Raw genomic sequence first — 71,446 nt, 5'->3', positions numbered from 1 at the left:
CACCCCTTCCAGTAACGCGTCCTGCCTGAGCCCAATTACAAAACGGTAACGACTAGTCAACCGAAGTTGCAGTTCCTAAAACTAAACAAGATGTTTTTGATTTTACCAGGCAAGACCCGCTGAGCTATGTAGCTCTACTTCAGAAGCGACCTGGCTACAAATGACAGCTCAACAAAAAGTGGCTTATCACCTGGATATTTATAGCGGCCAAATACTCAAAGGTCATGCTGATTCTAAATGTAGAGGAAAAAACCATAGGACACTGATAGAAATCCACATGACCACGGGGGGAACATGCAACCTTCAAATATACAACAGGCGTCGGGGTCGGAATTGAACCCACGACATTCTGCATACCAGGCGAGGGAGTTAACATCTCGCCACCGCGGTGCCCCTCAGGAAAACCACCGGCACATTGCGTTGAATCGTCGGGATGTCGTGCCGGAGCAACGCGTGGTGGCGCAAACCCAAAAACCCGTGGCAGCGCAACCGCGAAAAACCTAAAACGCGTGGCAGAACGTTCGTTCGTTTGCTTGTTTTGCTTTTAACGAGTACGGGCGAGAGGCTCCTCTCTCCCGAGCGCGACGCACGCACCTCGTGCACGCACCTCGTGTTCGCACAGACGCCGCCTCGGAGTCGCCGCAGGGCCTGCCCGGCCGCGTCCGGCTGCTGCAGCAGACATCCCAGCGCGTCGAGGTTTCTCCTGAAAGACGCCAGCAGGGCTTCCCTGGGCTGCAGCGTCCCACCAGCTTGCTCTGCCGACGATCGCAAAAGCGGCGCTTGAGCGGGCTAGCCGGCTAGCCGTCAACACCATCACACGACGCCGTCGCCGCGCTCAACATCGTCCACCACCACCGTCGCTTTCGGAATGCTGGCTTGGTGCGATTCGTCTGCCCTCGTTGTATTGTCTTGTACAGGGACTCCTCAACGAACGAACATTCAACTTACGAACTTTCAGAGATATGAACAAACCTGTCCCATATGTCCAGTGGCCTGTTCGGACCGAGAGTCTCATGTTCATACCGCCCCGCAAGAGATGGCGGTGGTGGCATCTACATCTGCAGAACGTGAATAACCAGTGGCATCTACATCTGCAGAACATGAAGAACCAGTGGCATCTCCATCTGCAGAACGTGAAGAACCAATGGCATCTACATCTGCAGAACATGAAGAACCAGTGGCATCTACATCTGCAGAGGATGAAGAACCAGTGGCATCTACATCTGCAGAACGTGAAGAACCAGTGGCATCTACACCTGCAGAACGTAACCAGTGGGAACTAAATCTACAGGAGATTATACAACTTTTAACGCCATTCACCGCTGTTTAGTGTACACACCGTACAACACGTATGGAATCGACAGGAGTAAAGTTGGACTTAGGAACAAATCGACTTATGGACAGAACCTCTGGAACCTACCAGGACTCGTTCGTAAGTAGAGGAGTCCCGGTATAGAACTCTTTATTTATTTCAATGAGTGTTGGAATTTTCATAAGCCCAGCACTTCGTGATAGTTCAATTAAAGGCGCTACACAAGAGATGACATTAAGTTTGATGTCCCCTTTGTATTTCTGTCTCTCCACGTCTGGCAGTTCACCAGAATTAGTTGCGTGCAAACCCGACTCTGCTGATGAAACCAATGCACGTCGAAGCCGGTCCAGAGTTTTTCCTCGTTCTGATGATCAATGGTTGATGAAATTCTTTGCTCACAGAGGGCCCATGGGCACGATATTGGCTGTGTCAATAATACGTGTATTTACTACGAGATATTGTTTGCTAATCTATTTTGTATCAGATAGGGCAGCATCAACGCAGCCTACTAAAGACGAGTCGCTGCATCGCGCGGCGAATTCAGATGCTGCTGCTTCTGCGGACGTCTGGTACGCTTTCCCTTCCGATATTAGGAAGCCAATGGGAGCTATGATGTACTTATAAAGCATCATGTAGGTTGAAACTCATTCCTTTAGAACCGATTTTTGTGTTTCGTTTGTTGTCCTTCACCCCGCACCTCCGATTCGCGCGGTTGGCTACGTCCGGTGTGAAATAATTTCAACATACATGCATAGACTCACATAGAGACCCAGATTCACACAGAGACAAACAGACTCACACAGAGACCCAGAGACTCAAACAGAGAGCCATAGACTCAAGAGACCCATAGACTCACACAGACCCATAGACTCACACAGAGACCCATAGACGCACATCGAGACCATAGACTCACAGAGACCCATAGACTCACACAGAGACCCATAGACTCACACACACACCCATAGACTCACACAGAGACCCGTAGACGCACACAGAGACTCACACAGAGACTCACACAGAGACCCATAGACTCACACACACACCCATAGACTCACACAGAGACCCATAGACTCACACAGAGACCCATAGACTCACACAGAGACCCATAGACGCACACAGAGACTCACCCATAGACGCACATAGAGACCCATAGACTACTCACACAGAGACCCATAGACGCACATAGAGACCCATAGACTACTCACACAGAGACCCATAGACGCACATAGAGACCCATAGACTACTCACACAGAGACCCATAGACGCACATAGAGACCCATAGACTACTCACACAGAGACCCATAGGCGCACATAGAGACCCATAGACTACTCACACAGAGACCCATAGACGCACACAGAGACTCACCCATAGACTCACACAGAGACCCATAGACTCACACAGAGACCCATAGACGCACATAGAGACCCATAGACTGCTCACACAGAGACCCATAGGCGCACATAGAGACCCATAGACTACTCACACAGAGACCCATAGGCGCACACAGAGGCCCATAGACTCACACAGAGACCCATAGACGCACACAGAGACTCACCCATAGACGCACATAGAGACCCATAGACTACTCACACAGAGACCCATAGACTCACACAGAGACCCATAGACTCACACACACACCCATAGACTCACACAGAGACCCGTAGACGCACACAGAGACTCACACAGAGACTCACACAGAGACCCATAGACTCACACACACACCCATAGACTCACACAGAGACCCATAGACTCACACAGAGACCCATAGACTCACACAGAGACCCATAGACGCACACAGAGACTCACCCATAGACGCACATAGAGACCCATAGACTACTCACACAGAGACCCATAGACGCACATAGAGACCCATAGACTACTCACACAGAGACCCATAGACGCACATAGAGACCCATAGACTACTCACACAGAGACCCATAGACGCACATAGAGACCCATAGACTCACACAGAGACCCATAGACTCACACAGAGACCCATAGACGCACACAGAGACTCACCCATAGACGCACATAGAGACCCATAGACTACTCACACAGAGACCCATAGACGCACATAGAGACCCATAGACTACTCACACAGAGACCCATAGACGCACATAGAGACCCATAGACTACTCACACAGAGACCCATAGACGCACATAGAGACCCATAGACTACTCACACAGAGACCCATAGGCGCACATAGAGACCCATAGACTACTCACACAGAGACCCATAGACGCACACAGAGACTCACCCATAGACTCACACAGAGACCCATAGACTCACACAGAGACCCATAGACGCACATAGAGACCCATAGACTGCTCACACAGAGACCCATAGGCGCACATAGAGACCCATAGACTACTCACACAGAGACCCATAGGCGCACACAGAGGCCCATAGTTTGTGGTCCTTCCCCCACACCTCCGATGAGCGTGGTTGGCTACATCCGGTGCCAAAGAAGTGCAACGTCTGAACAGTACAATACTTACAAAGCACGTGGTCACAGCACTGTGGATCGTTATGCAAAGAGGCAATGACTTAAAAGGCCGAATCAAAATACTCAACACGTTAGTCCAAAACAACTCCGTGTGTTTTGGTGACCTTAAAAGTTAAACATATCTCTCATTGACGACGTTTCGGGTAATGACCCCCCCCCCCCCCACCTTTCTTCATAGCAACATACACGTGCTGTATACTTTCCCTATTCAGACCACACACTGTTGTTGTTGACGAGTGTGCTCACCGTATGTATCTGTGCATCACCACCATCGCCAGAGTAATTAAACGCGTAAAGAGCCACCGCACCTTTAAATTCAAGTTTATTCATTTAAAAAATGCGTTGTTATTCGTTAAATGCCGACACCGGGGATCGAACCGCGGCCTCACGCGACACCGCTGAGGTCAGACTCGTTGGGGTCATTCGGTCAAATCACGCAGATTGGTTGAAAGAAAATAACAAAAATAACAGCAACAAAAACTACGACGTTTCGATCACAACACAAGCGATCGTCATCATCCTCCTCCTGATGACGATCGCTTCTGTTGTGATCGAAACGTCGTAGTTTTTATAATTTTTTTTATTTTCTTTCAACTTATAAACGTGAGTTTACCTAAAGGCCCAAAGAATTTGAATTCCAGCAGTCACGAAAGCTTTACGTCAACATTTCACCGCTAGGCCACTGAACAAACCGAGTCACCTCGCTCGCCTCACCGAACCAACTATATAACACTGCACTCACCGGCGGGCTTGATTAACGCGTTCAAAGCGTTTGTAACAATAGCCAGAGCCATTATATGGCTGTTGTTGTGGTGTTATTATTGTCAAATGTATATTTGATTCATCGGATCCTGCTGCTTCAAGTCGACGGTCGATCGGTTTCCAGACCAACGTGGTGAGTCGGAGTGGCTTCGTGACGTCAAGCACCCCGGTCTCTCGTGACGTCATTGTCGCGTAGACAACGCATCGTGTGCAGGATGACGTCGGGCCCGCGCTCCACTTCGTTGCGCCGGGGCGGGAGTTACGCTTAAATGACGTCACGTCATCCATCCAGCCAAATTGCGTGATGACGTCACGTTACCAGCAAGCATCGTGATTGGAAACTCTCGCGATCAGTGACGTCATGGTGCTAGCGACCCTCGTTGTGAGAACTCGGGTGATGACGTGTTGTGTCCAACCAGCCGAGTGGCGCGAACTCCGGTGGTAACGTCACAGACTATCCAGCGGACTTTTGGAAACTCGTGTGATGACGTCACCTTACCATCAAGTGTCGGGATCGGCACTCGCGCGATCGAAACGTCATGTCACCCACCTAGTCACTCGGTTGGAACTCTAGTGGTGACTTAATGTCCCCGACCCAGCCCAGTGGCGCGAAACTCGGGCGACTCATGACGTCAAAACCCAGTGGAGTGGCGCTCACCCCAGGCGATGACGTCGTGTCACCGCCATTTAGAACGGGGAGTTCGGTCGATTTCAGTTGTACATTTTCAGTGTATTCATTAGGTAGAGCCATGTGAGCCATTCGGCTCTTGAATCGGGTGCAACCGCAACAAACTAAAACACGAACAAGAAACATCTTAAAGTGACGACGCGCAACAGAAAAATCCAGAAAAAAACAGCAAAGTCTTCCAGAAATAGAACCGCATGTCAATGCTGTGCAAAACAACCTTAAGACAATTTAGATTAAAGTGATCAGTCTAACTTTGTGCTACAACAAACAATGATGACGCCATGCAGTGACCCCCTCAGCCGCGGCAGTTCAGGAGTTGCAATCTTAATTTCGTAATATGTTATTTTAATTTATTATTTTATTTTTAGACGTGACTTAACCGAAAAGAACCAAAGAACAGGAGTTGCAAGTTGAAGAGGTCGCCGCTTCCTCCCCCCCGCCGCTGCCACATCCTGACAGGCGAGTTTCCACTCTCACTCAGGTTTCTCTGTTTTTGTTTAAAAACACATTATGGTTAAATCGCGTAAATATATAAATGGTGTGTCGTTAAACCCGCCACCACCCGACACAGCCAACTAGTAAGGGTTGTCACGTCAACAGAACGTGGCCAATTCGTGACTAGTACAGCACTAGTATGTAGTGTATAGTAGTTTAGTGGTATAGTAGTGTAGTGTATAGTGTAGTGTACTAGTACAGCGCACCTGTGTGTGTTGGAGAGCCAACTAGGCCTCGGCAAGGTAAGGTAAAAGGTAAAAAGCAACGAACCTACCTTTACCCTACCTTTTACCATTACCCCATACAAATTACTGGGGACATACTACACATGAAACAGGTTTATAACGGTAAATGCTGGGTAGAGCGCTTTATTCGTATATAATACTCTCGATGATTCCAATTTACACGCTTGTTGTTGTATCCTCAAATCTTGTAACTCAATTTTAACCAACTTCCCAACGTGGTATCGACTGCAAACTTGGTATACTTATGTCATACGGATGACAACACTATATTCTATCATTAAAAATAAAATACAAATATTTTTGAACGTTCTTTTTTATATATTACTAGCAGAAGTACCCGGCGTTGCGCGGGTGAAAAATATATTTCTTAATAACCTTACATATATACACAGATACTAAGGTATTGTCAAAGCCCGGTGGGCTTTGACAATACCTTTCACCACTCACCACTCACAGCTCACCCTCACCACTCATCCTCACCACTCCCACTCACTACTCACCCTCACCATTCACCATCACAACTCACCACTCACCAAACTCCCTCACCAATCTCCCTCACCCTCACCACTCACCAATCACCACTAACCCTCACCACTCACTCTCACCATTCACCATGACCATTCAGCCTCACCACTCACTCTCACCATTCACCCTGACCACTCACCCTCACCACTCACCCTCTCCCTCACCACTCACGCTTACCACTCACCCTCACCACCACCACTCACCCTCACCACTCACGCTCACCACTCACTCTCTCCCTCTCCACTCACCCTCACCACTCACCCTGACTACTCACCACTCACCCTCACCACTCATCCCCACCACTCACCCCTAACCACTCACCCTCACTACTCACCATCACGACTTACCCTCACCACTCACCATTCACCACTCACCCTCACCACTCACCCTCACTACTCACCATCACCACTTACCCTCACCACTCACCACTCATCCTCACCATCACCATAAACCCTAACTACTCACCCTCACCACTCACCCTCACCACTAACCCTCACCACTCATCCCCACCACTCACCCCTAACCACTCACCCTCACCACTCACCACTCACCACTCATCCTCACCACTCACCATCACCATAAACCCTAACCACTCACCCTCACCACTAACCCTCACCACTCACCCTCACCACTCACCCCTCACCATCACCACTCACCCTCACCACTCACCATCACAACTCACCGTCACTACTCACCATCACCACTCACCCTCACCACTCACCCTCACCACTAACTCTGACCCCTCACCACTGACCACTCACCCTCCCCACTCACCCTTCCTACTCACCACTCAACGTCACCACTAACCCTCACCCCTGACCACTCACCCTCCCCACTCACCACTCACCCTTCCTAGTCACCACTCAACCTCACCACTGACCACTCACCACTCACCCTTACCCTCACCACTCACTCTCACCACTCACCCCTACTATTCACCACACACCCTCACCACTCACCCTCAACATCAACACTCACCCTCACCACTCACCCTCACCACTCACTCTCACCACACTCTCAGCACTCACCCTCCCCACTCACCCTCACCACACACCCTCACCACTTAACCTCACCACTCAACCTCACCACTCAACCTCACCACTCACCCTCACCACTCACCCTCACCATTCACCCTCAACACTCACCCTAACCCCACTCCCTCACCACTCTCCCTCACCACTCACCGTCACCACTCACCACTCACCCTCACAACTCACCCCTCACCATCACCACTCACCCTCACCACTAACCCTGACCCCTCACCACTGACCACTCACCACTCACCCTCACCACTAACCCTCACCATCACCACTCACCCTTACTACTCACCACTCAACCTCACCACTCTTCGTCATCACTCACCCTCACCACTCACCCCTCACCCTCACCACTCACGCTCACCACTCACTCTCTCCCTCTCCACTCACCCTCACCACTCACCCTCACTACTCACTAATCACCCTCACCACTCATCCTCACTACTTACTACTCACCCTCACCACTCACCCTCACCACTCATCCCCACCACTCACCCCTAACCACTCACCCTCACTACTCACCATCACGACTTACCCTCACCACTCACCATTCACCACTCACCCTCACCACTCACCCTCACTACTCACCATCACCACTTACCCTCACCACTCACCACTCATCCTCACCACTCACCATCACCATAAACCCTAACTACTCACCCTCACCACTCACCCTCACCACTCATCCCCACCACTCACCCCTAACCACTCACCCTCACCACTCACCACTCACCCTCACCACTCATCCTCACCACTCACCATCACCATAAACCCTAACCACTCACCCTCACCACTAACCCTCACCACTCACCCTCACCACTTACTCTCACCACTCACCCTTACTACTCACCACTCGAATTGTAAATGCTGTCGTGGGTTTACTCTCCAACGCGCACAACCAATGTGATGTTCTCGTAACGAATTGGCACGTTTTGTGTTTACGTGACAAACCTTTACGAATTGGCTGTGCCAGGTTGGGTGGTGGAGGGTTTAACGACACATTTATATTTCCGCGCAGGTTCATCTGCCAAGCGGCATTTTTAATTCGTCACCGTTTTTTGTGAGAGGCCGTCCATAAATGACGTCACGCGATTTTGGACGATTTTTGACCCCCCCCCCCCCCCTTTGTCACACGACATCACAAAAAGTCAGACCCCCCCCCTCAAATATGACATCACAAAGCTCTGCCCCCCAACCCCCCCCAAAAAAATATATAAAACATGCTTCAAATCGCTTTAAACTATTGTCATTGTAGTGCGAATTGAATGTGGCGCTGCACTCTGATGTTGTAGGAGAAAACATTTATTTAAAAGTCTAATTAAGTAGAACGTGTTGTCTATATTCATTTAAAGTTGCGCATTTTGATATTTTGATGTGACGTCACATTTTTCAAACCCCCCCCCCCCTCGTCACACACCGTCACACATGTCTCACCCCCCCCCCCCCAAGTGCGTGACGTCATTTATGGACGGCCCCTGACCCTCATCAGCAGCACGTGGCCCATCACTGCTAGGTGGTTCCACCAAGGTGAGAGTGCAATCGAGCGAGACGAGAGAGGCAGTGAGATGGTGAATCTCATCGTGTGGATGTAAACCCATGCCTCTGGACAAATCACTCGGAAATATCGTCAGGTCTCAGAAGCTATCATTTTTCCGAGACCAAGGTGCTCTGCAAACCCTCTGGCTACCATCAAAGGTTTGTACACGAAGCCATCCAGATATACAAACGCAGACATAATTTCAACCGTGATGATGGGTACAAACTGAGTAATCATTGGAAAGATGTTATTAACCATGCAAAAAAGATTTAACTACACATTTTGGACCATCTTATTTGACAGGTACTATTCTACTTTACGGAGTGTTAACATCCCCAGCGTTTAACAGCACTCTCCTTTTTTGTATTTGGATTGTCAACCAACACTGGGTTAAACAACATGCGCAGTGTCGTTCTCTTCTAGCATGTGCACCTTTATCATGTGCACCTGTTGCTCTCTTTTAGCCCCGCGCCCCCCCCGCAATACGTTTCATTCATTGGCTACCACATTCAGATAAGCCCCTCCTCCCCCCTTAACTTCTATTTAAGAACTTATACCTTGGAATTTTTTGCCTCACTTGATACAGTAAATCTAGCTGTGACGGTCCCACCTGATGACGGAAACTTGTGTTGCCTCCGAAACGTCGTGATTTATTATTTTATTTTATTTCTATTATTACTTTTATTAATAAATTTTTTTTTACCTACGTGACTTTACCGAAAAAACCTAAGAGTATTAGCATTCCCATTGACAATCATGGTTAAATATGCTCCAATAATCCCCCCGACCCAAATGGCATGGGGAGGCTCTCATCCAGTGGTGAATTGACAGAGGCCTCTACGCAGGGGCTTCATTTCAACCCCCCGTCCGTCTAGGTCGGTGATTTGAAAAATGCTTCTTGCACCCGGTGCGCCTCATGCAGTAGACCTAAGTTGCTCCAGTCCACCAGCGACGTGGAAAATATTCAGTAGGAAATTAAACCACGGACGTGCATCGCGCGTCTTGTAGTCACGCGGTTTCGACGCGGGAACCGGACCGGGAGCCGGTGAAGGGATTCTGAATATGATGTGTCTCGTCTGGACCCGTGGGGCTATTATTCGAGATGAGCGATGAGGGATACTGCGCGTTGCTGCGGGCGGGTGGGTGGGTGCGTGTGGGTTTTCATGGTTGATCATGGAGAGTCGGTGCCTTTCCTCTGGCGGTGGTCGGCAGGGTGGGGGGGGGCAGGGCAGTGGGGACCGGTGGCTTTGCGCGAGAGTTGGACTACGATGGTGAGGGTGGCTCGGAGGGCTGCTGCTCTCGCCGTTTCGCCTGTCATCTTCAATATCCTCTCGGCGCCGGGTGACGCGGCCGTTTTTTTTTTCTCTTCCTCCTCCACCGCCCACCGAGTTTTGGCTTCGAGACATTCGGCTGCGCGGGCGGCGTGACAGACTGTGCTAGGCGGGAGGGCCGGGAGGTGGGAGGGAGGGAGGGAGGTGGGCCGGGAGGGTATCCACAGAGATGAGGGAGAGATACGAGTCTAGGGTAGGCAGACAAAGAAAGGGCACGGAGAGAGAGGGAGGTAAAGGGCGACACGGTGGAGTGGTGGGGGGGGGGGAGATGGATCGGTGAATGGAAGCGACACAGAGAACGGGGGAGTCAAGAGATGCAGGATGGAGAGAAAAAAGGAGAGTGAAGAACGGGAGGTAGAATGATAATAATAATTTACATTTAAATGTTGACTTAAAGCTTTCGTAGCTGCAGGAATTCATATTTTTTGGGTCTTTTGGTTAAGCCACGTAGATAGAAAAAAATTAAATAAAAAAATCACGTTTTGATCGCAACACAAACAACCGTCTTCTTTTTCACCTGAAGACAATTGCTTGTGTTGTGATCGAAACGTCGTGATTTTTATTTTATTATTTTTTCCATCTACGTGGCTTTACCGAAAGACCCAAAGAATATGAATTTACATTTAATTGTAAGGCGCCTTCCACTCATGTCTCAAGGCGCCTAGGCATCGGTCGGTGTGGTCGTCACGCCAATTGTATTTCAAACGTTTGTAAAGTTAGGAGGGTTCACTCCACGCTGGTGCTTATTATTGACTGCGCTCAGCCACGCGTCCGACGTGCAGGTGTGTTGACTGATCCACCACTCCGTCTCCCGTGTTCGGATGAAATGTCACCCTTCGATTCGAGGATTAATTCCCCTTTGTCTCCTCTTGCTTTGCCCCACCGTGCGCTACCAGCCTGGCCTGTTGCTGTCTCGTTTGCCCTGTCTCGTGGCCACCGTCCATCTCGTTTGTGTCCTGTCCCCCCCGTTCTGCGCTGCCTCGTTTCTTCGCCCTTGCCTCTGCCGTCTCGCGGTGTCTCATTCTGCAGCGCCTCCTTTCGTGCCGGATGCCTCGCATGCACCGCCGCCTCGTCTCCACCGCCTCCTTCGTTTTGTATCAGACGCCGCCGCGACCATTGGCTCGAGGGAAACTAATCGATGCGTTTCACATGAATGGAAATAATGGGTTTTCCCGCCCACGACTCGATGCCTTATTCATGAGCGTGAAAAAAATCTACTTTCAATCGGCAAATCGATCAATGGTTACGCGCCTGTTGGCTTCAACCCCAATCTCAAGCAACAGGTACGTGTGTGTGTACGCGTGTGTACGCGTGTGTGTGTGTATACGCGCGTGTGTGTGTTTTAGTGTGTGTACGCGTGTGTGTGTACGCGTGTGTACGCGTGTGTGTGCGTGTACGCGCGTGTGTGTGTTTTAGTGTGTGTACGCGTGTGTGTGTGTACGTGTGTGTGTGTGTGTATGTACGTGTGTGTGTGTACGCGTGTGTGCGTGTGCGCGGGGGGAGCGGTGGCGCAGCGATTAGTGCGCTGCGCTACGAACCCGGCGACCCCGGGTTCGATTCCCGCACACGGCCAATACCGGTGACAATTATTTGAACCGGTCCTTGGCCTCCCTTAGGTAGACTCAGCCTCAAATGAGTACCTCGTGCGGCATGTAAAACCATCGCCACTACGGAGACAAAGACAATCGAGCGTAGTGCTGGCCACCCACCCCCTCATGTGCCGTGCCGGCCTTCATAGGTGCTTGCTCACAGCTCTTGCCCTAACAGTCTGTTAAAGGCTATAGGGGGGATCTTTGTCTTAGCCTGCTACGCTTCTAACCCGATGACACGAGTTCGTTTCCTGCTCACGGCAAACACAAGTGACGATTATCTGAACCGGTCCTTGGCCTCCCTTAGGTCGATTCGAGCCTCAAATGAACACCTGGTGCAGTCTGTAAACATCGCCACTGGGAAAACAATTGCAGTCGGGCGTGGTGCTGGCCACCCACCCACCCCCTGGTGTACCGTGCCGACCTTCATAGGTGCGTGCTCACAGCTCTTCCTCTAACAGTCTGATACAGTCTTGATTTGAAGCTTTCGTGACTGCAGGAATCCATACTCGTTGGTTCTTTCGGTAAAGTCACGTAGGTATAAAATAAAATAAATCACGAAGTTTCGGGCGCAACACAAGCGTCCGTCATCAGGTGGGAAAGCATGGCCTGCTGTTGCTGAGGCAGACTTTTAAAAGGTTTGAAATCGGTGTAGCTCAAGGGTTATAAAGAAGTGGCCGGGGCTAGTGATGTTAATGTGAGAAATTAGCATGTAACTGTAAGATAGGAGAACGGCCTCCTCGACGAGGGCACGGAAGTGGCTATGTTAATGTGAGGGATTAGCATGATGTTAATGTGAGAAATTAGCATGTGAAAGGCTATACGGGGGATATTTGTATTTGTGTTTTGCGTTCAGCCAATGACTGGCTACCCGGGGTGTCAACATCGGCCCCTGGAGGAGGCTCCTGAAGGACATAGGAACTAGGCAGTTGCAGCCAGTCGCCCTCCAACAATAACAGAGGGCAGAGGAGCGACGCTCACAACCACGAGCGGAGCGCCGGGTGGTGCATCTGTCAGTCGTCTCAGTCAGTCAACCCATAACACCTGGGTCTGTCCCGTAACTTCCTGCCATCACGCTTTTAACGCTTCACGTGGCGTGAAAGTGCACCTCGCCCGGCACAGGCGCTGTGATAACATCACCGCCTCTTAGCGGCGAATGGCGGCTGCTGCTGCTGCTGTTATTGTTGTGTGTTCAGCACCATGGAAAGCTCTCTGTGTCCCGTGTCCAGATCAGCACCAGACCAGCACCATGGACAGCGATCGACTCTCAACGCTAATTACAGTGGCGACACCCATGGTGTGGATTTTCGTGATGTTCACCTACCCGATTTCCATTGGCTTTCGTCTCACAATCCACGGGAGGTGAAGACTTGGTTCGCGCAAGATGGAGAAGTGTTCAGGACGAGACCTAAATAAATGTTGAACTCGAGGCTGAACCTGTCGTCTGAATAAAAAAATACAGGGCAAATCTTTTTTTGGGACAATGGTTTTAATAACGTTTCCAGTTACGTAGACCAGACTATATTTGTTCAACCCATTCTGATATACTGTATTTCCTCCAACTGGAACATCATTAGAATCTTACATCCATCAGTCAATCATCTCTGTGTGGAGAGGATGAGGTTGTCCTCTCGCTGTGATACGTAGCTGTCGGCATTTGATTCGCTAACAGCTGCCTCCCTAACAAGACAGGGTGGCAAAGTGGCCACAGTTGCACTTCACGGCAAGACGAAACTGGGTTCGACTCCCGACTCGGACGCCTTTCTGTGTTGAATTTATTTATTCTCACCGTGGTTTGCATGGGTTTCCTCCCGGTTCATAGCTACAAACATAGACACACATTGTGAATGGGTGTTGAACCAAAACATCCCACATGCTGCTCAACACCCCAAATTATTCGACTGGGATTTACACACAGCAGCAACATCGCCCCCCCACCCCACCGAACCCCCTGCCCGCCCCCTCCACCTCCTGTGAAAAACTTGGCGTGGCCCCTCCTAAAAAAATAATTCCCATAGATCTATGTTGTGTGTCTCTCTCTCTCTCTGTGTCTCTATGTTGTCTCTGTTTGTGTGTGTGTCTGTGTTGTCTCTCTCTGCTTGTGTGTCTGTCTGTGTGTCTCCGTGTCTGTGTTTTTTCTCTCTCTCAATTTTAGTTCTACCTGCTGACGGTTGCTTGTATTGCAATTGAAACGTCGTATTCTATAATTTAATTTATTTTCTTTCTACGTGACTTTACCGAAAGAACCAAAGAGTAATTCCTGCAGTCACGAAAGCTTCAAATCAAGTCTGAATTCCCATAGACTCGGCGAGGCCTTCGCCCCCTGGGTGAGCGTTGCTCCATCATCACCCAGAACGATCCTGTTTCGCCACCCTCCCCCCTAGACGTCACGCGGCTTGGGTCGTGTCGGGTGACGATAAGAGCCCAGAACGACGAGCGCCGGCAGAACCGGGGGAGGGGTGGGGAGGGGTGGGGAGGGGTGGGGAGGGGTGGGGAGGGGTGGGGGGGTCGTCATCGTCGGGACGGAGAGCGGCATGAGCCTGCTCCGGAGAGACGCCGGAAGGAGTGCGCGGTGGCGGCAGCTCGAGAGGGGGCGAGGATGTAGCCTGGCCCGCGAGGCGACGCTTCTTTTACGAGTGGTGGCTGCAGAGACCTACGCGGGTTAAATTGGCCCCCCCAACTCCTCCCCCCCCCCTCTCCCCCCCACCTCCCCCCCCCAACTCTTTGCCCAGCCACGTGTTAACCACTGCCCCCTCCTCCCCCCCCCCAACTCCCCCCCCCCAACTCCCCCACAGCAAATGTGAATTCCCCATTCGTTCATGCAATCTGTTCATCATCAACATTTACCGTCATCAATTTCGCCCTCACCGATTTCACGCATCACCACAGATTCGTCCCTCACTGCTTCCTCTCGTCCATTTCATTCACCTCATCTCCACCCATTACATTCAGACGCACGTGCACGTTGTTGTTGTACCGTTCCTTAATTCTTTGTAAAGCGCCTTGGTGAAGGCGCTATGTGAATTCTGTTAAGATTAAGATGAGAAAAAAGTTCAGCCAACCCAATGTGCACATTGTCTATGAGTCCCTACGTCTATGGGTCTCTTTGTACGCGCGTTGAACTTTCGCACCACCGTACGTAGCCAGCCGTGCTAATCGGAGGTGCGGGAGAAGTGCGACAAACTAAACACAACAACAAGCAGTTCTAACGAAATGAGTTTCCAATAAAATCACAATAACAGCAACGAGCTCTGTCAACAAAGGAAGCGCACGACACGCAAAGCCCAACAGGAAGTTAGCTGTCGAAATGTACCATGCGTCGGAAAATGTGAAATTAATCTTATCCAAAATAATAATAATAACAATAAATTGTCCTCAACTGGGTATTTGAACGGAGAAAATTGTCACAGGTGGAACGGGCGAGATACGGTGGCTTCGTGTGGAGCCGGGGAGGTTTGAGGGACTCGACTTTAGCCACAGCCGCCGTCACATGCGCAACGTGTTCCCTCGTTTTTGAACACTTTAACACACTTGTTGTTTTGTTGCGGTTGCACCCGATTCAAGAGCCGAATGGCTCACAGGGCAGGACATCTGTGAAAAAGAGCTTTATCGCTCATCAGATTCCTTCTACAGTATAAATAAAGATTTGATTCTCGTTCATGTCTCGGTCATTCCGCTCGACCTCCGCGGACAGCCCCGCCGAGTCTCAAGGCTCTGCAGGAGGCGCTTGCCAAGTTTTCGCCGTAGGTGGAGGCGACGCTGTTGCTGCTGCCACGTGTGATCCCAGTTGACTCATCTGCAGAGGACATGTTTTAGCGTTGGTTGGGATATTTTTTTTCTGCTCGCTTAATACCTTGTGTGGTGGGCTCTTTTGCTTTGTAGGTTTGGGAAGGAAACTGGAAGAACCCGGAGGAAACCCATACAGAACAAGTGGGGGTAGAGAGAGAGATAGAGGAAACACAAACTTGACACGGAGAAAGGCACCCGCGTCGGGAATCGAACCCCGCTGTGCTGTGATGCGCGAGGAGTTACCGCTGAGCCATTGCCTCCTCCACCGCCTCCTCCACCGCCACCACCGCCTTCCTCTGGTGCCCTGCGTGTGCACCCTCCGTAGTCCGTCGTGTTTCGTGCGAGCGAGGGGTGCGTGTGAGTTCAAGTCAGTGAGAAGAACAACAACAAAAATATATACAGGGACTCTACTTACGAACGAGTTAGGTTCCAGAGGTTCTGTTCGTAAGTCGATTTGTTCGTAAGTCAAACTTTACTCCTGTCGATTCCAAACGTGTTGTACGGCGTGTACACTAAACAGGGGTGAATGGCGTTAAAAATTGTATAATCTCCTGTAGATGTAGTTCCCACTGGTTACGTTCTGCAGGTGTAGATGCCACTGGTTCTTCACGTTCTGCAGATGTAGATGCCACTGGTTCTTCATGTTATGTAGATGCCACTGGTTCTTCATGTTATGTAGATGCCACTGGTTCTTCACGTTCTTCAGATGTAGATGCCACTGGTTCTTCACGTTCTGCAGATGTAGATACCACTGGTTCTTCACGTTCTGCAGATGTCGATAACACTGGTTCTTCACGTTCTGCAGATGTAGATGCCACTGATTCTTCATGTTCTGGAGATGTAGATACCACTGGTTCTTCACGTTCTGCAGATGTAGATACCACTGGTTCTTCACGTTCTGTAGATGTAGATGCCACCACCGCCATCTATTGCACGACGGTTGAACTTACGACTCTCAGTTCCGAACAGGCAACTGGACATGGACTAGGTTTGTTCGTATCTCTGAAAGTTCATAAGTAGAATGTTTGTAAGTACATCTACGCCTCTATATAAGGAACGACACAGTTTGATTTCTCCACAAATCTGGCTGTCGCCTGATGAAGCTAGTTGTAATTGGTGGTGAAACGTCGTACTCAGATTGTAAATGTTGTGGCTTGGCTCTCCAACACACCGGTGTGCTGTACTAGTATACTACACTACACTATACACTACTATACCACTACACTACTATACACTACACTATACACTACACACTACACTACTACCCACTTCACTATACACTACACACTAGTGCTGTACTAGTACACTACACTATACACTACACTACACACTAGTGCTGTACTAGTGACGAATTGGCCACGTCCTGTTTACGTGACAACCCTTACTAGTTGGCTGTGTCGGGTGGTGGCGGGGTTTTAACGACACTTTTATTTATTTCCGCAATCTAACCCAAAAAACCTCACGAAAGCCTACGTGTTAATCTCTCCACCAGTCCAATCTGTTTGGGGATAGAGTGTTGTCCCCTCGCACACGTGGATTTTCTCCAGGCTGCCACCGGTGTACCTCCCACACGTGAACACTCAACAATTGGCCCCTAACATCTTAATATATAGAGGACCACAGAGCTCGGGGCGTTAGGTTTGACACCGGCTCACCACGTGGGTGCACGTCGTGTGCGGCGGTGGCGCACCTCTACCAGTTGGACTATATTTACCATCATCATCGTTATTGTAAAATAATCTCAGGGTGCTGGTAGTGGCTTGTTAGTATACAGGGTGCTTCAAGAAAATGTTCACACTTACATGGGACTTTCGTTTTTAATGGAAAAACAACGGCTACTACACTGTAACATGATCACAAATGTACTGTTAATCGCTTCAAAGAGTCAAAGAGTCTCCACTTGTTCGCCATCGTTGTCAACGCGTGGCTCGAATCTTCTCCAGGTGGTCTCCAGAGGCCGGCGACGGCGGCACATTTCTCGTGGTTTTTGTTTGCAAATTCTCGGTAGTGTTCACGTGGTTTTTGAAGCACCCTGGACATCATTTGACCGTGAGAGGATGGCTACGGATTGGGCTTCGAAATTCATCCGGCAGTGGACTGACCCTGGGCGGCGGCGACGATGACGACGGCGACGACGATGACGGTGAGCACGATGACGGTGAGCACGATGATGATGATGACGGCGGTGAGCACGACGTGCCCGTCGCGGGCGGCGAGGCCCGTGCTTGAATCGACCGACGCTCCGCTCATTTTAATATTTCGTTTGAAACAGTTGACAAAGCCACCCCCCTCGTATCCCGCACGCGCCCGTGTGGCTATTCATACGCACAACACACACCTCAGAGCGTGCACCTGGACGCCTTCAGATAAGCACGCGTAGTAATATAGTGACACGCACACTGGATGCAAATGAAGGAGGAATACGAAGGTTTCCACTTCCCTCTGCGGCGATCTCGAGCAAGAGCTCGGATTGGGTGCCTGTTGGCCCGTGAGCCTGCGTCCTGTTTGTCCAGCCAGTAGGCGACAACGACTGGACCGTACTCGGCATTGCCCATCATCAGCCATGATCAGTCCACTGCTGGATGAGGGCATCTTTATCAAGCCGTCGCGGAGGCACCAATTCAGCGCGAGCGGCCGCCCGCGCGCCGATTCCCGTCGCTCCGTGTCCCCACTCAGATGTTGTTATTTGTTGTTGTTTACTCCCTCTTTAGCTGCCGCTCCATTTGTCAGCGAGTCGGTCGGTCTCGACCGCCGGGCAACCGTCGCCGGTTACATCGCTCCTCTCAATGGGCATCGTAGCCTGGCGACCCGGTTGCCACGGTCGGCTACGTACGGTGCGAAAGAAGTTCAACATACACCGTGTACGTACATACAGAACAGAAATCGTCACCCCCCCCCCCGCCGTCTCATCTCACTCCACTCTCCTCCACGCACTCTCCTACCTCTCCCCTCTCATCTCACTCTACTCCCCTCCACGCACTCTCCTACCTCTCCCCTCTCATCTAACTCTACTCCCCTCCACGCACTCTCCTACCTCTCCCCTGTCATCTCACTCTACTCCCCTCCACGCACTCTCCTACCTCTCCCCTCATCTAACTCCACTCCCCTCCACGCACTCTCCTACCTTTCTTCTATCACCTCACTCCACTCTTTGCAAACGCGACTCATCCCTGGTCGCTTTGAGATCTCGCTGGGTGAGACAAGATCCACTTTGACCTTGAATCTCCCGTCCTGGCGACCTCACGCGCATTGCTTCCCTCTTCATCAACACCTTCCCTCTCTCCGTCTCGCCACAGTACAATCCCAAGGCTTGCTTGTAGGGCTGTACAGACAAGAAAAAAAACTGGGCTAAAACCGCGTCTTCCTGTTCCTCCCCTGCCCAAGTAATTATAATTATTTCATACTCTTTGGTTCTTTAGGTAAAGTCACGTAGGTATAAAATAAATCACGACGTTTCGATTGCAACACAAGCAATCATCAGGTGGGAAAACCACAGCAATATTTTGTTTTGCTGAAGTGGGAGAGAGAGGTGGGGTTAGGTGGACGCGAGGAGAGGGAAAAACAATTCTTGCAGTGGTTTTCCCACCTGATGATAATTGCTTGTGTTGCAATCGAAACGTCGTGAATTATTTTATTTTATACCTACGTGACTTTACCGAAAGAACCAAAGAGTATGGATGTTAATTAACTTTTGTAGACCGTGAAGTGTGATTAACACGTAGGCTAACGTGACCAATGCCATTCAAAATTAAGGTTTTTGGGCTATGTCGTGTGAGTGTGAATGTGTCGTAACCCTCCACCAGCCGACACAGCCAGCAAGGTTTGTCACATAAACAAAACGCGCCAATTAGTTTACTACTTGTGAATATTCTGGCAAATCGCCCGATGATGCTGCAGTCACGAAAGCTTCAAATCAAGATTGAATAATTATTTTACAACAAAAATAATCTGCCAATAAATCCGTGGCACTTTTTTAAAATCTGTTTTGACCCCCCCCCTCACCTCCCAATCTCGGCCGTGTTTGCTGAATGAGCGAAGACGCTGAATGAGCGAAGACGACATCGGGTCTGGAGTGTCGGCACCATCTTCGTCATCTTGGCATGCTACAAGCCTTGCCGCTGCTATTCCCGGCTTCTGTGCGTGTGCGGTGGTGTAGCGGTTAGCGCGTCGCGCTACGAACCCGGCGACTCGGGTTCGATTCCCGCTCACGGCCAACACCGGTGACGATTATCTGAACCGGTCCTGGGCCCCCCCTAGGTCGACTCAGCCTCAAATGAGTGCCCAGTGCGGTGTGTAAACATCGCCACTGGGGAAACAAAGGCGGTCGGGCGTGTTGCTGGCCACCCACCCCCTCGTGTACCGTTCCGGCCTTCATTCATATGTGCTCGCTAACAGCACTTGCCCCTACAGTCTGTTAAGGCTACACGGGGGATCTTTGTCTACCTACCGAGTGGCACAAGTCTTACGTGCGAAACACAGTGCGGTGTGGCCCACGTGGAGCGGTGGCGCACAGAGCCACGTTCGAATCCCCCGGTCACGGCTAATATCAGGCGGTGATTTCTGAATTGGACTTGGTTGTCTCCCCACACCCACATCCACCCAGATCCACCCAGATCCACCCACCCACCCACCCACACCCACCCAGATCCACTCACCCACATAGATCCACTCACCCACATCCACCCACCAACCCACACCCACCCACCCACACTCACCCACCCACATCCACCCAGATCCACTCACCCACATACAACTGTAATGTGAGGATATATCCGGGTCGCTGACGGATCACAACTCGTCACGATGATTGGCTCTGCCGGTCCTGGTCCATAGCCAATGGGGGGAAGCCTAGGGGCGTGGCCCTGACGTAATGGGAAGGTGACAGCTGTAAGTAGAGAATTGGTTCTGCTGGCTTTAGCCACAGCCAATGGGGAGACGAGTCAGGGGCGTGGTCCCGGGAGCCTACGATGGAGTCTGGAAGATTCCATAGAGGCTAACCAGGATAGGTGGAAAGGTACCACGTGACCCGGGTATTAAATAGGAGTGGAGACGAACAACACGTGGTCAGAACTGGAACGAACAGAGGGAGAGGCCACGCGAGAGCGGGGATCCAGGCTGCCACGTGGCTGCGCGCGTCTCTCTATCCCTCTCACGCTGTCTGTCAGCAGCGTGAAGGAGTGTTGTAAAGAAAGACAAATAAAGACCGGATTCTAGAAGTCGCCTCCACGACCTTTATTACACAACAACAACCGCCATTCGCCACTAAGTGGCGTTGACGTCACCATGACGCTTGTGCCAGGCTATGTGCACCTTGAGGCCACGTTAAGTGTCGAACGCCCACTGGCAGGTCACGGGGCAGAACCAGGTGCCACGGGTTGACTGATTGAGATGACTGAGATGTCTGGCTGATGCACCACCCACATCCACACACCCACACCCACTCAGCACCCTTCAGCCAACCCAGCACTCGCCCGCCTGGTGAAGTATGGTCAAATCCCCCCCCCCCCCCCCCCATGACTGTCACGCTATGGCTGAAGCCCCTCATGCAGCATTGCGAATGTAAACACTATGGTATAGACACACGCTCTATTTGTCTACCTTGCTGTGTGTGTGTAGATGCAATATATTTTAGTGCACAAAAAATAGGCGTATTGTATATGTGGGGTGGAATGATGTTTGCGAGCTCCTATTAACGCCCGTGTATGTCTTGCCCGGTGCTGTTGTTTACACACCGCACCGAGTACTATTTTAGGCTGAGTCTACCCTGGGGAGCGCAGTAGCACTGATATTGTGGGAATGGGGGGGGGTCCGAGAATCGAACCGTGAGGCTTTCCCCTGCAGTGCGCTAATCACTGCACCACCGCTCTACCCCCCCCAGCACTCCTCAATAGGCGGAGCGCCTGTTGGGTTCGCTGCTCGCTGTGAGCGAACACCGCCGCAGGTAAGGCGAGGCGCACGAGTGTGTCGCAATGGCTAATCGCCCGGCCGCCTTTGTATCTCCCACCACCACCTCCCACATTGCCTGTCGTGAAACAACAGCGGCACCCACGTGGTTACTCATTGGAGGCCGAGTCGGTGGGGGGTGGATCCAGATTCCCGGTTCCGATCGAGTCGCAGATCGGGAGTCGAACTCGGCGGGCGGGGAATGGGGAGAGGAGGTGGGGAAGGACGGGGGGAGGGGGAGGACGGGGGGAGGACGGGGGGAGGGGGAGGACGGGGGGAGGGGGGGAGGACGGGGGGGAGGGGGAGGACGGGGGGAGGACGGGGGGAGGACGGGGGGAGGGGGAGGACGGGGGGAGGGGGAGGACGGGGGGAGGGGGGAGGACGGGGGGAGGGGGGGAGGACGGGGGGAGGGGGAGGACGGGGGGAGGGGGGGAGGACGGGGGGAGGGGGGGAGGACGGGGGGAGGGGGAGGACGGGGGGAGGGGGGGGACGGGGGGAGGGGGAGGGGGGGGACGGGGGGAGGGGGGGGACGGGGGGAGGGGGAGGACGGGGGGAGGGGGAGGACGGGGGGAGGGGGAGGACGGGGGGAGGGGGGGAGGAGGGGGGGAGGACGGGGGGAGGGGGAGGACGGGGGTAGGACGGGGGGAGGACGGGGGGAGGACGGGGGGAGGGGGGGGGACGGGGGGAGGGGGAGGACGGGGGGAGGGGGAGGACGGGGGGAGGGGGAGGACGGGGGGAGGGGGAGGACGGGGGGAGGGGGGGGAGGACGGGGGGAGGGGGGGGGGAGGGGGGGGACGGGGGGAGGGGGGGGACGGGGGGAGGGGGGGGACGGGGGGAGGGGGAGGACGGGGGGAGGGGGGGGGACGGGGGGAGGGGGGGGACGGGGGGAGGGGGAGGACGGGGGGAGGGGGGGGACGGGGGGAGGGGGAGGGGGGGGGGGGAGGACGGGGGGGGAGGACGGGGGGAGGGGGGGGGAGGGGGGGGAGGGGGAGGACGGGGGGAGGGGGGGGAGGGGGGGAGGACGGGGGGAGGGGGAGGACGGGGGGAGGGGGAGGACGGGGGGAGGGGGAGGACGGGGGGAGGGAGGGAGGACGGGGGGAGGACGGGGGGAGGACGGGGGGAGGACGGGGGGAGGGGGGGGACGGGGGGGGAGGGGGGGGACGGGGGGAGGGGGAGGACGGGGGGGAGGGGGGGGACGGGGGGAGGGGGAGGACGGGGGGAGGGGGGGGACGGGGGGAGGGGGGGGACGGGGGGAGGGGGGGGACGGGGGGAGGGGGAGGACGGGGGGACGGGGGGAGGGGGGGGACGGGGGGAGGGGGGGGACGGGGGGAGGGGGAGGACGGGGGGAGGGGGAGGACGGGGGGAGGGGGGGAGGGGGGGAGGACGGGGGGAGGGGGGGAGGACGGGGGGAGGGGGAGGACGGGGGGAGGGGGGGAGGACGGGGGGAGGGGGGAGGACGGGGGGAGGGGGGGAGGACGGGGGGAGGGGGAGGACGGGGGGACGGGGGGAGGGGGGGGGAGGGGGGGGACGGGGGGACGGGGGGAGGGGGAGGACGGGGGGACGGGGGGGGACGGGGGGAGGGGGAGGACGGGGAGGGGGGGGACGGGGGGAGGGGGAGGACGGGGGGAGGGGGGGGACGGGGGGAGGGGGAGGACGGGGGGAGGGGGGGGACGGGGGGAGGGGGGGGGAGGGGAGGGGGGGGGGAGGGGGGGGACGGGGGAGGGGGGGGGGACGGGGGGAGGGGGAGGACGGGGGGAGGGGGAGGACGGGGGGAGGGGGAGGACGGGGGGGGAGGGGGGGGAGGGGGAGGACGGGGGGAGGGGGAGGACGGGGGGAGGGGGGGAGGACGGGGGGAGGGGGAGGACGGGGGGAGGGAGGGAGGACGGGGGGAGGGAGGGAGGACGGGGGGAGGGGGAGGACGGGGGGAGGACGGGGGGAGGGGGGGATGGGGGGAGGGGGGGGGGGAGGACGGGGGGAGGGGGGGATGGGGGGAGGGGGGGGGGGGAGGACGGGGGGAGGGGGGGGAGGGGGGGGACGGGGGGAGGGGGAGGACGGGGGGAGGGGGGGGACGGGGGGAGGGGGGGACGGGGGGAGGGGGAGGACGGGGGGGGGGAGGACGGGGGGAGGGGGAGGACGGGGGGAGGGGGAGGACGGGGGGAGGGGGAGGACGGGGGGAGGGGGAGGACGGGGGGAGGGGAGGGGGAGGACGGGGGGAGGGGAGGGGGAGGACGGGGGGAGGGGGGGAGGACGGGGGGAGGGGGGGGACGGGGGGAGGACGGGGGGAGGGGGGGGACGGGGGGAGGGGGGGGACGGGGGGAGGGGGAGGACGGGGGGAGGGGGAGGACGGGGGGAGGACGGGGGGAGGACGGGGGGAGGGGGAGGACGGGGGGAGGGGGAGGACGGGGGGAGGGGAAGGACGGTGGGAGGGGGAGGACGGGGGGAGGGGGAGGACGGGGGGAGGACGGGGGGAGGACGGGGGGAGGGGGAGGACGGGGGGAGGGGGAGGACGGGGGGAGGGGGAGGACGGGGGGAGGGGGAGGACGGGGGGAGGGGGAGGACGGGGGGAGGGGGAGGACGGGGGGAGGGGGAGGACGGGGGGAGGGGGAGGACGGGGGGAGGGGGAGGACGGGGGGAGGGGGAGGACGGGGGGAGGGGGAGGACGGGGGGAGGACGGGGGGAGGACGGGGGGAGGGGGAGGACGGGGGGAGGGGGAGGACGGGGGGAGGGGAAGGACGGTGGGAGGGGGAGGACGGGGGGAGGGGGAGGACGGGGGGAGGACGGGGGGAGGGGGAGGACGGGGGGAGGGGGAGGACGGGGGGAGGGGGAGGACGGGGGGAGGGGGAGGACGGGGGGAGGGGGAGGACGGGGGGAGGGGGAGGACGGGGGGAGGGGGAGGACGGGGGGAGGGGGAGGACGGGGGGAGGGGGAGGACGGGGGGAGGGGGAGGACGGGGGGAGGGGGAGGACGGGGGGAGGGGGAGGACGGGGGGAGGGGGAGGACGGGGGGAGGGGGAGGACGGGGGGAGGGGGAGGACGGGGGGAGGGGGAGGACGGGGGGAGGGGGAGGACGGGGGGAGGGGGAGGACGGGGGGAGGGGGAGGACGGGGGGAGGGGGAGGACGGGGGGAGGGGGAGGACGGGGGGAGGGGGAGGAGCGGGTATCGTAGCGCAGTGCGCTAACCGCTGCTCCACCGCTCCCTGCGATACAGTAACCGTGGTTGTGCGGGGAACATCGACACAGCGAGAGAGAGGCTCTCACACGTGCGCGGCTTTAGTGGGGAGTGCAGGGGAGGAAGGCGCCGGGGATTGTTCTGCTTCAGCCGCTGCTGCTGTAACCCGGTGAGTGCCTCTCCCTCGTGGGGGGCTCGCTGTGCCACGTGCCACAGTCATTAGGGGGAGGGGGGGGCAGCGGTGGCGGCGTTGCTGAACGCGACCGCATCCTTCCTGCTGCGTTCGAACCCCGACCAGGGGAGGGCCGCGAACATCAGTGGCGATTATCAGAAGCGGGTTGGCGAGCCTCGCTCTCCCAATCCCCCTAGGTAGGCTCGGCCTTAAATGAGTATTTGTACCTTGTTTCCGTGGCGTTATAATGCGCGTCAGTAAAATGTGGTGGTGGTGGTGGCTGGTTGGTGTTTGGGGAGAGTGCATCCAGCCGTGCGTGGTGCTGGCCACCTCGTGCGCCGTGCCCAACCTTAATTGGTGCTCGCTAACCCCACTTGGCAGTCTGCAAATACAAAGATCCCCCCCCAGTGTAGCCTTCATAAACTGCTGGGGCAAGTGCTTTTAGCGAGCAGCACCGGTACACGAGTAGGGGGGGGGCGGGTGGCCAGCATCACGCCCGGCCGCCTTTGTCTCCCCAGTGGCGATGTTTACTACGCACCGCACCGGGTACTCGTTTGAGGCGGAGTCGACTTGGGGGGGGGGGGGCGGTGGGGGGCACTGGACCGGTCCAAGGTAATCGTCACTTGGCGTTGGTAGCCGTGAGCGGGAATCGAACTTGGCTACGCCGGGTTCGCGGCGCGCTAAGCGCTGCGCCACCGCTCCCCACACCTCCCCCCCTCACCCCCACACACACCACCACCATCCCCCACACATCCCCACCACCCCCTCCCAGTCTCTCTCGCAGCTTTTGCCTGCGCAGGGAATATCGGAGTGCGTCACTCCGATATTGAGCGCCGCTTTCGCCAAGCTGACGGCGGGGCCCGCTGTGTAGCCAGAGAAGCAGCAGTCGTGGGCAATCGATGACGGTGGGGTGGGTGGTGGTGGTGGGGGTAGGTGGGTGGGTGGGTGGTGGTGGGGTAGGTGGGTGGTGGTGGTGGGGGTAGATGGGTGGGTGGGTGGTAGGGGGGGGGGTAGGTGGGTGGGTTGGTGGTGGGGGTAGGTGGGTGGGGGGTGGGGGTAGGTGGGTGGGGGTAGGTGGTGGTGGTGGGGGTAGGTGGGTGGGGGTAGGTGGGTGTATGGTGGGGGTGGGGGTAGGTGGGTGGGTGGTGGTGGGGGTAGGTGGGTGGTGGTGGGGGTAGGTGGGTGGTGGTGGTGGGGTTAGGTGGGTGGTGGTGGTGGGGGTAGGTGGGTGGTGGTGGTGGGGGTAGATGGGTGGGTGGTGGGGGTAGGGGGGTGGGGGGTAGGTGGGTGGGTGGGGGTGGGTGGGGGTAGGTGGTTGGGGGGTGGGGGTGGGTGGGGGTAGGTGGTTGGGGGGTGGGGGTGGGTGGGGGTAGGTGGTTGGGGAGTGGGGGGTAGGTGGGTGGGGGTAGGTGGGTGTATGGTGGTGGTGTGGGTAGGTGGGTCGGGGTAGGTGGGTGGGTGGTGGGGTTAGGTGGGTGGTGGTATGGTGGTGTAGGTGGGTGGTGGGGGTAGGTGGGTGGTGGGGGTAGGTGGGTGGTGGTGGTGGGGGTAGGTGGGTGGATGGTGGTGGTGGGGGGTGGATGGTGGTGGTGGGTGGTGGATGGTGGTGGTGGGTGGTGGTGGTGGGGGTAGGTGGGTGGGGGGTGGTGGTGGGGGTAGGTGGGTGGTGGGTAGGTGGGTGGATGGTGGTGTTGGGGGTGGGTGGATGGTGGTGTTGGGTGGGTGGGGGGTGGAGGTAAGTGGGTGGGGGTAGGTGGGGGTAGGTGGGGATAGGTGGGTGGGGGTAGGTGGGTGGGTGGTGGTGGTGGGGGTAGGTGGGGATAGGTGGGTGGGGGTAGGTGGGTGGGTGGTGGTGGTGGGGGTAGGTGGGTGGTGGTGGTGGGGTAGGTGGGTGGGTGGTGGGTGGTTGTCTAGCGATGGGGAGCGGTAGTGTAGTGGTTAGCGCTCTGAGATACGAATCCGGCGGCCCGAGTTCGATTCCCGCTCACGGCCAACACCGGTGACGATTATCTGAACCTGTCCTGGGCCTCCCCTAGGTCGACTCAGCCTAAAATGAGTACCTGGAGCGGTGTGTAAACATTGACACGGGGGGAGACAAAGGCGACCGGGCGTGCTGCTGGCCACCCATCCCCTCCTGTGCCATGCCGGCCTTCAGTAGGTGCTCGCTAACAGCACTTGCCCCAACAGTCTGTTAGAGGCTACACCGTGGGGGATCTTTGTCTTTTTTCTGGTGGCAATAAACGAGTCAGCCGGTCGTAAGTTTTCATCTGCCGCGCCGGGCGATCCGAAGTGCCTTAAACACTTTCCCCCGCACGCGCTCGTGATTGAGAGAGGAGAGGAAGTCGGTCTTGTGTCTGCGCCGTTTCTGCTTGCGCAGTTGGAAATTGAACAGCGTGCGAGAGTGTTGATGGTTAATAGTAGCGGGTCTTAATCTTTTCTGTGCGCGCGCGCACACCCCACGGGCTCTGCGAATCGGAGTTGGGGATCTTTATTTAGACTTCATGCATGATGAAGAGGAATCGGAAAAGCCACAAAGCACGTTTTTTTTGTTTTTTCAACAGGTGTTCCAATGTGGGCCGCGGGCTCCGTAAGTTGTAACAGCAAACACAATAAAGAAGGGGGGAATAAAAAAAACCCACAATAGCAGTGCAAAATTGAGAAAATTGCAAAGCAAAGTCACTAAATGTAAATTATTGTTAAAATTCCGATTTATGAAGCTTGGGCAAGGCAGCAAAATCAACAGCAGGACAATCCCATGCCGCACCGAGAGAACGCCACGCAGTCGTAGCAGAAGTCCCGCAATACAATGGCACGTAAAACATTGAATGTGTGTGTGGACGGATGGATTCCACGTATCAGCAGTGGGTATTCCACCTGACGAGACGTATCTTAAGGACGCCCACGGGAGCGCGTCTTGTAAGATAAACTTATTTCTGCTGCTGCTGTGTTGTTGGTAGCGTTGGCAATAGTGGTTCATAACGATGACAAGAACAACAGCAACACGTGAATCAATGACACCACTGTGTGGCATTAAATATATACAGTGAGGGAAAATGGTATTTGATCCCCTGCTGATTTTGTACGTTTGCCCACTGACAAAGAAATGATCAGTCTATAATTTTAATGGTAGGTTTATTTGAACAGTGAGAGACAGAATAACAATCACAAAATCCAGAAAAACGCATGTCAAAAATGTTATTAATTGATTTGCATTTTAATGAGGGAAATAAGTATTTGACCCCCTCTCAATCAGAAAGATTTCTGGCTCCCAGGTGTCTTTTATACAGGTAACGAGCTGAGATTAGGAGCACACTCTTAAAGGGAGTGCTCCTAATCTCAGCTTGTTACCTGTATAAAAGACACCTGTTCACAGAAGCAATCAATCAATCAGATTCCAAACTCTCCACCATGGCCAAGACCAAAGAGCTCTCCAAGGATGTCAGGGACAAGATTGTAGACCTACACAAGGCTGGAATGGGCTACAAGACCATCGCCAAGCAGCTTGGTGAGAAGGTGACAACAGTTGGTGCGATTATTCGCAAATGGAAGAAACACAAAAGAACTGTCAATCTCCTTCGGCCTGGGGCTCAATGCAAGATCTCGCCTCGTGGAGTTGCAATGATCATGAGAACGGTGAGGAATCAGCCCAGAACTACATGGGAGGATATTGTCAATGATCTAAAGGAAGCTGGGACCATAGTCACAAAGAAAACAGTTGGTAACACACTACGCCGTGAAGGACTGAAATCCTGCAGCGCCCGCAAGGTCCCCCTGCTCAAGAAAGCACATATACATGCCTGTTTGAAGTTTGCCAATGAACATCTGAATGATTCAGAGGACAACTGGGTGAAAGTGTTGTGGTCAGATGAGACCAAAATGGAGCTCTTTGGCATCAACTCAACTCGCCGTATTTGGAGGAGGAGGAATGCTGCCTATGACCCCAAGAATACCATCCCCACCGTCAAACATGGAGGTGGAAACATTATGCTTTGGGGGTGTTTTTTTGCTAAGGGGACAGGACAACTTCACCGCATCAAAGGGATGATGGACGGAGCCATGTACTGTCAAATCTTGGGTGAGAACCTCCTTCCCTCAGCCAGGGCATTGAAAATGGGTCGTGGATGGGTATTCCAGTATGACAATGGCCCAAAACACATGGCCAAGGCAACAGAGGAGTGGCTCAAGAAGACGCACATTAAGGTCCTGGAGTGGCCTAGCCAGTCTCCAGACCTTGATCCCATGTGGAGGGAGCTGAAGGTTCGAGTTGCCAAACGTCAGCCTCGAAACCTTAATGACTTGGAGAAGATCTGCAAAGAGGAGTGGGACAAAATCCCTCCTGAGATGTGTGCAAACCTGGTGGCCAACTACAAGAAACGTCTGACCTCTGTGCTTGCCAACAAGGGTTTTGCCACCAAGTACTAAGTCATGTTTGGCAGAGGGGTCAAATACTTATTTCCCTTTTTAGAATGCAAATCAATTAATAACATTTTTGACATGCGTTTTTCTGGATTTTGTTGTTGTTATTCTGTCTCTCACTGTTGAAATAAACCTACCATTAAAAGTATAGACTGATAATTTCTTCATCAGTGAGCAAACGTACAAAATCAGCAGGGGATCAAATACTTTTTTCCCTCACTGTACACAAAGACTACTCTACTTACGAAAATTCGACTTACGAACTTTCAGAGATACGAACAAACTTGGTCCGTATGTCCAGTTGCCCGTTCGACACCGAGAGTCGTAAGTGCAACCGCCACACAACAGATGGCGGTGGTGGTTGTTTGTGTCATTACCCAGAATTCCCATTCATTACCCAGCATTCCCAGCATTTCTGCCTTGGGCCGCCTCCACTGTCTGCTGTTGTTGCGTTGACGCTGTGCGGTTCACTCCGACGTTCTCTCTCTTTGCTTTTCACGAACATCATCAACCCCCGTCATGTCTCAGAAGCGTAAGAGTGGTGAAAGTGTTGAGGGTGGTCGTAAGAGGTGGCGCACTATGACGGCGGAAACTAAAGTGGACATTATAAAGCATTGTGGACCGGTGACATCTGCAGAACATGAAGAGAACCAGTGGCATCTACATTTGCAGAACGTGAAGAACCAGTGGCATCGACATTTGCAGAACATGAAGAACCAATGGGATCAATATTTGCAGAACCTGAGGAACCAGTGGCATCTACATCTGTAGAACATGAAGAACCAGTGGCATCTACATCTGCAGAACGTGAAGAACCAGTGGTATCTACATCTGCAGAACGTGAAGAACCAGTGGCATCTACATCTGCAGAACGTAAAGAACCAGTGGCATCTACATCTAGAACGTGAAGAACCAGTGGCATCTACATCTGCAGAACGTGAAGAACCAGTCGCATCTACATCTGTAGAACGTGAAGAACCAGTGGCATCTACATCTGTAGAACGTGAAGAACCAATGGCATCTACATCTAGAACGTGAAGAACCAGTGGCATCTATATCTGCAGAACGTGAACAACCAGTGACATCTACATCTGCAGAATGTGAAGAACCAGTGGCATCTACATCTGCAGAACGTGAAGAACCAGTGGCATCTACATCTGCAGAACGTGAAGAACCAGTGGCATCTACATCTGCAGAATATGAAGAACCAGTGGCAACTACATCTGCAGAACATGAAGAACCAGTGGCATCTACATCTGCAGAACATGAAGAACCAGTGGCATCTACATCTGCAGAACGTGAAGAACCAGTGGCATCTACATCTGCAGAACGTGAAGAACCAGTGGCATCTACATCTGCAGAACGTGAAGAACCAGTGGCATCTACATCTGCAGAACGTGAAGAACCAGTGGCATCTACATCTGCAGAACGTGAAGAACCAGTGGCATCTACATCTGCAGAACGTGAAGAACCAGTGGCATCTACATCTGCAGAACGTGAAGAACCAGTGGCATCTACATCTGCAGAACGTGAAGAACCAGTGGCATCTACATCTGCAGAACGTGAAGAACCAGTGGCATCTATATCTGCAGAACATGAAGAACCAGTGGTATCTACATATGCAGAACGTGAAGAACCAGTGGCATCTACATCTGCAGAACGTAAAGAACCAGTCACATCTACATCTGTAGAACGTGAAGAACCAGTGGCATCTACATCTGCAGAACGTGAAGAACCAGTGGCATCTACATCTGCAGAACGTGAAGAACCAGTGGCATCTACATCTGCAGAACGTGAAGAACCAGTGGCATCTACATCTGCAGAACGTGAAGAACCAGTGGCATCTACATATGCAGAACGTGAAGAACCAGTGGCATCTACATCTGCAGAACGTGAAGAACCAGTCGCATCTACATCTGAAGAACGTGAAGAACCAGTCGCATCTACATCTGTAGAACGTGAAGAACCAGTGGCATCTACATCTGTAGAACGTGAAGAACCAGTGGCATCTACATCTGCAGAACGTGAAGAACCAGTGGCATCTACATCTGTAGAACGTGAAGAACCAGTGGCATCTACATCTGCAGAACGTGAAGAACCAGTGGCATCTACATCTGCAGAACGTGAAGAACCAGTGGCATCTACATCTGCAGAACGTGAAGAACCAGTGGCATCTACATCTGCAGAACGTGAAGAACCAGTGGCATCTACATCTGCAGAAGATGAAGAACCAGTGGCATCTACATCTGCAGAACGTGAAGAACCAGTGGCATCTACATCTGCAGAACGTGAAGAACCAGTGGCATCTACATCTGCAGAACGTGAAGAACTAGTGGCATCTACATCTGCAGAACGTGAAGAACCAGTGGCATCTACATCTGCAGAACGTGAAGAACCAGTGGCATCTACATCTGCAGAACGTGAAGAACCAGTGGCATCTACATCTGCAGAACGTGAAGAACCAGTGGCATCTACATCTGCAGAACGTGAAGAACCAGTGGCATCTACATCTGCAGAAGATGAAGAACCAGTGGCATCTACATCTGCAGAACGTGAAGAACCAGTGGCATCTACATCTGCAGAACGTGAAGAACCAGTGGCATCTACATCTGCAGAATGTGAAGAACCAGTGGCATCTACATCTGCAGAACGTGAAGAACCAGTGGCATCTACATCTGCAGAACGTGAAGAACCAGTGGCATCTACATCTGCAGAACGTGAAGAACCAGTGGCATCTACATCTGCAGAACGTGAAGAACCAGTGGCATCTCCAGGAGATTATCTAACTTTTAAAGCCATTCCCCGTGTTTAGTGTACATGCCGTACAACACGTTTGGAATCGACAGGAGTAAAGTTGGACTTGCAAACAATTCGATTTACAAACAAACCTCTGGAACCTAACTCGTTCATAAGTAGAGTCCCTGTACTATAAGGCGACGTTTCGGGTAATTGCCCTTCATGGCATAAATAAAATTGTGCAGTCAGGAAGACCCATTAAATAAATGTTACATTTCATCACACGATCTCTCATAACTTCATATCTCATCACTTTATCTCATAACTTTATCTCGTATCACTTTACATCATCACTTCATCTCATCACTTCATCTCATCACTTCATCTCATCACTTTATCTCTCATCACTTTATCTCGTAACTTTATCTCATAACTTGATCTCTCATCACTTGATCTCATAACTTCATCTCGTAACTGTATCTCTCAACCCTTTATCGCTCATCACCTTCTCTCACGCGATGCAGTTGCGTAAAGTTCCCGATGCGATTAGCAGGTATCCAGAATCGCGGATAGGTTGGCGAATGACAAAGGGAACGCAGTGCGGGCAGTCTCCTCGACTTACGAGCACCCGACTTAAGACCACCCACACTTACGAACCTATCATCCATGAAATATATGATTTTTTACGTTAACTTAAAACGCGAACCCGCACTTGCAAATCGACTGCGGAAATATTTTGTTCAGCTGAGCGATCCTCCGTGAGATGCAGTAGGTCAGCCTGATGCTGGGAGTAAGTGTTTGTGTGTGTGTGCTTTTAAATATACGGTAGACTCGATTATCCGCGTACTGTTTATCTGATTTTGCGGATTAACCACACACCTGAGATGTTCACATTAATTAACAACTCGTTGATTTTCCCTTAAGCCCAAATGAATACAGTAAAACCTTGGATTGCGAGCATAATTCGTTCTGGAAACATGTTTGTAATCCAAAACACTCGTATATCAAAGCACTCGTATATCAGTTGTGATCACGTGACGCTCGGCAGACAAAGCGTATACGTACTACTCGTCTTGCAAAACACTCGCAGACCAAGTTACTCGCAATCCGAGGGTTTACTGTAATCTCAAAACAGTTCTCCATTGTTATTCTAGTTAATGTTAATTACAAGTCACGTGCTTTAACCGAACAAATACCTTGCTCCGGTTAATCTGAAATCCACGCGATCGCCTCTACAATACAGTAGTTGCATATCTCTGCTGTCCACTTAGTAGGCAGGAGCAGGAAAGCGTTATTATCACTGACCACGCGTATCGATCGTTCATTCGTCCATTTTTGGCACAGATATTCATGGAAAATGTTTCTTTTTGGATTCTTCGCGATTTTGAATTATCTGCACCCGTCCGTCCACCCCATCATTCGCGCGGAGAGTCTACTGGAGTACACTTTTGCATTCCAACTTACGATCCTTTCGACTTAAGAACGGGCCCCTCGGTAACAAATGGTGTTCGTAAGTCAAGTACTACCCGTACTGTATACACGAACAGCATAATTTATTCTCTTAAGGCCTCATGGTGTTGTTGTGGACGTGTTGAGTTGTGTTTTGGTTTTTGTTAGTCGTGCAACAAGACCGCTGCGCTCGCCACGTCCAGAGAGAATGGACCTGTGAGACAATTTTGCCAGAATCCAAGGTGATGAAAATTAATAATAGGTTTTTCTTTTTTGACGATAAAACAGGTGTTAAAGATGTTCAAACACCTTTTGTGAGGCATGAAGTCTGCCTTAACCACACAGAGCACGTGTGCTAAATGCAGACTTGATGTCTCGCAGAAATTATCTATTTGGTTCCTTTTTTCCAGTATCAAAGTTCTCCGGTCTGACACTGGTGAGAGACAAGGCCAGAAAGGCTGTCTCTGGTGTAGGCCAATCCGTTTCAAACATAACGCCATATATTGCCAGAGGATGTTTTGTTTGCATGTTCGCCACAAATACTGTGTGTGGTTAATGCAGTACTTGCAAAAGGTTTATATTTGGTGTTTGAGCATCTTAACACAACTCCTGTTTTATCGGCAGAAAGGGTAACAACCCCGTTCTTATTCGTCATCGTCAGAGAGCGAATCGTCCATGCGGCGAGGGCAGGCGAGGTATGGCTGACCGTGATCTTCGCTCGACCCCCCCCATCCCCCCACCCCGACCCCCCACCTGACCCCCCGCTCCCACCCCCCGCTCCCACCCCCCGCTCCCACCCCCCGCTCCGACTCCCCGCTCCCACCCTCCGCTCCCACCCCCGTTCCCACCCCCCACTCCCACCCCCCGCTCCCACCCCCCGCTCCCACCCCCCGCTCCGACTCCCCGCTCCCACCCTCCGCTCCCACCCCCCGCTCCCACCCCCCCGCTCCCACCCCCCCCGCTCCCACCCCTCGCCTGACCCCCCGCCCCGACCCCTCGCTCCCCAACTCCACGTCTCATCTCAGGGGGTCGCTGTGGCGACGCACGCATGTCGCGATGTCGATAACGCGGGGCAACGCCGCACAGCCCTCTCTGCTTTCTCTGCGTTCAGTTTGTTGTCCTTCGCCTGCCGCCCTCCCCCCTGCGCACCTCCGATTAGCAAGGTTGGGGGTAAACTTGCGTAAGGTGCGAAAGAACTTCATCTATGCGTACAGCACGGGGTGTACACCCAAACTCTTTCGTGTGCTCAACCCCACGGGGTGGTGGTAGTGGTGGTGGTGGTGTTTCTGCTGCACGTGGCTCAAGAAGAAGATAGAATAATGCAGGAGATGTTAACATGTTCAGACGCCACATAGACACCAATTCATAGGCGGAACTTGGATATTCATAGGCGGAGCTTGAATATTAATAGGCGGAGCTTGAATATTCATAGGCAGAGTTTGACTGACTTCTATATTTGGGGGGAGCAAGGGGTTCGCCTTGTCCCTCACATGAGGAATCGCGGGTTCATATAATTAATAGATTTTTTAAAATCTTTATTGTAACTATTTAAAATTAATGAATAAAGATGCCCATGATACAAGGCATCAAGTCAGCATTAGCCACACATACTCAGTGACGGATATAACACTTCAACAAATGTGCCGTCGGCAAGGCACGCATCGGCCTTGGGAGAGTGATTTATTTGTCCTGCACCGGAGAGGCGGCTTGCGGCTTTGGCCCCGCTAGCGGGCTGGAGACGCCACAAGGCGAGCGGCACCAAATGTAGTGCAGTGCAAACACCGACGCCATTCGTAGCTCGGAGTTGAGACAATTTTATCGACGGGACCATTTTTGTTGTTGTTGTTACCATGAGCTCATGTGGTTAATGCCGACGTTGAAGATGCCTCACAATGATAATAATAATCATGTGTATCACGGGACCCTTTTCTTGCCAGTATCAAAGTATGAAAACATAAGAATATTGCATTTTTGTAAAATTTAAGAATGTTTTTCAATTATTGGTGTGTCTGTTTGGGCTTTTGGACACCTTAACACCTCGCGGATTGTTGCCAGAAAGAGTAAAAATACTTCTTTAAAAATGTCAAATCAAAGCTTGTGTCCGGGTTTTGGTTCGGGTGTCTTTGCCTTCGGGGCTTTTCCAGTGTTCCTCCTCCAGTTTGGCTGAAAAACCAAATCGCGCGGTGGGGCGCTTCCCCCACGACTTGACAACTTTATTTGATTCGGCTCCGTCGCTGGGTGGTGGAGGGTCACGGTTTAACAATTGGCATTATATACAGGGGACTCCTCTACTTACAAACATTCGACTTATGAACTTTCAGAGATATGAACAAACCTGGTCAGTATGTCTAGTTGCAGCTGTTCAACTTCCACACAAGAGATGGTGGTGGTGGCATCTACATCTGCAGAACGTGAAGAACCAGTGGCATCGACATCTGCAGAACATGAAGAACGAGTGGCATCTACATCTGCAGAACATGAAGAACCAGTGGCATCTACATCTGCAGAACATGAAGAACCAGTGGCATCTACACCTGCAGAACGTGAAGCACCAGTGGCATCTACAACTGCAGAACGTGAAGAACCAGTGGCATCTACATCTGCAGAACGTGAAGAACCAGTGGCATCTACATCTGCAGAACGTGAAGAACCAGTGGCATCTGCATCTGCAGAACGTGAAGAACCAGTGGCATCTGCATCTGCAGAACGTGAAGAACCAGTGGCATCTACATCTGCAGAACGTGAAGAACCAGTGGCATCTACATCTGCAGAACGCAAAGAACCAGTGGCATCTAAATCTGCAGAACGTGAAGAACCAGTGGCATCTACATCTGCAGAACATAAAGAACCGGTGGCGTCTACATCTCCAGGAGATGATACAACTTTTAAAGCCATTCCCCGTGTTTAGTGTACACGCCATACAAGATGTTTGGAATCGACAGGAGTAAAGTTGGGACTTACAAACAAACCGACTTACGAACAGACCTCTGGAATATAGCTCATTCGTAAGTAGAGGAGTCCCTGTAAACCTACACTACCCCGCAAAACTGCGCCCCAGTTCCTATAAGGACTGCCACTTCACGATGTTACTTATTGAAGACTACCGCCGGTATTCGGTGCATCTTGGGGTCGCTCTTGAATTATCTAGTTTGGTTTTATTTTGGTCTACGTCACCGATAATATAATTGAACGAAAAAAACGGCTGCTCTTGTTATTTTAGTTTTTTTTGCCGAACCCCCCCCCGCCACCGCCCCCCCCCCCCATGTCCCCCCCACCCCCTGACCTCCACGATCCAAGCCAGATTGAACGAACTGGCAAAGTTAGCAGCCGGGCGAGTCGCTGCTAGGCACGGCGGCCGATGGCTCCGAGACTGACGGGCGAGAGTGGCGGCCAGAGGCTTGGAACACGCCTTTAGGGGAACCACCACCGTGGAGACGGAGCGACGCAATCGAGAGAGGCGGGGGCGGGGGGGCAGATGAGTGGACATTTTTTTTTAGTTTTGTCATCGCGAGACCCGTGGGGAGCGGTGGCAGCTTGCGAGGGCCCCTCGTCCGGCGGCGGATAGAGCGTGACCTATGGCAATGCCGTGCGGTATATTTTTGGCAGTCCCCTGGTGGCCGGAGGCTGAGACAGTGCTGCTGCTTGCCGCTACGACCACGTCACCCGCATTGCGCTTTTTTATTTTCATTCTTGCGGTTACCGCATATCCGTTTCGCGTGGTTGGCTACGTACGGTGGCGAAAGAAGTTGAACGTACACGCGAGCATGCGTTTAAAGGACCCTTTGTGTTATCGTCGTTGTCATCGTTGCCAATGTTACGGTCAGTCTGCTCGTTTACCCAAGAAAGCCTCGCCGTGTCTCGCAACTCGCTTTCAGGAGGGGGTCTGGGGGGGGTCCTGCCAAGTTGTTCGCAGTAGGGGGACGCGACAATTGCCGATGTACAATCCCCACCGCGTAATCGGTGGGCGTGCAGCAATTCTTTACATTTGGCAAAAAAATCTGGACCGTGACCTCGGTGGTGCACGACGCCATCGCGGGATCTTGTAATACGGGGAATGCGCAGCGGTTGCTATTGACGGGGGAAGGGAGGGGAGGCGGAATGGGGGGGGGGTGATGGGGCGGCCTGCCGGATCCCAACCGCGAGCCGGTGCAACAACAAAGTGTGCTGCATCTTGCCTTAAACACCGCCCCCCCCCCCCCTGCTTCCCTGCCCCCTCCCACCGATGGTGAGCACGTTAAAGAGTCGACCAGGTCGACGGTAAACCCCCTCCCCTCCCCCCGGTGCACCGTAACCCCAGCGTTCATCCCAGCACTCTTGCGTTCACGCCGTCGCTGTTGCCTTGGCGCACGGAACGAGCTTGGAGCGTGTGCGTGGAGCGAGCGTGGAGCGTGTGCTTGGAGCGTGTGCGTGGAGTGAGCGTGGAGCGAGCTATGAAGCTCTTTAAACCACCAATGCGCAGGACAATCCACACCACGTCAACTGCTGGTGTGGGGTGGGGGCGGTTGTTGTTGTTTGTCCATACTTCACCACGCTGGTCTCGGCACGGGCGGGTCCGTCGTCGGCCAGGGCCGAGCCCAGGGGGTGGGGAGGTTGAGGCTCTCGGCTCGCCACCGACCGGGAATCGAAACGCGGGTCGCTGGGTTCGCAACAGGCACAGCGCGTGATCCACTCCCCACCGCCTCCTCCTCCGCCTCCACTCCAGAAACACAAATTGCTCTCCCCCCTCGCCGCGTCAGCACGAGCATCTTCGGGTCGAGACGCCCTCTGCGTTGGGTTCGATGACCCCCGCCCCCATCGCTACCTCCCCCACCCACCCAATCGCCCCACCCCCCTCAAAGCAAATTGCACTCGGCAAATGGTGTTCGTGATGGTAATGCCGATGCTGGCGACGGGGGACGATGCCGACAATTCTAACCGTTGCTGCTGCCCGCCATGACGCCGCCGCCCGCTCTAACACCACCGCCCACTCTAACGCATCCACCCGCTCTAACGCCACCGCCCACTCTAACACCACCGCCCACTCTAACGCCTCCACCCGCTCTAACACCACCACCCGCTCTAACACCACCGCCCGCTCTAACACCACCGCCCGCTCTAATGCCACCGCCCGCTCTAACGCCTCCACCCGCTCTAACACCACCGCCCGCTCTAACACCACCGCCCACTCTAACGCCTCCACCTGCTCTAACACCGCCCACTCTAACGCCTCCACCCGCTCTAACACCACCGCCCACTCTAACACCACCACCCGCTCTAACGCCTCCACCCGCTCTAACACCTCCACCCGCTCTAACACCACCGCCCGCTCTAACGCCTCCACCCGCTCTAACACCACCGCCCGCTCTAACACCACCGCCCACTCTAACACCACCGCCCGCTCTAACACCACCGCCCACTCTAACGCCTCCACCTGCTCTAACGCCTCCACCTGCTCGAACGCCTCCACCTGCTCTAACACCGCCCACTCTAACACCACCGCCCGCTCTAACACCACCGCCCGCTCTAATACCACCGCCCGCTCTAACGCCACCCGCTCTAACATCACCACCCGCTCTAACGCCTCCGCCAGCTTTAATGTCCCCCCCCCCCTCCCATGTGTTTCGATTTGACCACAAGACACCGATGGTATTTTGGACAGAAAATCAAGAGAATTGAAATCCCACGTGTTTCTCCCTTCGGCAAGATGATCATCATATTAATAATGTGCTAGGCATAGTGCCGAATCTGAAGCCATTGGTTGCGTAGATTTACTATATGCAGCAGAATAACCTCTTATCTGTGACGACGTTGGATGGTGGGGCGAGCGCGTCCCTGACAGTGGCAGTGTGTGGGAGCCATGCTTCATCCACTGCTTGATGCCCCCCCCCCCCCCCCAGAGGAACGCAGATATCCGAAACAGACGTCGCTACCCGAGTGACAGAAGCCTCGGGTGCACAGTGGTAAGTGCGGTGATGGTCGTGGTGGTGATGTATGTTGTCATGTTTGTGTGTGATGGTGGTGGTGTGGTGATCGTTATAATGGTGGTAATTGTTCTGGTGATTGTGATCCATGCTGGCGGTAGTGATGGTGGCAGACGTGATTGCGGTGATTATGGTAGTGATGGTGCTGTCGGTAGTGATGGTGGTGATGGCGACAGTGATGGCGTGAGTACTGATGGTAATCATGCTGACAGGTGTGATGATGACGGTAGTGATTGCGGTCATTATGGTAGTGATGGTGATGGCGGCAGTGATGGTGATTGTGATGATGCTAGTACTCATGCGAGTAGTGCTGACAGTAGTGATGATGGCGGTAATGATGGGGGCGGTAGCGGTCATGCTGGCGATGGCGGCTGCTGCTGCCTCCACCACCGCCGCTGCTCCCGTTTTGGGAATGGCAGTCGGCTGCAGTCGGACAGTCGGGGGGTTGGTTAAAAATAGCCGACCAGCAGCGAGAGTCGAGGGCACGCGGCACGCACGCGCTGCTGCAGGCCGTGGCAAGTGGGAGGAAATCTGCGGAAGCGCAGATAACTTTGTTTTAACCGCATCAGCGCAGAGCGGCCCACGCACCGTGCCGGTAACGGTCGGACCCGAGCCGTCGCTCCCTTGACCTTCCACGCCGTGTGTCCGGATGAGATCACGTGCCCCCCCCCCCGCCGCGTCCCGGTTCAAATTTTGAGATGCCCGACCGTCACTCTCTCTTCCTTCTTTCCTCCACTGTTTTCTCTCTAACCGTTCCCTCTCTCTCTCCCTCACTGTTCTCTCTCTCCGTTCTGTCTCTCCTCTGCTTCTCTTTCCTGCCTCGGGTGATCACCACGCTCTTCCTTTCCACCGATCCGCTCGTCCGTTTCCCGTTCGCAAGATTGCGACCCTTCCGGAACTGGACACCCTTGGGGAAAAAAAGAGCGTTATAGCTCATCGAATTGATCCGGTATGAATGGAGATTCTGATTCCATATACATACACACACACTCTTGGCTTGTTGAAAATCATCGTGAAAATAAAAAAAATCCAAAGAATAACTGACATGCCGATGCATCGCCCTAAAAAAAAAGACTGGTTGCTGAACTGCCAGACAAAGGCGTCCGATATGAGATTTGGCCTCACGGTATGAAGGATGGGCGATCGGAGTGGGCTGGAGGGGGCCACGGGGGAGGGTGGTGGAGGGTGGGGGGGATACCCTCACGGTCTTCACTCGCGTGAGGTGGCGACCGGTGGCTTGAGGCCGTAGCCAATGAAGGTTTAGCCGGAATCGATGGCGCACCCCTCCGGTAGGAGATATACGGGGTCTTTAATAGGAGATAGACGGGGCTTTAGTAGGAGATAGACGGGGGCTTTACCAGGAGATAGATGGGGCTTTAATAGGAGCTAGACGGGACTTTAGTAGGAGATAGACGGGGTTTTAATAGGAGCTAGACGGGGCTTTAATAGGAGATAGATGGGGCTTTAATAGGAGATAGATGGGGCTTTAATAGGAGCTAGACGGGACTTTAGTAGGAGATAGACGGGGTTTTAATAGGAGCTAGACGGGGCTTTAATAGGAGATAGATGGGGCTTTAATAGGAGATAGACGGGGCTTTAATAGGAGATAGATGGGGCTTTAATAGGAGCTAGACGGGACTTTAATAGGAGATGGATGGGGCTTTAATAGGAGCTAGACGGGGCTTTAATAGTAGCTAGACGGGGCTTTCATAGGAGATATACGGGGTTTTAATAGGAGATAGACGGGGGCTTTAATAGGAGCTAGACGGGGCTTTAATAGGAGATAGACGGGGCTTTAATAGGAGATAGATGGGGGCTTTAATAGGAGATAGACGGGGGCTTTAATAGGAGATGGATGGGGGCTTTAATAGGAGATAGACGGGGCTTTAATAGGAGATAGACGGGGGCTTTAATAGGAGCTAGACGTGGCTTTAATAGGAGATAGACGGGGCTTTAATAGGAGATAGATGGGGGCTTTAATAGGAGATAGACGGGGGCTTTAATAGGAGATAGATGGGGGCTTTAATAGGAGATAGACGGGGGCTTTAATAGGAGATATATGGGGGCTTTAATAGGAGATATATGGGGGCTTTAATAGGAGATAGATGGGGGCTTTAATAGGAGATGGATGGGGGCTTTAATAGGAGATGGATGGGGGCTTTAATAGGAGATGGATGGGGGCTTTAATAGGAGATGGATGGGGGCTTTAATAGGAGACAGACGGGGCTTTAATAGGAGATAGACGGGGGCTTTAATAGGAGATAGACGAGGCTTTAATAGGAGACAGACGGGACTTTAATAGGAGATAGACGGGGCTTTAATAGGAGACAGACGGGGCTTTAATAGGAGATAGACGGGGCCTTAATGCCGTCGCGAGGGAGGGGAGTCGGAGAGAGGGGCAAGTGCGATACTTTATGGCAACGTTCGCCCGCGACGGTTGCCTTAATATGCTTGTGGCAATCTGTTTTATGGCGGAGCGCATGCCAGGGCCGATTGCCAGTTCCATTGTTGAGAGAAAAAAACTGAATTCGTCCCGTTTCTGTTCGTCCTCTTTTCACATTTTTATCTTTCCTCTACTTCCGCTGCCGCTGTGGGTTGACGTCGCTTTATCGGGCGGCGACTGTTTTCATTCCTCGCGAAACCCCTAAAGTCCGGCCGTGGCTCTTGCGTAAATATCCTCGCACGCACACCCCCCCCACCCCCCCCCCCCCCCGATATCGTCGTCGCCTCCCGTCCGACCGTCCGCTTTGACGGTATCCGTGACGCGTCCGTCGGCCCGTCGGTCCGGTGCTCCGTGCCTTGTCGGGGACTGGGGGCCGGGTCGTCCGATTCGTACCGAAGAGAAGAGAGCCCAAGTGGCAAGCGGGATGCGGTGCGAGCGCGCTCGCTCGCACCGCTCGAGTGAATTTGTACACACGCGCCCGAGAGAGAGAAAGAGAGAGAGAGCGAGGGCGAGAGAGAAAAGCTGGCAGCACCAGTGCCAGGATTGTTAAATCACATGATCCTTCCCAGCAGGCATTGCTGCAGCAAGACCAATTTTGTTTTGGTTCTTCTCTCTCCAATGTCCTGTTTTGTTTGTTTCCCCCCTCTCTCCCATTCCTCTCCTCCTCCCCTCGTTGCGAGGAAGTTCAGACGACCCGAATGCCGCCGCTCAAGTGATGCGCTCTGAAAAAACGGAGAAAGGGGAGGAAGGAAAAAAATCCTCAATTGACAGCAGCAGCCCGGCGTGCCCTTGCCCGGGCTTGCGGCGGTATGGAGAGAGAGAGAGAGGCTGGCGGGCGAGCGGGCGGGCGAGCGGGCGGGCGACACACGTCTCGGGTAAGAGAAGCCGCGCGGCGCTCCGAGACTAAACCTGCGTCGGGCGGCAGCATCGCCGCACGCGAAGAATGTAGGTCAGGGGGAAGGAGGCGCGAGGGTGTTAAAAAAAAAACCCGGCAGAAGCGGCGGCGGCTGCGGCTGCTGCGGCATCGCAGATCGCGCGGGGCGAGGATGTCTCGGCGGTGACGGCGGTGGCATCGGCAGAGAGTGGCGACTTGGTATTTGCGAGCGGTGAGCGAGATATCAGGAGCGCAGGCATCGGGCGATTCGCGCGCTGGAATTCGCCCACCCCCCCCTTGGCGGTTTGGCGTTCTCTTTGACGTTGTTGTTCGTTCGGGTTTGTGCGTGTGCGTGTTTTTGTTGTTGTCGCCATCGTCGTCATCGTCGTCTCCTCTTCTCTCTCCTCCAATTTGAGTTGCGCGGGAATGATGCGAGCCGTGCCCCGCAAGGACCCTGCGGCGATGTCGCTCGCTCCGAGCCGCTCCGCACGGACCCCGTCGCTAGAAGCGCCGCCGCCGCCGTCGTCGTCGTGCCCACCGTCACGCTGAGCCGGCCAGGAGAATAATAATAATAATAATAAAAACTGACGGCTTCGGAATCTGCCCGCCACGAAGCCGGTTGCGCCGTCGCAACGCGTGCTGTTGGGAAGATGCAGGTTCGGCGCGGGCCGTCGGTCGGTTGGGTTGTTTCTCTTTTGGGATTTTTTAAATTTCCGTGCCCTCGTTGCGCGTCGGCTAGAGAATCCCCCCGCCCCCCACATACCGCCGCGGTGATTACCGTGCTGGCCATTTATGAAATGCGTACGTACGCGCGCACGTGTACGCATATGTGCGTGCGTATGTACGTGCGCACGTGTGTGCGTATCTTCGTGCACGTACGCGTCGTTGCGTCCAGGTGCAATCGCACGACGTGCACGGTGCTGCTTCCAATGCCGGCGGTCGTCCATTCAACTCAAGGGTGTAAAATAAATAATTTGAGCTGGCTCAGCGACGACGGTGCCAACCAGTGATGGCGTGGGCGGCTTGCAGCGCTGCTGGCGTTTTCGGGTGCTGTCAGTGCCTACCCTAGGAGGGGAATTTAAATATTCATGAGACATTTGCCTCTTGCTGGGGTGGTGGTGGTGGTGGTATGCAATCGAGGGGTACCGCACCGGCTCTTCCTCACCGCCCCCCCCCCTTCACCACCACCGCATCCTCCTCTCTCTCTCCCTCTCTCAGCCGTCAAGAAAAAAAAACATTGTTTACTTATTTGTGTGTTTCTATTCCCGTGCGTCGGCAGAAACGACGCCGCTCGTTAATGACATTTTAATTACGTCGCGATTTACTGCGCGTTAAGCTGATGCGCGGCGGGCAAAAAAAAAACTTGGGGGGAGTCATTAATGTCCCTTTGTGAAGTCGTGCACGGGAGCGGCATTAGCATATTAATGTACGCAACAGTCGGGCGCGTTTAGGCGCGACCGCCAAATGCGCCGTTAAACATCAGATGGTCGTTTAAGCTCGCCGCTCTGACGACTGCAGGACAACCGTTGAACACATCGTGGGTAACGGGCGACGAGCGACGTGGACGGCGTCGAGCGAGCGAGCTGCCGTAGGCCGTGGGGCGAGTCCTTGGGATTCGTTGAGGCTGCCCTCGATGAATATTTGTCAAATATCGCCAGGGCTTAATTTTGTCCGGATCGCTGGTGGACTGGAGTGGGTGCAGCACGGGGCACAGGTTGCTGAGGAAATGGAGTCTGCCTCGGTAGGCTGCGATCACAAATCACTCCGTAATTCCGTCAAAAAGTATCTTGCAACACCACGTCTATTACCACCCTGAAGAGGAAGAATGGTCATCTGATCTCTGACCCCCCATGTGATTTCAGGCTGGGTCGGTCCTGCACAGATATCATATTCTCTGCCATTCTGCTGAAGCGGAGGTGTAGAGAATTCCAACGGGACCTGCCCTACATCACTGCTTTATTTACCTGGTCAAGGCCTTTGATATCATCAGCAGGCCAGAGCTCTGGGTTATTGCCACTTAGAGATGGGGACTTACCCATCTGCTCCACCTAAAGTAAGCACCTGGTTGGGTATTTTATGTCCTCAAATGCTCCACCTCCTCAACTCCCCATGAATGACAGGGCAGTTGTGGAGAGAGTTGGCGCGATGTCGGCGCGACGTCGACGGGAACGGAAAATTCTGACGCCGCTGTCATCGTTATCGTCGTTATTGGCCATGGTCTCCCCCCCTCCTTCCACGCCCCCCACCCCACCACTACCGCCTCTGGGTTAACAGAGGTGGTGGTGGTGGGGGGTAGAGGGTTACCAAATAAGCTGCAACCTCAGTTCAACCTCTAGTCCCTCACGCTGACCTTGAACCTCTGACCTTGAACTTCTAGTCCCATGCGCTGACCTCGTCGCCAAGGCAGCGTCGCTTCTCTGCGTGGAGTTTGTGCGTCCTCTCCTCTCCTCCTCTCGCTCTCTCGGTCCCCCTGTTCTGCGTGGGTTTCCTCCTGCTCCTCCTCCTTCGCATAGCTAGAACAATAACCGCCCCCCCCCGTACCATCGTATTGACCACAACTTCACCCCCCCCCCAACCCGCCAAATTCTGGCGAAAATAATTGTGAGGCGGGATCGCACGCAGCATCATCAGCAGCAGCATCAGAAGCATCATCAGAAGCATCATCAGAAGCATCATCAGAAGCATCATCAGAAGCATCAGAAGCATCAGAAGCATCAGCACCATCATCAGCAGCAGCATCAGCAGCAGCATCATCAGCAGCATCATCAGAAGCATCAGCACCATCAGCAGCAGCATCAGCAGCATCATCAGCAGCATCATCAGAAGCATCAGCACCATCATCAGCAGCAGCATCATCAGAAGCATCAGCAGCAGCATCATCAGAAGCATCAGCACCATCATCAGCAGCAGCATCAGCAGCAGCATCATCAGAAGCAGCATCAGAAGCATCAGCACCATCATCAGCAGCAGCATCATCAGCAGCAGCATCAGCAGCATCAGCAGTATCAGCAGTAGCATCATCAGAAGCAGCATCAGAAGCATCAGCACCATCATCAGCAGCAGCAGCATCAGCAGCAGCATCAGCAGCAGCATCATCAGCAGCAGCATCAGCAGCAGCATCAGCAGCATCATCAGCAGCATCATCAGAAGCAGCATCAGAAGCATCAGCACCATCATCAGCAGCAGCATCATCAGAAGCAGCATCAGAAGCATCAGCACCATCATCAGCAGCAGCATCAGCAGCAGCAGCATCAGCAGCAGCATCATCAGCAGCAGCATCAGCAGCATCAGCAGTAGCATCATCAGAAGCAGCATCAGAAGCAACAGCATCAGAAGCAGCATCATCAGAAGCAGCATCAGAAGCAACAGCATCATCAGCAGCAGCATCATCAGAAGCAGCATCAGAAGCATCAGCACCATCATCAGCAGCAGCATCAGAAGCATCAGCAGCAGCATCATCAGAAGCATCATCAGAAGCAGCAGCATCAGCAGCAGCATCAGCAGCAGCATCAGAAGCATCATCAGCAGCAGCATCATCAGCAGCAGCATCGCTAAAAAAACTTGTCAAGACCCTCCTGAGAAAAAGTCTTGAGGCTCGGTGAGGCCTTCCTGAGGTAATGGAGCAAAATAAAACAAAGAAGTGATGACCTCGTGGTTAAAAGCGGTGAGGCGGCTACGAGATGGAAGAACAGCAATGGATTCATGAATCTATCTGTGTGGTGCTTGGCGTGTTATCCCCTTCTATGGGGGGGGGAGGGGGGGGCATTCTCCATCCATTTAATTGGCCAAACATCCCAAGGCGGGGGACCCTTTTAGACAACGAGTCTTGAGGGCCATTGAGATACTGCCGGACGAATCGGATAGACCTTTAATTCTCACGGGATATTTCCTTGCTCGCTGGCAAGGCTGGGGGACAGTAGTCACGTGGCCCATCACAGCCATAGCTTAGGGACATCGCACCGCCCTGTTTATGTTATTATCTTATTATCACCTTCTCCTTGGCCCCTTCTTAATTGTCTACGTATTGGATGCGGCGTGGGCGCATGCGCGTGGCCGGGGCGTGGAAATATTTTGCCCGTCGCCGGCCCGGACTGACCCTGGCGGCCGGATTGAAATCCGAACCGGTTCTGAATGCCTTGTCCGACCCGGGCGGTGAGGTACGGTCGTGCGTTGACGCGCGCGAGGCGGAGCCCATCACTACATGTGGTTAATGCAATGACACGATTCCTGGCAAAAGGTTTCTGTTCGGTGTTTTAACATCTTAATACAACTGCTGTATTGCCAGAAAGGATAACGCCTATCCCCATACGGTTTACCCCGTATTCTTGAACAGGGAAATCGAGTTTTCAGGTCCATACGGCGTGCAGCCGTTTCAATATGGACTTTGTCGGATGAACGTTAATACTTATAAGGGCACAGGGTGACCAATAAGGTCTGAATTGGTCTGTAATAAGGTAGGCGCGGATGAGGGGTTGCCAGGTGTATAGTAGTGTAGTGTGTAGCAGTATAGTGTATAGTATAGTAGTGTAGTGTATAGTAGTGTAGTGTAAAGTAGTGTATAGTGGTGTATAGTAGTGTAGTGTATAGTGTAGTGTATTGTAGTGTGGTGTATAGTCGTGTATAGTGTATAGTAGTTTATAGTAGTGTAGTGTATAGTAGTGTATTGTGTAGTGTATAGTCTAGTGTATAGTAGTGTAGTGTATAGTAGTGTAATGTTCTTGGAGGGAGACGGAGTCTTCGTAGAGGCAACACGCTTTATTTCACCAAACAGTTTACACTAATCCCTAACACAAAGGGGTAATGGCCCCTTTCACCCACAACCTGGGGAGGTACAGCCTCTGGGCTATCATACCTACGACTCTCCCTACTTCAGCCCTCCGGCTAGCTAAACCTAGGGGAGGCTGACCCACCGCTGGCCCGGTGGGTCCCTGACCACTGGCCCGTCCGGACCTGGCCTCCCTCACAAGGGCATCAGGCCGAGGGAACCTCAGGGTCCTAACCCCACGACCACTGGCACCGCACTGAGCCCCGGCCCTTAGAATGACGTCGGCGGCTTGGGGTCCAGGGTCTTCTTCTTCTTCAGGCGGCTTCTGGCTTCGGCTTGAGGCGGACTGCCTCGCGCTCTCAGGGACCCGCCTTATATACTCTTTCTCCCTGAGGGGCGGGGCTCTGGGGGATCGTAGCTCCTGTCAGCCCCCTCCCCTCAGAGGGGTTCCAACTGCCGTTGGCCCGACCGGTCCGGACCGGTTTCTACCCCTCCCCCTGGTTGTGACGCGTGTGTGTCAATCATGACCACCACAGTAGTGTATAGTAATGTAGTGTGTAGTGTATAGTAGTGTAGTGTATAGTAGTGTATAGCAGTGTAGCAGAGGTGGGACAAAGTCATTGTTATGCAAGTCCAAGTCGAGTCGCAAGTCATCAAATTCATGACTCGAGTCTGACTCGAGTCCAAGTCACATGACTCGAGTCCACATCTCATAGGTGGGACAAAGTCATTGTTATGCAAGTCCAAGTCGAGTCGCAAGTCATCAAATTCATGACTCGAGTCTGACTCGAGTCCAAGTCACATGACTCGAGTCCACACCTCTGCAGTGTAGTGTATAGTAGTGTAGTGTATAGCAGTGTAGTGTATAGCAATGTAGTGTATTGTGTATTGTAGTGTATAGTAATGCAGTGTAAAGTAGTGTATAGTAGTGTAGTGTATCGAGTGTAGTGTATAGTAATGTAGTGTAAAGTAGTGTATAGTAGTGTATTGTATAGTAGTGTAGTGTATAGAGTGTAGTGTATAGTAATGTAGTGTAAAGTAGTGTATAGTAGTGTAGTGTATAGAGTGTAGTGTATAGTAGTGTAGTGTATAGTGTATTGTAGTGTCGGCTGAGAGTTCCTGGGACTACGGTGTTCCCCGCGACCCCCCATCTCTGGGCGAGGTCCCTCCCCGGTGACGCCTGCATTGAGGTGAGCGGTGGGCCACCGATGATGGGTTCCTTGTGCTAAACATCTGCCCCCCCCCCCCCCGTGACTCCCCCCCCCCCTCCGTGACCCTCCCACCCCGCGCCTTTTCCCCCGCGCCCAGGCGCGGTGGTCCAGACGGTAAGCTACTTGATTCGTTTTGCCGAGTTGACCGTTGCAAAGCCGTCTTAATGCTTTGATGGGATTTACACACGCGGTAATTAGGAGGGGCACCATATGTTCCCCGCTCTGTCTGCCACCGCAGCCGCCGTCGGCGCGCCCCTAAGTCTGTACAAGCATCGAGCGAGCGTTCTTCGTCGGTAAGTAAAAAAAAATCGCAATAATAAATTCCCTTACCGACGAGGCCCGCGGGACGATCTTCCGGGCCTGGAGCGATCATCGCGACAACCAAAAACTGACGCGTGTGGAGTTGACGTAGCGTGCAAACGTAGCGGGGCGGGGGAGGAGGGGGTCAGCATTTGTGGAGCGGTTGGTGCGCGCTGTGCCACGAACACCGGCGAAACCCGAGTTGGATTCCCACGCCAAACGTGGTGCCGGCCAGCCCCCCACCCCCTCGTGTGCTGCGCCAGCTTGCGTTGGTGCAGCTGCCTGTTCATCATGCGTTTTCCCCAAAGCTCTGTTGAGGCTATAAGGAGGATCTTTATCTTTGGTTCAACACAAAGTACACGTAGCCTGGCACAAGTGCTGCGGTGACATCACCACCACTCGGTGGCGATTGGCGGCTGCCGTGAGATTTCTTTAATATTTATTTGTTTTTGCACTTTATTTGGATAAATTCCAGCTCCGGTTTGATTGGTATGCGACAAACCATGCATGCCGTGCGTGTAGTTGGGTGGAAAAGCATCGTCCCACTGCTTTGCGACCTAATGTCACTTGATGCAGGGATCTCGGAGGTATCTCTGCGAGATCTACTTCAGTGGGCGCCACCGTCTCGCCCAAGTCGCACGAAGTAATCCTCGAGGATTCTTCCGCTGTCGGCAGCGGCGCGACGCCGAGAGCACAATCGGGATGGCAATTATCGGGAATATGATTCTTTTTTTAAACAAAAATCCGTAGATATTTATATATATGTGTGTGTGTGCGCGTGTATAAACGTGTAATGAATCATCCAGGGAAGCCCTTGGGTTGTTGCGCAGGCGAGAAACGCGAGGTCTCCGGCGCAGAAAAGGAAGCAAGACAATATTTTTTTAAAGGTAAAAAAAATATTTAACTCAAAAGCTTGTTGTTTTACCAGGTAAGGATTTTGAACCCCCCCCCCCCACAAAATCCTCAAGTGGGGGGAGGGGGAGGTGCACGGGGTGGGGGAGGGCATGGGTGATGGTGGTGGGGGTAGTGGTGAAGGAGGGCTTGTGACCCCGTTGCTGGGAAGCGAGTCCAATCGGCCTCGCGTGGGCGGGAGGTGACGACGCTTCCTCCGCGGCGTCTCGAGAGGTCTTCCGCCACCCACCACCAATTTAAAAGTCCCCGCTGTGAAGATCCGGAGCGGTCGTCTTTCATTCCCGGCACGGCGTCCGACCCTCCGGCACCGCCGCCCCTACCGCCGCCGCGTTCGCCGTGCGTGCGGTCTTCAACGTATGCGTTTATACGTGTGAGTGTGTGCGCGTGTACGTTATTTGTTTCCTTCTGTTTGTGTTTTCTTGGCGGCGCGGATGACCGTGCCGCGTGCCGTGTTCGTCGGTGCGTGCCGCGGCTTGGGGGTGGTGAGGTTGAAGGGAAGTTTGCGACGGCTGCAAAATGGCTCGGCGGGTGCACGCAGGTCGGGCCAAAGGCATGTCCTGTGTTTATTTTTAAAGTTACCTTTTTTTTGGTTATCATTGATTAGCCTCTTTTAATTACTGCTCGGAGATGTTGCCGACTCGCTTGCCTGCGCAATAACTACCGCTGCTTTCGTTAATCATCCATCCGTATCGGTGGAGGATTTTTTGTGTTGAGCGCACGAGACGATTAATCCATTCCTGTCTCTCGCAGAGCAGCGCTGCCCTCCGTGTTCTTCGAGAACGGCCCGCAGAAGCGGATGTCACAGAGCTACCACTGAGATTCCCTTCTCCTCTTCGTGACGCTCTGGTCCCCATGCAGAGCGGGCGAGCACTTTGCTTCATCACGTGACGCTCAAACCGTACTCGGAGCTGGAATTGAGCCAAACTTAATTGCGGAACCAAATTTATGATCCGATGGGTTTCTTTCTTTTTGTGCAGTCATTAGTGGTGACCGGGCTGAGACCATTAAATCACTGCACTCCGGTATAATCGCTATTTAGTCTGCGTGAATCTATTGGTCTCTATACAAGTCTATGGTTCTGTATGTGAGTCTATGGGTCTGTGTGAGTCGTCTATGAGACTGTGAGTCTCTGGGTCTCTACAAGTCTCTATGTATGTACATATATTGAACTTCTTTCACACCACCGTGCATAGCCAACCGTGCTAATCGGAGGTGCAGGGGAAGGACAACAAACTACGGGTCTCTATGTGAGTCTCTGGGTCTCTGTGTGAGTAGTCTCTGGGTCTTTGTGTGAGTAGTCTCTGGGTCTTTGTGTGAGTAGTCTATGGGTCTTTGTGTGAGTAGTCTATGGGTCTCTGTGTGAGTAGTCTATGGGTCTTTGTGTGAGTAGTCTCTGGGTCTTTGTGTGAGTAGTCTCTGGGTCTTTGTGTGAGTAGTCTATGGGTCTTTGTGTGAGTAGTCTATGGGTCTTTGTGTGAGTAGTCTATGGGTCTCTGTGTGAGTAGTCTATGGATCTCTGTGCGAGTCGATGGGTCTTTGTGTGAGTCTCTGGGTCTCTGGGTCTCTGTGTGAGTCTATGGGTCTCTTTGTGAGTAGTCTATGGATCTCTGTGCGAGTCGATGGGTCTTTGTGTGAATCTCTGGGTCTTTGTGTGAGTCTATGGGTCTGTGTGAGTAGTCTATGGGTCTCTGTGTGAGTAGTCTATGGGCCTCTGTGTGAGTCAATGGGTCTTTGTGTGAGTTTATGGGTCTGTGTGAGTAGACTATGGGTCTCTGTGTGAGTAGTCTATGGGCCTCTGTGTGAGTCAATGGGTCTTTGTGTGAGTCGATGGGTCTCTATGCGAGTAGTCTATGGGCCTCTGTGTGAGTCTATGGGTCTCTGTGTGAGTCGATGGGTATTTGTGTGAATCTATGGGTCTCTGTGAGTCTATGGGCCTCTGTGTGAGTCTATGGGTCTTTGTGTGAGTCTATGGGTCTCTATGTGAGTAGTCTATGGGCCTCTGTGTGAGTCTATGGACCTCTGTGTGAGTCTATGGGGTCTCTGTATGAGTAATCTATGGGTATCTATGGGAGTCTATGGATTAACTTTTAACTTTTTTCTGCACCGTGCGTAGCCAACCGTGCTTATCGGAGGTGCTGATGTAATGGTGTAACGCAGGTTTCATTGTACGGAGAATTAGCTGCCAAAAAAAAATCCCAAGTAAAATTTGTTTTTACACGAGGGGGAGGGTCGGGGGCTCTGGAATGAGCGTTGCAGGATGTTACAGTGGTGTGAAATTACCTCGGGTCCAGTAGCTTCCACATCACGCAAATCACGAACCGGTGTTGTGACTGGCTGACTCCGTGAGCACATGCCTCGTCACGTGGTGCCGCCCGCTGCTTGCCTGCTGCTGCTACTGCTGCTGCTACTACTGCTGCTACTACTGCTGTTACTGCTGCTGTTACTGCTACTACCAGAAAAAATCTCAATTTGAAAACGAATTTCCTGCCTAAAATAAAAAAAAAATCACTAACACATGGGATTGACTTTTTAAAATTTGTTTTTAATAATAATGTCGAATAGTGTATTGTATTACAATCATATAAACTGAAATCTATTTTATAGTAATATATTGGGGGGGACAACCAGCTGGGGCCCCCTCTGCTTGGGCTGCTTTCTTGCCACCCACGGATAGGCACGCGGTTTTGCTCCACAAATTAAAATGAAATCGACGCGACGCATTCGTTGTTCTCTCGCCCGTGGGTTTCATTTCCCCCCTTTATCTCCAACTTCACAGGACGCGGTGAGGACGCCCTGAAGTGAAATCTGTCGATTTGGTGCTCGCCGAATCGTGACGACAGTGGGGACTTGGGATTTGGCACCGCCGCCAACGCCGCCGCGGTTTGGACGGCATCCCCAAAACCAGGCATCGGCGCCGGTTTGGCTCAGCGCGGGCCTCGTTCATGACGTGCCCACGCCCCTCCACCACCACTTCCACCTCCACCGCCACTTCCACCACCTCCACCGGCGACGTGCCTGGGCACCCACCAATGACCCCCGACCTCCCGTGACCTTCCTGGCACCGCACCCAGCAGACATGCAGCAAAGCCGCGACGTTCGCCCAGCGGTGGTGACCCTCGACCCCCCGCCCGCACGGCACCACCACGGCTCTGACCCCGCCTCGTCGCTTCTGCCGCCAGCGCCGGCGACCCGGCAGCCCGGAGAAGAGTCATCCCGGGCCTCCGCCGGGCCCTCCCCCGTGAGGCCGGGCGGCGGCGGGGAGGAGGAGGACGGGGGCGGCGACGTCGATTCGCCGCAGGACCTCAGCCGCAAGGACGGCGTCGGCGCCCCGGCGGCAGAGCGGCGGTACGAGTGCCGGCACTGCCACCTGGCGACGCGCGACCTGGCGGTGTTCAGCGCCCACGTGGACGCGGCCCACCCGGGCGTGCTTGCCAACCCGCTGTACGTGTGCCGCGCGTGCCGCTTCCGCTCGTCCCTGCGCAGCGAGTTCGACGCGCACAACCGCCGCCGCCACCGCAGCCTCGGCCGCATGAAGCTGAGGATCACCAAGATGCCCGACCGGACCGTGCTGGAGCAGAGCCCCGTGGGGCGGGCGTTGGACGTCGGCGGCGACGACGGCGACGACTGCAAACGCCGTTCCGCGGAGACGTCCCTGGCAACCCCCGCGGTCGTTCGGCCGAGCGACGACGCTGCGGGCGGTGCCGTGCCGAACCCCTCCGGGCTCTCCGCTCGCCGCTCGCCCCGGCCGTCGTTCGAAAAGCCAAACGGCGCCGAACCCCAGCGGCGTTTGACGGACGTGGCGGCGGAGAATGGGGCGGGCGCGCGGGAGCTGGCGGCCAAGACGGCGGCGGTGGTGCCGCGGTCGCAGCGGCGGCACCAGCGGCAGCAGGAGGACCGCGCGGGCGGCCTGCAGATCTTTAACCCCGCGTTGCCGCACATCGTCCTCAACGCGTCGAAGATCGCGCAGGGCGACCCGGCGTTCGCGCGCGCCGTGTTCGACGGCGCTCCGACCGCCAAGCAGGCCCACGGGGGGGGAGCCGCCGAGGACGATGCCACGACGGCCACCGCCGGCTCCGAACCCGCGCCGGCGCTCGCCGCGGCTCGCAACGGCCACCGCCGCGAGCGGCCGACGACGGCCGACGACGACGCGGACGAGGCGGCTCCGGCGTTGGACGACGCCGGGCGCATGGACGGCGACCAGCACCTGCTGGCGGCGTTCGCGCGCTTCCCGTACCCGTCGAGTGGGGACATCGCGTGGCTGGCGTCGGTGACACCGTTCGCCGAGTGGCGCCTGCGCGGGTGGTTCGCGGCGCGACGGACGGCGCGCGCCATCAGCTGGTCGCCGGGCGAGATCGAGGAGCGCCGCAGGAGGCTGGTGGCGAGCACAATGGCCACGCTGCTGATGAGCGGGCCCGGGGCGGAGACGCACGATGGCGCCGGCGCGCAGGTGCGGGCGGAGTCCACTCGTGTCCCTGCGTGTGTGCGTGTCCGTGCTTGGTGCTCGCTAACAGCACTTGCCCCTACAGTCTGTAAAGGCTATACGGGGGATCTTTGTCTTTGTAGCGGTTAGCGCGCTGCGCTATGAACCTAGCGACTCGGGTTCGATTCCCGCTCACGGCCAACAACGGTGGCGATTATCTGAACCGGTCCTGGGCCTCCCCTAGGTCGACTCGGCCTCAAATGAGTACCTGGTGCAGTGTGGAAACATCGCCACTGGGTAGACAAAGGTGGCCAGGCGTGGTGTTGGCCACCCCACGCCCTCGTGCGCCGTGCCGGCCTTTATAGGTGCTCACTAACGGCACCTGCTCCAACATTGTGTTGAGGCTACGCGGGAGCATCTTTGTCTTTGTTGGTGGGGAGGCGTTGTGGGGGTTGCTGCTGGGGTGGGCGGGGGCACTCAAATTATATTCGGGGCTACCAGGAGTCGGCTTCGGAAACGTGCCGCTGACGATCGCCAGCCCTGCACCTTCCCCTCGTGGCCGCCGCCGGTACTGGCGGTGACCTCGACGCCGACGATGACAGATGGCTCGGAGGGGGGGGGGGGGTGTCCTTTTGTCGATGCCCCCCCACCTCCCCCCGTCTGTGCGGGGTCGTGGTTTTCACTGATTAAGAGAGTGCGGGTGTTCCTCTTCCCATCGTAATTCACCGTCGTTTCGCATTATCCGGGATTTGTTTCAACTTTAGCCGAACTTTCACCCCCCCCCCCGCCTTGCCACCCCAACTGTCCCCGGATAACGGGGGAGCTAACCGCACCACGCGCGTGCGCCTCCCCCCCACCCAGTGCAGCAGTTCCTCGTTAGCCGGAGTTAGCTGGGGTTAGCCGGGGTTAGCCGGAGTTAGCCGGAGTTAGCCGGGGTTAGCCGTGGCCGGGAGAATCTCATTCAGGTCGCTGGCTTCGGAGCGCTTCTCCCGTCACGAGATGGAGACAAAGGTCCCCCAGCGGAGCACTCGACAGGCTCGTCGGCGTGCCAAGTGCCGTTCGTGAGCAGACGGGGCAGGTGGCAGGCTCCACGCACGGCCGCCTTTGTCTCCCGGGGTACTCATTCTTTTAAGACTGAGTCGACCTAGGGGAGGCCCAGGACCAGTGCAAATATTCGCCACTGTCACACACACCCACGTGCATACGCATCACACACACGCACACCCACGTGCATCACACACGCACCCACGTGCATCACACACGCACCCACGTGCATCACACACGCACCCACACGCACTCGACAGACCCCGTGTCTCCCTTCGCCGTGTGCCAGCCGGACGTTGCCTCCAAGCAGCCGGCCACGGGCGAGGGCCGCCCGCCGTCGGCGCTCGGCGCGGATCAAGCCGCCGCCGCTGCGCCCGTCGAGCTTCCCGCCGCGTCGCCAGACGTTTCGGCGGCGCGAGCGCACGAGTCCTCCTCCTCGCCCTCGCCGCTCGCCCTCGCCGCGTCGGCGTCCTCCGCGGCGTCGTCCGTCCGGTCGCCCTCTCCGGCGATGGCGCCGTCGGCCTCCTCTTCCTCCTCCTCGTCGTCTCCGCCGCCGGATCGCGCTCCCCCTTCCGTCTCGCCCGACGCGCCGGCGCCCCCGGGGGCGCCGTCGTCGCCGTGCCGGGGCGCTCGCGGAAAGCACAAGAAGAGCAAGGAGCAGCTGGCGCGGCTGAAGCGCAGCTTCGCGCGCGACCGCCGCCCGGACGAGGGCGAGCTGCGGCGCCTCGTGGGCGCCACCGGGCTGGGCCGCTCCGAGGTCAAGAAGTGGTTCAGCGACAGCCGCTACCACTGGCGCGACGGTGCCGGCGGCGACGGCCGCGCCGGGCCGCGGCGGCCGTCCGCGTCGCGGTTCTTCCATCGGAACCTGCCGACCATGTGCCCCCTGGAGTTCGCGGGCAGGATGAGCATCGTGGACTCGCTCAACTGGGCGGCCGAGGCGCGGCACCGCCGGCCCGGGGAGGAGGGCGGGGTCGTCGTCGGCCAAGGTGGCGGCGGGGAAGAGACGGCCGCCGGTGCCGCCGCGGTCACGGCCGTTGCCGCCGCGCGCGCGGCCGCCGGGGAAGAGCACGAGGATGAGGAGATGACGACGACGACTGTGGCGACGGATGGGTGCGAGAGCGCCGGCAAATTTGACGTCGAGCGGCCGAGCGCGAACGAGCGTAACGGCGACGAGGAGGAGCCGGCGGCGGACGTCGCGGGCGTGGCCGCGCGCCGGCCCCCGCCGCTCGCAACGCTTGCCGGAAGTCCCGACGGGCGCCGAGGGGACCGTCCGGAGCTGGGCGGCGCCGGCGGGCGGGCGGCAGAGGAGGCGACGAATGCGGACGAGGAGGAGGAGGCGCGCGGTTTCTACGGAGACGAGCCGGCTCGCGACGGCGCCCGGCCTCGTCCCACGGCACTCGACGGCGCCCGGCCGGCCGGCGGGCCGCACCCCGAGCCGCGGGGCCGTTTGATCGCCAAAATAAAAATCCCTCGCAACGGCGGCAATTACGAGCACGTGAAGCCCTCGCCGAGCGGTGAGATCAGAGCGGCCCTGCGGGGTGGGTGCAGCGCCAGCGCACCCCCTGCACTCGCTGCACACTCCGCATACTCTGACCACACGGCGCACACCGTGCGCACCACACACACTGCACACACCACGCACTCTGCACCCTCTGCGCTCACCGCACACTCTGCACACGCCATACACACTGCATACTCCACACACACCACGCACTCCGCATACACCGCACACTCTGCACACTCTGCGCTCACCGCACACGCCACACACACCGCATACTCTGAACTTTCAGCGCACACCGCACAATTTAAATACTCACACTTCACACACCCCGCACACCCCGCACACTCCACACACCCCGCCCACTCTCCACACACCGTGCACTATGCACACACCACACATACCAGTGCACACGAAGCGTACGCCTCGCACGTCAGTGCACACGGCACGCACGGGGCACACGGTACGCTCGCCGCAAGCGCCACGCCGACGGACCGACTGCTCGACCGCGAGTTCACGCCGCCGCCGCCCCTGGCGCCATCGCCGCCGCCGCCACTGGAGCCGCGCTTCGGGCCCGAGCACCACCAGGGGCCGGGATGTCCCGGCCTCCTCGAAGCACCGGGCAGGAGGACGGCCGTGGTGAAGCCGAGCGTGCAGCGTCCCAAGAAGACGAAAGAACAGCTGTCGGTGCTCAAGGCGGTCTTCCAGCAGACGCAGTGGCCCACGCCGGAGGAGTACGCCGCGCTGGTGGCGCGCACGGGCCTGCCGCGCTCCGACATCGTGCGCTGGTTCGGCGACACGCGCTTCGCCTACAAGCACGGGCAGCTGCGCTGGATCCGCGGGCAACGCTCCGAGCCGGCGGACGGGCGAGCGGCGGCGGGGGCGGCGGCGCGGACGAGACCGGCGCGTGGGCGCGGGTCGAGGCGGCACGACGGCTCGCCGGCGGCCGCGCTCGGCGCGCGGCTCGCCGGCGAGTTCCTGCGGTCGCCCGACGGGCACGGTGGCGGCGGCGGGGGGGGCGGCTGCTACGATTCCGCGGAGCGCGGGAAAGCGGCGCTGTACAGGTTCCAGGTGGACGCGCGGGCGTCGTATGCGGAGCCGGCGCTGGCGGAGGAGGAGGAGGCCGGGGGTTGCGCCGGTCGCCGCGGGGAAGGCAACGGCGCCGGGGAACGGCGCTAGCGTGGGGAAGACGGCGGTCGGGGAAAAAAAACGCGGCTTTTTTACTTAATTTATTGCTCGGAAAAAAAACACGCTGCACTAAAGCATTCCGCACTATTTTTATATTTATTTAATGGGCGAAATAATTTGTGCCCTTGGAATATTGTTTTGTTTAGCTGCGAGTTGATCGTTGATCTCTTTTTCTTCCGTCTCGTCGAAGCGCCGTGGCCGAGAGTTGGTTGCCCGAGGGCGGCGCGGGCGTCCGCGTGCGGTGGCGGCGCCGATGCAGCGGTCGCTTTGTCGGCAGAAATCCCTGCCCCGGAATGAACGTTTGTTTCGTGAGCATCGTACTCATGGGCCTGCAGGTGCTGTGGGTCGGCTGACTGAGATGACCGGCAGATGCACCACCGGCTGTGCCAACTTGCTGCATTGGCACGCGCACGCACGCACACACATGCTCTACGTACGGAGACACGTACGCGCACTGTCCGTGACACGGCGCTGCGTCGTTCCGCTGTGTTGTCATTTCCACCGCGCTGTGTATGTCGCTTGGCCGAGGCTTCATTTCTCTCGCGGGATGTTGATTCCGGGGGGGGTGGGGGTCGCCATCGGTGGCGTTGCGACCAGGCGACTGGTATCCGCGCCCTTGGTGAGAGGTGCACGACTGGGTGTGTACTCTTTGGTTCTTTCGGTAAAGTGATGTCGGTATAAAATAATCGATCACGACGCTTCGATCGCAACACAAGCGACCGTCATCGGGTGGGACAATCGCAGTGGGGAAACTGGGGTGTGTGCCCAACGCAGAGTTGTTGTTGTGTTCGGTAAAGGCCACGGCCAGAGTTGAATGGAAGGAGGGGCCACACGATCGCCAATGGCTGTTTGAGTGAGGACACGACTCGCACAGAAGTAGAGAGAGAGAGGGAGATACTGGACGCGGTGTTGCCGGCGGTGGGAAGATATTGCGCGGGTCGCTGGCCGGGATCAACCCTCGTCCTCCCGCACGTGGAAGAGGAGAGCGCCACGTGGGGGGCGAGCGTGGCAGGCGAGGAGCGGTCCGGCCGCTCGAGCGTTCGTGACGAACACGACGACGACGGGGCTCGGGGGGGGGTGGGGGTTAAGACGTCGGCGGCAGCTGCGATAGAAGCCGTCCGAAGTGGACGGAGACGACGGCAAAGCGAGCGGCTTGAGACCCGGGACGACGAGATGGCGGATCGCGGCATGGGAGCTGTCGCGAGCCGCGGGTTTTTTTTTATCTAAACCGCCAGCAGTGGTGGGGGGGGGGGGCAGATGAATTGTCGCGAGGTCCGGCGATAGGAGCAGCGCGGGCGCCGTGCGCCGTCTCCGAAAGGGGAAATAGAGAAAGAATGTGAAAAAAGGACCAGAAAAAGAAGCTAAGACAGAAGAAAAAAAAGGTGAAGAACGAAAAAGAAGGGGGGGGGGGGAGAAAAAGGAACGAGGCCGAACGCATTCATGGCACAGGCCCCGTTTGTGAAGCCACCGCGGCGCTGAATCGCCGACGGCGACGGCTGAGCGAGAGCGGCGCCCTGGGCTGGCGCCGCGTCTCTGCCGCGCCCGAGCCTCGCGACGAATCCACCTCCCCCACCCCCCGCCCGCATGTTGTAAAAGGAGAACGCTGAAGGACAATTAAAACATCTGAGAGGGGGGGTGCTCTGCCAGGCCATGCTCTACGACCCCGCGTCGCGTCCTCGAAAAATGTCGAAACGAACGCTGCTTTCCGAGCTTTCGCCCACATCGGATCATCGTTGCGAAGAGATCTCCCCTCCACGCACTCCGCACCACACAGAGGGACAGGCCGCAGCTGGGTGGCCGATTTGCCACCCATGAGGGCAACATGCCCCGAGTAGCGGCGCTGCAGCTTTATTGCTCAAGCCGTCCCTTCGTTTTGGGTCCTCGTTGCGAGAGTAATCATGAGCCCCCCCCCCCACACAAAAGATCCCCCATATAACCTTGACAGACTGTAGGGGCAAGTGCTGTTAGCGAGCACCTATGAAGGCCAGAACGTCACAGGAGGGGGCCTGGGTGGCCAGCACCACGCCCGACCGCCTTTGTCTCCCCATTGGCGATGTTTACACCGCACCGGTACTCATTTGAGGCTGAGTCGACCTAGGGGATGCCCAGTATCGGCTCAGATAATCGTCACCGGTGTTAGCCGTGAGCGGGAATCGAACCCGGGTCGACGGCTTCGTAGCGCAGCGCGCTACCCGCTCCACTACCGCTCTGTGTGAGAACCCTCACAGCAACGCAACTTTACCCTGAAGCTTCGATGATTTTGGATCATCGTTACCAGAGTTGCCATGGCCCTCCGTTACACGCAGACGGGGCGGACGGACGGGCAGCTTAAGTGGATGATTTTCCAGAGTGTGAGAACCCCAAAAGCGAAGTTTCGTTCATTTAGGATCACGAGTGCGTTGAAGCGTCCCACCTCCTGAGACCTCTTCTTACCCTTGCTACGTCTCCGTTCTGTGGGTTCGTCAGCCGCTCGCCGCACCCCGAGCGAGACGCGACCTTGGGGAAGTCCATCGTGACGAGTTAATCTCCGCTTTCCCCGTGTGCGAGTAATACCGCTTCCCACGTGGCGATTCCAATGTCGACGGCAAATGTTCGCATTGCACTACTATTCCCAAGCGTATAAGAAGTGGTCGTACGCCATGCTGTGTGCTCAATATGTCATAGAAACGGACACGTATAATAATAATATAATATATTTTTTATCACTCAAGGTTCAGTATATAATCTAGATTTGAAGTGTTCGTGACTGCAGGGATCCATACTCTTTGCTTTTTTCGGTAAAGTCACGGAGGTATAAAATAAAATAAATCGACGTTTCGATTGCAGCACAAGCAATCATCATCAGGTGGGAAAACCACAGCAAGAAGTTTGTGTTTGCTGAAGTGGGAGAGAGATGCCGTGGTAAGAGGTTATATCGGTAAGAGAGGGCGGAAGGGGAAGGGAGGGGGGAGGGGAGCGTTGCGTGGACGCGAGGAGAGGGAGACGTGAAGCTGGACGGGGGGGGAGTGAGAGGCTGAGAGAGCTGGGGATGCGCGGGGTAAAACCTGAAATGCTTTATTGTTCCATCATATTTGCTGGGCACAAGTCTATTTTGTCGAGTTAATTGCATCCCCAGCGTTTGGTATTGCTGCTTCATTGGCATTGCTGCTTCATTGGCATTGTTGCTGCAGTGGCGTTGTTGCATCCCCCCCCCGCGCATCCCAGCGTCCACGCAACGCTCCCCTCCCCCCTCTGTTACCACGGAATCTCTCCCGCTTCAGCAAAACATTTTCTCGTGTGGTTTTCCCACCTGATGATGATTGCTTGTGTTGCACTTGAAACGTCGTGATTTATTTTATACCTACGTGACTTTACCGAGAGAACCAAAGAGTTCAGTATAAAATGCTGCAGGTTGAGCCCAGGTCAGGTGGCTCAAGAGGTCAGAGCGAGCGGTTGCCAGTTCTTATCGCGGTGTGTGTGGGGTCGATTGAATCGGGCCCCATCATCAGCTCTCTCCTCCGGTGGATAAATTGAGCACCGGTTTATCGGTGGTTATGTTGCCCTGTGGATACACACCCGACCGAACGCCGCCACCGCTCGCCACGATCGAATGAAATGTGGAATCTCCACCATCTGGGTGCAGGGGTCGCAAAATCCGACACGCGAGCACCGGGATTGTCTTGTGATTGCTGATCCGAGCAAGGAAATGGTTCCTCTCTTCGTCTCTCGCTCCCTGTGAATTCCTCTTCGTTTCTTCCACTCACCACTTGCACTCCCCCCCCCCCCCCCCGGTGTGGGTGGGTACGCTTGCCCCCAGGATTGTCTATCGGTGGATGTGCAATTTGTAAATAAATTAATGACCCTTTTCATGACATCCTGCTGCTTTTGCCCGCCTTTCAATTCTGGGAGTTTTGAGGTGACGGTGGCTAGGAGATGTTAACTACCTCGCCTGGTATGGATGAGGTCGTGGTTTCGGTCCCGACCCTGAAGCCTCTTGTATATTTGGAGTTTGAGTGTCTCTCTCCCCGTGGATTTTTCTCCGGGTCCTCCGGTTTTTCCCGTCCACATTTAGAAACGCGCATTTAGAGTATTGGCTGACTGCTATCAATTTCCACGATGATGATAAGCCACTTCGTTGCGCTATCAATTGTGGTGGCCAGGTCGCTTCTGAAAAAGAGCCACATAGCTCAGTGGGCCTTACCTGGTAAAATAAAAAAAAATAGTTTAGTTGTCGCAGTGAGGGTTTTCATTCCATGGCCTTGAGTATATCCGCCATATGCCGGGAGGTCGAATCGAAACACTTTACCCAGGGCCTCCCACCGTCTCTACCGGTTTCCAAGCTCTGCGGTCCTATAAATACGCATTATACGGAGGTTTCATCGGCAAATTAATGAGCGCTCACACGGAGCCAACCGGAGCACGCGTGCAGCGAGAACCCACGCGTTTGAGCGAGGGGGAAACACTCTATCCCCGTACAAATGGAACGGGTGGAGATCCACAATTTAGCTGCACCGTGCGTGCCCTGGCGAGCCAGGGTATGTACGGCAATCTACTCGACACCCACGAGAAAAGGGAAGGCCTAACAGCACAGGTGCGGTTGGTGGATACCAACCCTCCGCTGCCTCCACAGTGCAGATCCGGCGTGCCAAATATGCCAACGCCACGCCAACGCCAATGCCACGCCAGTGCTGTACGAGTCGTGGTTAGCAGGGAACGTGCATCACTTGGCGAGCGATCCCCAGTTCTGGAGTGCAGCATCGGCAACGCCGAGCAGTGCGCACACGACAAATATGGTGGGTGGAGTGTGGGGGGGAGGTGGGTGGAGTGTGGGGGGGAGGTGGGTGGAGTGTGGGGGGGAGGTGGGTGGAGTGTGGGGAGGAGGTGGGTGGAGTGGGGGGGGTGGAGCGGGTGGGGGGGGCGGGTGGTGGAGCGGGGGGTGGATGGAGCGGGTGGAGCGGGTGGAGCGGGTGGAGCGGGTGGCGGGTGAAAGTTGGTGGGGTAGGTGGAGCGGGGAGTGCTGCGAGGAAGTTGTAACTCTGCTTCTGTCTGATAGCGAAAGTCTCGCTTGGTACGCACCAAGTCCGTGGGTTCGATCCCGGACCCTGGCGATGCCTGTTGTATATTCAGAGTCCGCGTGTTCTCTCCCCGTGGATCACTCTCCGGGTTCCTTCGTCTTTTGCCCCCCCCCCTCTCACCTCCACATTTAGAAACAACACGTGGGCAGACGATTCGGCTGCTACGACAAATCCCCCCCAATATTAAAATATGCTCAAAATGGCCCCCCCAATATATTGCTATAAAAAATTGCTATGCTATGTAAATAAAAACAACAATTTGCTAAACCTTGGTCACAATATCTGGACTTGTCTTCATATAAATCAATGCATAGATTTTTGTTTGTATGATTGTGGTCATGGTTGTACTTTATTCCCTAATTTCTGCCATTACATACAATGAAACAATAAAAAAAAAAGAAACAGAGCAATGTAATACAATACACTATTAGACATTATTGTAAAAAATAAATTAAAAGTCCATCCCATGTGTTCGTGAATTTTTATATATATATTAGGCAGGAAATTAGTTTTCCAATTTAGATATTTTTCTGGGTTGGGACCCCCAAACACCCTGGAAGATTTGGTCCCCCCCAATGTTGAGTCCATGGCTACGGCCTTGGCCTTCATCACGTGTGGCCGGGTCGCTTCTGAAAAAGATCCAATATCTCAGTGGGCTTTAACTGGTGTAGCCGGCATGGGCTTCATGTAATGAATCGCACGTATTATCATTATGGATGGAGTTTGTAACGAGGTGAGGGTTGAGCATCACACTCCCTGAGGTCAGTGATAGCGGATATAAAAGGGGGAAGGAATCCAAGCGCGGGGGTCACCGGAAACCCACCAGCAACCCACCAGCAACCCACCAAGCGGGCCTGAACTACTTCTGCAGTGTGGAGCAACTACACCGAGTGGAGCAAGAGAGCCTGATCCACTGCTGTAGAGTGGCGCAATAGCCTCAAGCAGTGCAGCCCCAGAAGCTGCGAGTGCTGTACCTGGGGCTGAGTGTGCCGTGCTGAGAAGTGTGGGTCCAGTCTCTACTGCTGGAGTGTGGTCGGCATCAATAGCCGCAAGGGCCTCTTAAGTTGCCATGAATAGGGCATCAATAGCCGCAAGGGCCTCCTCTAAAGCTTCCTTGGATAAGAATCATGACAGAGTTTTAACGATGACCATGGATTGGACCCATAAAGCTCACGTAACTGCACAGAAGGCCACGCCGGCCAAGTGGCGTAATCAATTCGGTGTACAGGGCATCTGTTCAGATTCGGATGGACGCTGTACAGGGATTGAGCAGTCAGGTGCTGTGTGTAATGTGGGGTCGATTGGGGTGCATCTGGTCAAGATTACAGATGCACGAATGCTCCTCAGAAGAACACTTGGAAATAAAGAGTTTGCCAATCCACAACCCTCCGTTGTCCCTCGGTGGTGGAGTCACTCTACCCTCAAGAGGAGGGCAGCACACAACGTAGAGTATATCCGCTCATCGCCTCCGAACTCGTCCCTCGTTGTTGTCTTTATTAACTGGCCTGTCCCCTCGTTACGATCACGGGAGCAGCGGGATAAGGCGAGCCAGTTACACCGGCAAATAAAATAATTGTTGTTTACTATTGGGTTAGATCGTTGAGTAGGTTCTTTATACCCGTAAAGCCAATTTTCAGCTTTGCCCCTCCGCCACCCGACAGAGATTTCGCTCACTTTCCAAGATTCCTCCTCCGGTTTGCGCACCCCACGTGACGACCTGATTCGATCGGCTCTGGCCGTAGTGGCGGAATGATACACGGCTGAAAAAAATCTCATTGTTACCTCTGTAATGACGACTTGGCACGCTTCTCTTGAGATGGCACTTGATTGAAGACACGTTCACTTGACGTCAGGCGGAGACGCCACTGCAACGGCCCCGAGTCTCCCGCGCGTCTCCCCCTTACATACCGACCGAGGCCAGCCCCCTTCCTGAGCCTTCTCGCTGACTCTGGACGCTCGCTCCACCGGCAGACTCCACCGCCCTCTTCCATCACCTGACCACGCTTCTCTTCTCGAACATTCCCGTAGCCACCAGTCCCTTCGCACTCGCAACTGACTCCCCTGTCATTACCTCCCGCGGCCGCTGGTGCATTCGTACTGTAGGCTGACCTCGCTGTCATTACACCTCCATGCCGGTGTAACGCAACGGGTGACGAACTCAATCTTGATTTAATACCGACCACATTTACACTGCCTATATAACCTCTTGCCAAGGAAGCTCTCTCGCCGACTTCAGCATTTGTGTTTGCTGTGATTGTTCCACCTGATGTGGATTGCTTGTGTTGCGATCGAAACGTCGTGATTTATTTAATTTAATTTCTACCCACGTGACTTTACCGAAAGAATCAAAGAGAGTGGCGAACTCGTTAACGAATCGTTACTGACCGTGCAGTCCTTCAGTACGGGGGAGCGGTGGCGCAACGGTTAGCGCTACGAACCCGGCGGCGATCCGAGTTCGATTCCCGTTCACGGCCCACACCGGTGACGATTATCTGAACCGGTCCTGGGCCTTCCACGCTCCCCCCCAGGTTGACTCGGCCTCACAATGAGTACCTGGTGCGATGTGTAGTAAACATCACCGCTAAGGGAGACAAAGGCGGCTGGGCGTTGTGTTGACCACCCCACCCTGCCCTACCCCCTCGTGTGCCACAGTGCCGGCCTTCATCGGTGCTGCTGCTCGCTACTAACAACAGTCTGTCACAGGCAACACTGGGGGAGGGAGGAGGGGGGATTCAGGGGTCAGTGTTTGCTCGGAGTGTTGGGCGGTCGAACCGCTGCGAGTTAGGGCAGAGCAGCAGAACCGAAGGGCACGTCGATTGGACGTTTGATATTCGGTTGACGTTCCCTTGACATTCGCAAACGAAAGCCACTTAAGCCGCCACGCCGTTCTGTCGCGGCATATGAAGGAAGGCGCCGGTGAATTACGCGCGGAACCACTGGCTTAGCTGCGAATCCTAAACATTGAAATTGCGAAAACCAACGGCGTGGAACGGTGTGGCTAAGTGGTTTGATTGTTCCCGTTATAGCATAACAGTGTGTTCTAGGATTTATCTGTGGGATATCACTTTTTTAGGATTCGCAGCGAAACCAATGGTACTGCACAGTTTCACAATTGCCTTCCGTATTACAGTTGGAACGGTGTGGTTAAGTGCTTTGGTTTTTGCCGTTATAGAATTATCGTGTGTTTATTATAAGGTTTATTTGAGTTCTCAAAATATATCTTTGTTCACAAACACGGCTGGTCTACAGGAGGTCGTGGGTTCGATCCCGACCCTTGACGCCTGCTGTGTACTTGGAATTTTCAGTATCTCTGTCTCTCATCATCATCACGGTGGCTAGGATATGTTAACTACCTCGCCTGGTATACAGGAGGTCGTGGGTTTGATCCCGACCCTGACGCCTGCTGTATATTTGGAGTTTGCAGTGTTTGTCTCTCCCCGTGGTGGCGTGGGATTTTTCTCCGTGTCCTCCCGTTGTTTTTTTTCCTCTCCACACTTAGAGTCTTTGGCTTGCTCTGAATGTCCACGCGATGGTGAGCCACTTTGTCATTTGCGATCGGCAGGTCGCTTTTGAAAAATGAGCTTCATATCTCAGTGGGGCCTTACCTGGTGAAATAAAAATTCAAAGTATTTCAGCTAAAATCTTGACCTAAAGCTTTCGTAGATTGGTTCAAAGAAAATAACAAAACACTTTGAACCTATTTACGTGACTTTACCGAAAGATCCAAAGAATATTTCAGTTTCGTCTTCACTTATTTACCCAGTCACACAGAACCACCCCCCTCATTTTCAGGAATCTCCCCTATTTCAGACGCGAGTGAGTGGTGGTATTATTAATTTGCGTTGTTGTTTTTCATAATCAGTCGATTGATTAATTCATCATATTATTATTCCCATTCAGAATATTAAAGGGGGGTTATTACGGCAATGTAGTTGCGTGGTTATCCCGATAGGGGGCCGAGCCACAGCCACACCAGGCACGGCTATGAATACGGCTCAACGTGATTGATCTTCGCAACGAGTGACGGTGAGCAGCTAAGAATGAAACCAGCTTACCACGCCGACAGATAGCCAATCGTATACTAATAATAATAACTGAAATGTATAATTACGCATTCCATCCTAGGATGCCAATGCACAATGCATGGAAAGCAGGAAACTAAAACAGAACCCCGTGGGGCAACCGACCACACAAGGCAGACAAGGCCACTTTAAATAGATGGGGCATCACAGGAGACCCGGTCCATCATTCCTTAGGGGTATAAACAAAAAAATGAGTTCCACTTTGTAGAGGAGTCAACATTGGTTGTCGTACGGATTGACTCTGCCTCGCCAGAGGAATGTGGCCTTTCCACCACTGGCTCAGGGCTGCAAAGAGGTGATGCTCATTTAAGAAGTGAATCGGTTTTGTTTGACTGCCCTCCGACTGTGGTTGTTCTATGATAATAATTCAAATGTATAAACTAGAGAGGCAAGGCCACGTTAAAGAGATGGGGTTTTCAAAGCGGACTTAAATCTATCCACCGACTCCGATTGCCCTGATTTCAAGTGGCAGGGCGTTCCGTGGCTTGTGGGTGCCACGCTGACAAAAGCACCGATCACCAAGAGAGCACAACCTGTAGACCCGGGAGTGCTGAGCAGTTGGACATCAGAAGGTCTTCAGGACCTTGATGGAATATATAAATATGGAAATATATTAATATATAAATGTATTAGTTCCTGCAAGTGATGTGGGGTGAGCCCTTTCACAGCCTCATAGGTTAACAGCAGTATCTTAAACTCCACTCGTAATTTGACCGGTAGCCAATGAAGGGATAAGAGGACCTGGGTGTAACGTGCTCAGAGTATGGTGTATGTCAAAGATCCCCCAGTATAGCCTGAACAGACTGTTGGGGCAAGTGCTGTTAGCGAGCACCTATGAAAGCTGGCACGGCACACGAGGGGGTGGGTGGCCAACACCACGCCCGGCCGCCTTTGTCTCCCGAGTAGCGATGTTTACATACCGCACCAGGTACTCATTATAGGCTGAGTCGACATAGCGGAGGGTCCAGGACTGTTTCAAATAATCGCCACTGGTGTTGGCCGTGAGCGAGAATCGAACCCGGTTCTCCAGGTTCGCGTAGCGCAGCGTAGCGCTAACCACTACACCACCGCACTCCAGCAGCTGCGTTCTGAACAAGCCGAGTGTTGAAAATGCCGTTAATCGGTAACCCCGCGTATCCGCCCAACTCTATTCTATTCCTGCGCGTGATGCTGCAGCAGCAGCAGCAGCGTTGTGGTTCAGGAGCTCGATGATGCCAATGTGGAGGTCTCCTGCTGCTGCTGCTGCTGCCCGTGACGAGAGTAGTCTGTGCAGGAGCACAGCCTACCAGTGGGGTTACTACTATCGTTTGGGTTGCTTGAGCACAATCGCAACACTGTGGCTTATTATGTCTTTAATTATCTCTATTGTGTGTCTATGTGTCTCTATGTATCTCTATGAGTCTCTATGGGTCTTTTTGGGTTTACTATATGCTCCATAGTCTGGGTTGTATGGCCACGATCACACTACCGTGGCTTGTATATTTAATGCATCTCTATGGGTCTCTAGGTGTGTCTATGGGTCTTTAAGGAAGCCACCCCCTCTGAGTGGCTGGCTGAGGTGGCATCTGTTGAGGAAGTACTGAAGGCGATCCAGAGTCTGAGACCAGGAAAGGCACCGGGCATAGATGATCTCCCAAGCGAAATGCTGCGGGAGGGTGGCGTTTGTGCACAGACTGCCCTACATGACATCATAACAACAGTCTGGACCGCTGGACGGGTTCCGCAGGATTGGAAGGATGCCCTGGTGGTCCCCCTCTTTACGAAGGGGGACCGCACAGACTGTAACAAGTAAAGGGGCATCTCACTCCTCAGTGTGCTGGGAAAGGTCCTGGCAAGGATTATTGAACATCGCCTTGCTAGGCACGCTGAGGAGAGGCTTGCGGAGCCCCAATGTGGTTTCATGAAGGGGCGGTCCTGCACAGATGCCATATTTTCTGTCCGTCTGCTACAGCAGAGGTGTAATGAATTCCAACAAGACCTACATCTCTGCTTTATTTATACCATCAGTAGGCCTGGGCTCTGGGTTGTTCTTCGTGCTTTCGGAGTCTCTGACCCTCTCTGCTCACGATCATTAAGGACCTTCATAATCGTGAGCGGGCCCGGGTAAAACTACGTGGCCGGGAGTCAGAGCCATTCCCTGTACACCTTGGGGTGCGACAGAGTTGGAGGTGGGGCCTTACCATCAGCCCCACCAAAACTAAGCACCTGCCTTGGGTATTTTGTACCATCGGACACTCCACCCCCACAACTCCCAATTGGTAGTAGGTTTTTACCCTTTAAACTGGTAGAAAACTGACACCTTTATACAAGGCATCATGTTTGCAATAACCACAACACAAGTAGTCAAAATGCAAACAAAAATAAACAACTCTGATGATGATAATAATATGCACTGTCCTTGAAGTTGATTGGTCCACACCCGAGACAGCTTTCCTTAGAGCCTAGTCTCCATTGGTGTTGGACCAGATGACACCAGAAGGCGTACAACTCAAAAACAGTGCACTATCAGAGTATTGAGAGCTCGGGGTAAGCATTTACACTATGAGACCTCCTTTACCAGTGGCAAAATATAGTAGTAGGGTTTTACCCTTTAAACTGGTACAAAACTGACACCTTTATACAAGGCATTTTGAGTTGTACGCCTTCTGGTGTCATCTGGTCCAACACCAATGGAGACTAGGCTCTAAGGAAAGCTGTCTCGGATGTGGACCAATCAACTTCAAGGACAGTGCATATTATTATCATCATCAGAGTTGTTTATTTTTGTTTGCATTTTGACTACTTGTGTTGTGGTTATTGCAAACATGATGCCTTGTATAAAGGTGTCAGTTTTGTACCAGTTTAAAGGGTAAAAACCTACTACTATATTTTGCCACTGGTAAAGGAGGTCTCATAACTCCCAATTGTTGATAGGGCAGTTGTGGAGAGAGTGGAGAGTTTCCCATACCTTGGCAGTGTGCTCATGACCAGCGCCAGTTTAACAGCAGAGGTCTCACTCTGAATCAGTCGAGCGGCATTATCTTTTCAACGGTTGCGTAACACTGTGTGGAACCTACCTGGTCTATCACTCCACACGAAGCTTCAGGTCTTCTCGGCCACGCTCATTCCCTCCCTTACCTATGCTTGTGAAACGTGGACCTCCCCCCGAATGGAACATCTTCGCCGGTAAGAAACATTTAGGCTGGCCTGCCTACGATCCATCCTGGGTTTAACCAGGCTGGATTGTGTGAGGAGCTCACAAATCCTTGAAAGATGTGGACAAAGTCCTATCGGTGAGCTCCTCCGGCAGGCAAGGCTGCGCTGGCTGGTTCATGTAGCCCGCATGCCAAGCCACCGCATGCCTAAACAGCTTTTGTTCGGCTGGATAGAGGGAGCTAAACGGGCGCGGCACGGGCTAGAGAAGAGATGGAGTGATGTGGTACAGGAGGACGTGGAGCTGAGTGGACTTGCCGATGACTGGTACCAGCGGTGTCAAGATCGGCCTCTGTGGAGGAGGAGGCTTGTGAAGGACGCTGCCGCTGCTACTGGGTAGTTGGAGGCAGTCGCCCTCCAACAACAACGGAGGGCGGAGGAGCGATGCTCACAACAACGAGCGAAGCGCCGGGTGGCTAAAGCACAGCAAGTTGCCACAGTAGGGGGCACAGGTGGTGCATCAGCCAGTCATTTCGGTCAGTCGACCTGTGGCATCTGGGTCTACACTTCACGTGGCCTCAAGGTGCACATGGCCTGGCACAAGCGTCGTGGTGACGTCACCGCCACTTAGTGGCGAATGGCGGTTGTTGTTAATGGATCTTTATGGGTTCTCTATGGATTTCTTGTATGATCCACAGTTTGAGTTTCATGGCCACAACCACACGACCGTGTTTTGTCTCTCATACATATCTATGTGTCTATATGGGACTCCATGGGTCCTCTATGGGTCTCTATGGGTTTACTAAATGCTGCATAATCTGGGTTGCGTGGCCACAATCACACGACTGTAGCGCGTCTCTA

General features: G+C 54.6%; 2 protein-coding genes and 1 long non-coding RNA gene across 16 annotated transcripts in view; 2 read left to right on the top strand and 1 right to left on the bottom strand.

The window, feature by feature from the left end:
- The window catches only part of TANGO6 (transport and golgi organization 6 homolog), a 71,400-nt gene extending 65,866 nt beyond the window's left edge, over nucleotides 1–5,534 (bottom strand). Inside the window, 2 exon segments of the mRNA XM_078619511.1 lie at nucleotides 608–755; nucleotides 4,563–5,534. Of these exon segments, the coding sequence (XP_078475637.1) occupies nucleotides 608–755; nucleotides 4,563–4,614 (200 nt within the window). The 5' untranslated portion in view covers nucleotides 4,615–5,534.
- Nucleotides 5,535–9,023: 3,489 nt separating this feature from the next.
- Nucleotides 9,024–13,497, top strand: LOC144736860 (uncharacterized). 3 transcript variants are annotated; one of them, XR_013588841.1, is made up of 4 exons: nucleotides 9,024–9,267; nucleotides 11,470–11,723; nucleotides 12,337–12,461; nucleotides 13,259–13,497. It is a non-coding gene; the product is annotated as an uncharacterized LOC144736860 (long non-coding RNA). The 3 variants fall into 3 exon arrangements; XR_013588840.1 differs by lacking the exon at nucleotides 12,337–12,461 and having other exon boundaries at nucleotides 11,542–11,723; XR_013588839.1 differs by lacking the exon at nucleotides 12,337–12,461.
- Nucleotides 13,498–16,521: 3,024 nt separating this feature from the next.
- On the top strand, nucleotides 16,522–62,168 carry LOC144736785 (uncharacterized). 12 transcript variants are annotated; one of them, XM_078619408.1, is made up of 6 exons: nucleotides 16,522–17,961; nucleotides 18,530–18,679; nucleotides 39,579–39,641; nucleotides 42,790–42,980; nucleotides 52,944–54,614; nucleotides 55,921–62,168. In XM_078619408.1, exons 5-6 carry the CDS (start codon nucleotides 53,244–53,246, stop codon nucleotides 58,306–58,308), a joined length of 3,759 nt encoding a protein of 1,252 aa, XP_078475534.1. In that variant the 5' UTR covers nucleotides 16,522–17,961; nucleotides 18,530–18,679; nucleotides 39,579–39,641; nucleotides 42,790–42,980; nucleotides 52,944–53,243; the 3' UTR covers nucleotides 58,309–62,168. The 12 variants fall into 12 exon arrangements, with proteins under 12 accessions (XP_078475534.1, XP_078475533.1, XP_078475536.1 ...); XM_078619407.1 differs by having other exon boundaries at nucleotides 16,522–17,976; XM_078619410.1 differs by having other exon boundaries at nucleotides 16,522–18,679; nucleotides 42,795–42,980.
- Nucleotides 62,169–71,446: the final 9,278 nt, after the last annotated feature.

The sequence above is a fragment of the Lampetra planeri genome, chromosome 63 (genome assembly GCF_965212315.1).
Source record: "Lampetra planeri chromosome 63, kcLamPlan1.2.h2, whole genome shotgun sequence".
NCBI lineage: Eukaryota > Metazoa > Chordata > Hyperoartia > Petromyzontiformes > Petromyzontidae > Lampetra > Lampetra planeri.
Note: the sequence above shows the minus strand (reverse complement) of the source record. Positions and strands in the feature narration are given on the sequence as shown.

Coding starts and splice junctions, on each gene's coding strand:
- LOC144736785 (XM_078619408.1), top strand. CDS start 53,244: ATGCAGCAAAGCCGCGACGTTCGCCCAGCGGTGGTGACCCTCGACCCC. Junction 54,615..55,920: donor ACGATGGCGCCGGCGCGCAG/GTGCGGGCGGAG, acceptor GCCGTGTGCCAG/CCGGACGTTGCCTCCAAGCA.